A 72,089-nucleotide genomic window follows, 5' to 3' on the forward strand; every position below is an offset into this window, starting at 1 on the left:
GATGACAGTACTTTCCACATCGATGGCTTTGGAAACGTAGAACTTTTTCTCTTAGGCTTTTTTTCTCCTTTGCGTTTGGAACAGCACACGTAGAATACTGTTCTATGAAACTCATCACTGAGTCTTCTGCATCCGTTCCAAATTTAGGTGCATCCTTGATCCACAGCAACATATGTATATGAGGAGCACCTCTTGCTTGGTACTCCTTCCTCCAGAAGAAATCCAACACCTCTCCAAGAGGTGGATTCTTCTTATTCATGATGAAAGACATCATACCTTCAAATCTATGATTGAAGTACCTACATACATTGACTGGATCCAAAGAGCACAGTTCTCCGGGTGTCTTGAATTCGATGTTTTCTACGTTAGCATTTGCCTCTCGTAGAAATTCAAGTAAGTCTTCCCAGCCATACTCAGCACAGCTCAAAGTGAGGAACCATGTGGGAGTTCCTAAGTTCCTCAGCATACATTTTAAATCACCATGACGACGGTACCAGTACTCATTAGTACCACGCTGACACGCCATGAGATTAATCAGGTGAGAATCCAAAATACTGTCTTGGACATTGACTTTATCCATAAAGTCACTTGCCGAGATGTTTTGCATGTGTATACCACTTTTCAAGATGTGGTTCACTGCATATGACAGTCCAGACAGATCGCTTTCAAACAGGAGATGAAACAAATAAGGAATGCATTGTCGAAACCTAGGATCTCCTGCATACAATCGCAAAGTCCGGTATTCAGAAGCCGGAATTTGATGAGGTCGCTCATCATATCTTCCTCCCTGACCTGTTGGAAAAAGCTGTGGGAAACACCGAGCTTCAAAACTTTCCTCCCAAACACTAATGGGACTCCCTTTCGCTTGTTTCATTTGAAACAACTCAATAGCATTCCCCATGACTTCCTTGGAATGCAAAGGATGAACACTATAATGTTCATATATTTCTTCACTAGTACAGGGTTCTACTTTCTCAATTTGACCAGCACACAAATCGCTATCCTCTTCCTCACTTACTTCCTCTTCTGCAACATATACATTTTTATAGTATTTATTATATTTTTTCAAATACAATGTTGCCCTTTTGACTTTCCTAACATCTACTAAATCTTGCCATATTTTCTTATTCTTTGTCGGAACCCCATTAACTAAGATAACAAGAGGTTCCTCTTCCACTTTTTCTACTCCAATTGTGTTAATGTTTTTCTTCAAATCTAGAGGCAAATAAACAACTCTTCCCTTTAATCCTCTCTGTAAATCTGATGGAGGCAATTTCCCTGTCTTTGGCTCCATTCTTACAATAGCCTGAAAGGGATGGATACTTTGAATCAAAATAGATTCATAAGTATTTAAATCCTTCAATTCAGAAGGAATCTCAACCAATTCCAGATTATTATGAACTGCTCTAGCAGGCATCTGGTTTTGATTTAATTTGTTACAACAATAAGTACACACACGTTGATCCAATCCCAAATCAAAACAATTTTCTACCATCAAGTATGTTGTAAAATCCTTCCATTCACTATTATTTTCCCTTTCACTTTTTCCATATAAATCCACTAACTTAGTCTGATTCTTATAATAAGTGCGTCGACAACACACACAAGTGAAATTTGGCCTCTCACTTGATTTCACCTCAAACGTCGCAATTTCCCTCTGGAAATTATCTGTACTGGAAACCTGTACACTATCTTCCACATTACTCTCTTCTTCTTGGTCAATTTCAACATTCTCCTCTTTACTTCCAAAGTAACAAAACTCAATTTCTTCACATATATTCTTCACATCTATTTCAGAACCATGCAAAAGAGCAGCGCATAATTGTTTAAGCATAATTGCTGGACTCTTAGCATAATACAACATTATAACTAATTTCCTCACTTTATTATGATGCACTGCTAGCATCCTGAAATGATGAAAAGCACTCTGGCATACTCTCCTGGAAAGACAAGCCAGTGAATGACCATGCAAACCTATCACTTCTCTCACTCTGCAAGGATCTAATTCTTGCAACAACTTCATTTTCTGCTTCAAACTTTTCTTATTAAATGACCGTATAAAATCACAAAGCAAATTGATGGAATCCTGTTGTACACTGCAAATACTACTACACTTCCAGGTGTACACAGGACCCTTAGGACGTCTCCCTAAAACCTCATTACCTAACACCTCTTCTATCTCTGTTCTCACAACTTTTTCTTTTTCAACTGGACAACCATCTTTCACTTCATAAGCTCGACCACTGGTGTCAACTGCATGCACCAAATCATTATCCTGGAAATAACTCTCCTCATTAAAAAATGCCTCAGAGCTTGAACTATGCATCCATTCTCCAGAAAAAACTTCACAAAAATTACTACGATTAACTATTCTCTTCCATCTACTATTTCTTTTGAAATCATAAACTGCCTTGTTTAGCTTCCTAATTCTATTGATTGTCAAAATAAATAACTTACGTTTAATTTCAAATGCCTGATCAATAACTTTCTCAACTATTTTTTTTCTCTTATAAAAAACCACTTTCTGTTGACCTTTCTTAATATTTTTTAACAAATTCCCAATTATCCTGTGGCGGAACATTCGTTTACGAATGTCCCTAAACTGTTGTTTCCTTCTACTTTCATGCATAGAGTTATCTCTTACTCTAGCAGTAACATTTCTCATTGGCCTTTCCTTACCATTTGAATTGTTTCTCCTTTTCTGGACTGAAACATTTTCTGTAGTAATATTTTTTTTACTAGACATATTTCTTATGACTGTTTTTGGACTCTTACCCGGTGCTTTCTTGGTGACTTGACAAATCTTTTTGTTAGAGGACTGCTGCATTATTCCATGGTCCTGCTGTCTTTGACGTTTTGCAGCCTTTCTCACTCTTTCTTTGCTTGGCATCCTAAAATCTTGAAATAACCTGCAGTTGAATCTGTGGTAAAATATAATAAAAAATGTTATTAACCACTATTACCCAACAGTAAATTAATAACAGTCATCAAAAACTTAACACACTACTTAAGTATATAATATACTGAAGCCTATCTCCAATTTTTCACTGAACAGGACTCATCTCTTCTTAACCTTGGATAAACCTCACCTACTCTGTGTCCCCTGCACATAATTAAATGTAAAGGGGCAGATTTATATTAACTAGCACATCCCCAGGGATGCACCAGTTAACGTGCACCGCTGCTCTGCCACCCACGGTGTGCCGCATTTACAATCAGATAGGACAAAGCTACATCAAAACCCTGCGCCTGCTTGAAGCAGGCATAGATCTTGACGCAGGTAGGCTGAAAGCTAAAGCAACAACTAAGTGTCGTGTGCAGAAGTTACAAAAAAGGAAAAATGGCGTTTAAACCAGTAATGAGCCCATGCTAACTTAACACAAAGTAAAAATATCCAGGATCTACATCAGTTTGGGGTTCACGAACCTGGCAGGTACAAGGCACTGAGGCTTTCCACCGTGCATGTCTCATCCCAAATCATATGTTGTTTGTGAATGAAACAATTTCCCAGACCAAATGCTTTGGATTGGCTACTTCTAAAAAATTAAACACCCCTACTATCCCGGAGTTAGAGGAATATGATGGTTGGAGTAATTTTACTCGTTGTCCATTAAAGATTTACAGGCCCTACTCCGTAATTCTTCCTTTAACATTTCCAGTATAAATCCAAAAGGTTGACTGCTTTGGCAACGTGCCTTATCCACGGTTTAATAACGCTGCCTTTTGCTTTATATAAGTTTTCAAATTGTATGAAATATATACCAATAGGTCGTTATTAACCTTTAGGTAGTGGTTTTCTTCATGAGGTCTGGTCGCTTCCATACACATACAGATTTTCAAAGATGATCAAGAAGTTTATCTGAATGGAGAGGAATGCACTGAGACGCCAGATCATTCACTAATGTGTAGGCACATACAGTTACACGGTTCATGCAACAAACACCGACCAAATATGGCTTGCGTGTTGCAAGGCACACCAGTTCCTGCTATCATCCCCACGTTCAAGTTCTTGGAAAATGGTAGTTATTTGATGCTCAATAATGAAGATTGTTCTGGGTTAATTAAAAGTATTCATTTTATCGTAACAGTAAATGAACGGGTTATTTGCTGCAGAAATGTTCTATTTCCTCCCACACATGAACATAGGGAGTTTTCAATCTGGCCACAAATACCAACCTTGGGAGCACATTTCAACGGCATGACAAGAATAAGAGCTCTTTTGTCTCAGAGAGAGGTGGCCTTGACTTCGGCCCGTGAAACTTTCGTGCTTCACATAGCGAACACCCGTACAGAGGTGCAGACCCTTTTAAATACAGATTCGCCTTTCCATTTCAGCAAGATGGTTTGGACTATCTCTAACGCGTCCTCCACAAAGGGCCTGGCGCACTTTTTTAAAGTTGTTACCAGTGGTCTCGTGACTTCATTTGAGAAAATCTTTGGAGTCATCCCTGCTTTCTTTCATTCTATTTTTTCCACTCTGCTTCGTGGATTCCCATTTTTACTTGCATTACCAGCGGACGCTCTTGTGCTTTTTTACATTTTTAAATATGGATGTCCCTCCTGTGCAAGCTCCCGCCCTGCAGCTGCTGACACTGTTCCGCAATCGCAAGCTAGAATATTATGGCACAATGCCGTTGGCGATATTAAGCACGGCATATGGATTATCTTTTCGATTCTCCTACTTCACCTGTGTCCAGCCTGTATTTCACTGCCTGACCTGTGATTTCGATTGGGCCATTGATTTGTGTCTCTGCGGACCGGTTTCTCCTGACGTCGACTTTAATCAGCTGATGACTCCTATCATTACTCACGAGTTGGTTTGTCCTGGCGAAAGGATTATGTTTGTGGCATTGATGCATGGACTAATTGGTCCCTGGAATTTACTGGCGGCAACACAGTCTTTCTTGGAACAGAGCTTTCTTGAAAACCCACCGAGCTGTCCTCTGATGTTGATAGAGGATCCGGTGCTGGGAGAGCACGTATGTTCTTTTCCGCTTTTAAATTGGATGGCTGAACTCTTTTCGGATGAAGACGGTGACTTCCTATTGGAGGCTGTTGCAGCTTATTTTGCATACACAGTTATGTCATAGACCTTTTTCATGTTTGATATGCTGAGTACTAGCATTTCATTGACAATTCATTGACTTATTTGTTAAGTTTTTATTATTTAGCTTGCCTATTGGCTTAAGACTCGATAAAGTACTTGGCTGTTTTATTTTTCTTTAGCATTAAATTTTCCTAGTTTTTAATGTTTTACCTTGCGGACCGTCCACATATAAACTTGCAATCTGCTCTCATGAGATGGCACTTCTATTATCTTATTCAGTTCGTTTCCGGATCATGGGGAGGTGTCATCTAGGTCCTGGATATCTTTACACCGTGTTAAGTTAGCATGGACTCATTACCGGTTTAAACGCCATTTTTTCCTTTTTTGCAACTTCTGCACACGACACTTAGTTGTTGCTTTAGCTTTCAACCTAATAGTTCATCGTGATTTACATGACAATAATATGTTATTGCTCTACTATCTGCTTTACTTGTTAAACTATATCTGTACAGCGAGTGCTGAAGTTTCAAGAACAACACGATACAGAATTGTTATGAGGTCTGATCTCCACGACTTCATACTCATAACATAAGTGCAGCTTCTGCCAATTCTGGGCATGAGGCGGGTTTTATATTGCTTTGCCGAACACACATACACAACACTTGATGCGGTTCACATGAAGAGAGAGCTGGTGTATGCTGATGTGATTCCTTCAAATCTAAGACACTAAAGTATCGGCACGCCCTAAACCAACACAAAGAGACCTTCTTAGCAAATAATATATTATGTGTATTAGGGAGGGTGAGATATAAGCAGCCGCGGGCCGTGGAGGGAGTTACGGTGGGGCAGGGAGGCGGGGAGGGGGAGGGGCAGGGTGGAGCCCTCTCCACCCTGCCCCTCCCCCTCCCCGCCTCCCTGCCCCACCGTAACTCCCTCCACGGCCCGCGGCTGCTTATAAGTGTTGCTAACTCTTATTCATTTACAGCATGTTAACATACTGTCACCATTCGCTTTTTATGTACTACTAACTATGCTGGTAATTTTGCTACTGATAATATGTGTACTTGTATAATCTAAGATACTACGCCTGAGAAGACGGCATTAGTAAATAAACATTTCAAATACACATGTGTTCTTCTTAACTCCATGTTCTGGTTTCTAAGAAATATATAACGACTGACTGTTCATGAGTTCCACGTATCCTGAGGTACTATAAGTTCATATTCTGGATTGTCTAAACATTGAGAGTTTGTTATATCCAATGTGACACTGTACCTAGCTTGCTAAGGGGTTTTGATTACTAAGGTGAGTTTTGGGACACCCTAATTCGCCGAGGTTCCAATCCTCTGTCCACAGTTCTGTGTGAGAACAGAAACCCTGTGACAGGGGCACCCCTGAGCCTTGCTGGAGCTTCATCACACTTGCGATACAACTCCAGCAATGCGCCACCTTTACGGCACAGATACGTCACGCATCTGTGCTGTTTTTGCCCCATGATGCGCCGCATTGTAAATGCAGCACACCATAGGTGACGGAACAGCGGCACAGAATGACTAACACATCCCTGGTGATGCGCCAGTCATCATAAATCTATCCCTATGCTTCTTATCTTGTTAGAGATGAACCGCCATATGTATCATCAAAGTTTTTTGCATTTCCTAAATAGCGAACTTTAAGGAATAAATAGCGATTCTTTACCATTCCTAGTTTGCGATGACCTATTTGCTAATTACAAATTACCCATTCATTTCCATGCAGCAGGAGGCCCATAGGAATGAAGGTGCAAATTGCGATTAGCAATTACCTCATCGCAAATTACGAATTTTTCCGAGGGTGCAGGGGTGTCTCAAGAACACCCTGCTGCACCCCTGAAAAAGAAATTTGGGGGCATATGGCGCACATAAATTTTGAAAACATTCCTTTACCTCAAAAACGATTTTCAACTCATAATTTGAAAACACTGCACATGGGGAAATGACTTAAAATGTCCTTAAGACACATACAAGCGTTTTTTGATTGCCTTTGCAGCATGTTTCAGTCACCGTTAACATGCCTATGTAACGCAAACATTCAAAATCTAAATTTGCCATGCACAGGTGGGAGCATATTTACAAGCAATTTGCTCCACAGACAAACTTCTTACATTGAAATGGGAAAAATAACATCAGAGACTCTCAATTACCTTATAAAGAAGCAGACACCATTATGTCCTTCTCATCAATATTAAAACCATTGCTTTTTCTCAAAAACGATTTACAAGTCATAATTTGAAAACACTCCACAGCTCCTATGCACATAAAAGCCCTGTCAGTACTAATACTTCACATTTTCTCCAATTACAATTTCTCAAAGAAACAAAATCTATTTGTAAAACACTTGAGACAAAGCAACATTTGAAAAACACAACTTTCTTCATAATTTTCTCCTTAAAGCACACTATTTTCTATCTAAATTAAAGAAATCTTTTCTCACCTTAGCAAATACTTTGAGTTTCAAAACAGTCTCAGAAACACACCAATTTGTCTTCAGCAGAGCAAAAGGTATGCACTCCAGAGTCTGCAGCTATCAAAAGCACAGAAATGCTGTAATTCCTCACACATATCTCTCATGTCACCCAATCAAAACTCTTCCCTCACTTTTTTTCAAAGCAAAACCCTTCCCCCCTCTGCCCCCTCTCTGCTTTTTCTGCATAGCAACCACCTCTTGCAAGACCTCTGGTGTTTCCAAGTTCACACAACAATGTTGCAATTGAACTCTGAACTCTCAGTGCACCTGCATATCCAGAGCATTCTTTCATTTAATGATTTTTTCTTCGCCACTCAAAATACATCTTTCAACGAACTCATCCATGCACACTAACTTTCTGTTTTCAGCAATCAAAATCCACCAATCACTCTTACTGCTTCATTAACACAGAAACTCCTCAGTTTTTTTAATTTTACACTCTCATTTTTTCAACTGCCATTTCATTGCCACACTTCATCTGACTGCAGGAGAACCTTCTCTCGCCATGTTTTCTGTCTGGATTGTTGGACATAGTTATATCTATTGGGCTCAAAGGTACGCTGAAAACAGGAATTTACCTAACCTCAATTTACAAGATGTGGAAATTAAGTGGTTTGGCCACAGAGGATTAAAATGTCACCAATTGATACCATTGGTGAAAACCTTTATGCATTTGCCAAAACCTGACCTGTTAATTGTGCACTGTGGAGGTAATGATTTGGGCACTTTGACTGGGGTAGGTCTGGAAATGCTTTTAAAGGACACCTTTGAGCAATTGATGGCACTTTTTCCTCAGACTGCCTTGGTATATTCAAATATATGCCAAAGACAAAAATGGAGGTGGTCGAACCAATTTTGTCCACAAATTGAGAAATCGAGGAAGCATGTAAACAAATCTGTTTCAGCTTACATGAGAGACCATGGAATGGGCTCCCTGTACAACAATAACTTGCGTTACTACATGCAAGATATCTACAGAGGAGATGGAGTTCACTTCTCAGATGAGGGCAACAGAATTTTCACTCTGAATTTAAGACTGTGCATTGGTACCTACTTATAAGTACCTAAATGTACCATAAACCCAAAAGCTCTTCTCAGAGCTACCCTACATCTGATCACTCACAATTATTATTTTACTCTAACTTTTTTCACTAATTTTCAAGAAAGTACGCTCCCCAGAATGCTTCCCGGTTCGCGAACGGGGCGCACTCCACGCAAAAAAACTAAAAAAATTGTACATATTTTTTTTGCCCTGCGAGACCCTTTCAAAGCCTCCACATCAAACCTAGGGGGTCAGGGACGATCTACTATGCCCCCTTATGGTCATTTGCCCCTTCGCTTTGGCCTCCTCTTGTCTCTCGATCCTACCGAGAGACAAGATGGCGGCCGCTACGGACTGTTTGGAATGTTTACAGACGCCGAAGAACCAATCAGCTTCGCAAACCTCCGTAACGCGAAAAGTACGCGAAGCGGAGCGCTGTTACAGATATATATCTTTTTTTGAACGTTAATTTCTCAAAATCCACTGGAGCACATATATTGAGACCTAGCAAAGGCACATCGGGCTACCAGTCCCTACAATTTTGCCAAGTTTCGTGCAAATCCATTCAGCCGTTCGATTATTATTATTTTATTTTTTTTTGCCCCGCGGGGCCCTTTTAAAACCTCCACATCAAACCTAGGGGGTCAGCGACAATCTACTATGCCCCCTTATGGTCATTTGCCCCTTCGCTTTGGCCTCCTCTTGTCTCTCGATCCTACCGAGAGACAAGATGGCGGCCGCTACGGACTGTTTGGAATGTTTACAGACGCCGGAGAACCAATCAGCTTCGCTTCACAAAGCTCCGTTGCGCGAAAAGTACGCGAACTGGAGCGCTGCCCGGTCCGCTGTTACAGATATATATCTTTTTTTAAACGTTAATTTCTCAAAATCCACTGGAGCACATATATTGAGACCTACAAAAGGCACATCGGGCTACCAGTCCCTACAATTTTGCCAAGTTTCGTGCAAATCCATTCAGCCGTTCGGGCTAAAAGTGAGGCCAACCGCCCTATGGAAATTAACATGGGAAAAACGCGTTTTGGGACCCCCCTTTTTTCTCGGCCCCCCCTTGACGAACCCCCCCAAAATTTTCAGGGGCTGCTCAGAAACAAAATGTGCCATTTTCCTGAAAATTTCAGCCAATTCCGTCCACAAACGCCAAAGTTATTAGACATAGAATTTTCAAAAATCCCATAGAGAAAAAATCCTAACTATATATACCTACTGGCGACCGCCAGTAGGTAATATATATATATATATATATATATATATATATATATTTATTACCTACTGGCGGTCTCCAGTAGGTAGTTATAGTTAGGACCTAGCTGCCATAGGAAATCTGCTCATACTATTTCACTGTGTATACAGACAAAAAAAAGACCACATATATATAAGCAAGACATAACATTTCTTTTTCATTTCAAAGGCACACCCTGGATCTTGATTGCACAGCTTAGAGCCTATTTCTGAAGTAAGAGGCCTTACAGACATGCTACCTAAGATTCCCTACTAGTACATATGGTAAAGCCTAAATGACATTAAAAATACATGTATTTCCATATTTTAAAACACATCAACTAACCAAATTATTCACCCAGATCCATTTAAAATCAAGCTTGACTCACAGTGTGATCTTAGGCACATGAGACACATGTCATGACACACACACAAAGAGAGAAATGACACACATAAAAAGAGAGATTATGCACGTGCAAAGTGACATGAGACACAGACACAGAGTACCTTTTAAGCTAAGAGAGACAAACTGTTAGAAGGCACAGGTGACATTATTGAAAAATGTGAAAATGTGATTCCTTATTCCACACAGACACTGAGTGTGATCCTTGACAAAAATGTTAAAGCCAGACATTTTACCAGAAAACATTTTACATAGTAAATCGCTTTTGACACAAAGCACAGCACATGCAATGTAAATCAGGCTTATGTTGTAAACTAGTGTTTATATCGTTTACTTATTGTAATTGCTATGTAATATGTTTGTAGTGGTCTTTAATATGTTATTTTTTCTTTACCACAGATTATAATCATCTATAGAAAGATAAAAGAATATGACATCAAAGGAAAGACGTCAAAAAAAGTACAAAAAGGATTTAAGGTCCAAGAAAACAGAAAAACAAGACTCATCCAAAACAAAATGTTCAGTGAAAAAAAATATTGCTCCTGGTAAGCAAACTAAGAATTTTCTCAGGAAGTTATTGAAATGTAAAAAAAAAAAGATGTTGTTTCAAAGAAGAATAAGACACCTCTAATTAGAAAGAAGAAATTGTGCCCCTCAAAAAATGTTAGACCTGTAGAAGGAGATGATATTGTCTATAGCAATAGAAGGAGAAATCAATGTATTGAAATTCATAGACAAATGTTTTATAACAGAATAGTATCCAATTTATTAAAAAATGTAAAGAGGTATCAAAAAAGACCGCTTTTTACAAGAAAAAAAAGCATAGTTAAGATTGTGGATGAAGCATTTAAAGTGAAAAATATATTATATAGTTTAGTAATGAATAGAATTCGTACACTAGATAAGGTAATCAATGTGTTCAATTCAAAATGTAAGTGGAAAAGAGTAATTAATCGGACTAATTTTTGTGATGTTTTTTCTGGAGAATGGAAGCATAGTTCAAGTTGTGAGCCATTTTTTAATGAAGAAAGTTACTTTCAGGATAATGATTTGGTGCATGCAGTTGACACCAGTGGTCGAGCATATGAGGTGAAGGACGGTTGTCCGGTTGAAAAGGAAAAGATTGTGCCAAGAAAAACAGAAGATGTGTTAGCTGATGAAGTTTTAGGGAGATGTCCTAAGTCTTCAGTGTATACTTGGAATTGTAGTAGTATTTGTAGTGTGCAACAGGATTCAATTGATTTGTTTCGCAGTTTCTTACGGACATATACTAAGAAAAGTCTAAAACAAAAAATGAAAATTTTGCAAGAGTTAGATCCTTGTAGAGTGAGAGAAAAAACAGGTTTGCAAGGGCATTCACTGGCTTGTCTTTCAAGAAAAGTACGTCAGAGGGTTTTTCACCATTTTAGGATGTTAGCAGTGCATCATAATAAAGTGAGGAAATTAGTGAGAAGGTTGTTTTATGCAAAAAGTCCAGCACTTAAACTAAAATAGTTAAACAGTGGTCTTTTGCACGGAACTGAATTAGATGTGAAGAACATTTGTGAAGAAATTGAGTTTTGTTACTTTGGTGAAAAAGAGGACAGTGCAGAAATTGATACAGTAATAGAAGGTAATGTAGAAGAGAATGTAGACATTTCAAGTACAGAAAAATTTGAACATGAAATTACAAAGTTTAAGGTCAATTCAAGTGAAAGGCCTAATTTTACTTGTGTGTGTTGTCGAAGAACTTATTATAAGCATCAGACTAGGTTAGTTGATTTATATTTAAAAAGCGAAAAGGTAAATAATAATGAGTGGAAGGATTTTGCAACTTATTTGTTGGTAGAAAATTGTTTTGATTTGGGTTCTGATCAACGTATTTGTAAATATTGTTATAATAAATTAAATGAAAACATAATGCCTGCTCGAGCTATTCATAATAATCTGGAGTTGGTCGACATTCCTTCTGAATTGATGGATTTAAATACCTATGAGTCTATTCTGATTCAATGTGTGCATCCTTTTCAGGCTATTGTTCGCATGGAGCCTAAGACAGGGAAATTGCCTCCTTCAGATTTACAGAGAGGATTAAAAGGAAGAGTTGTTTATTTGCCTCTAGATTTGAAGAAAAATATTGATACAATTGGTGTAGAAAAAGTAGAGGAGGAACCTCTAGTTATTCTAGTTAATGGTGTTCCGACAAAGAGTAAGAAAATCTGGCAAGAATTAGTGGATGTTAGGAAAGTCAAAAAGGCAACATTGTATCTGGTAAAAAATAATCAGTACTACAAAAATGTGTATGTGGGAGAAGAGGAAACAACTGTAGAAGAAGAGAGGGATTTCTCAGCTGGGCAAATTGAAAAAGTTGATGTCTCTAGAAGTGAAGAAATTTATGAACATTATAGTGTTCATCCATTGCATTCCAAAGAAGTAATGGGGAATGCTATTGACTTGTTTTAAATGAAAGAAGCAAACGGAAGTCACATTAGTATATGGGAAGAAAGTTTGGAAGCTCGTTGTTTTCCACAGGTACTTCCAACAGGTGAAGGTGGACGATATGATGACCGACCGGTTCGAATTCCTGCACTGGAATACCGGACTTCAAGATTATATGCAGAAGATCCAAGGTTTCGTCAATGCATTCCATATTTGTTCCATCTACTGTTTGAGAGTGACTTGTCTGGACTTTCTTATGCAGTGAACCATATACTGAAAAGTGGAGCACATCTACAAAATGTTTCGGCAAGGCACTTTATGGATAAAGTGAAACTGCAAGACAGTGTTTTGGAATCTCAGCTAATTATTCTCATGGCAAGTCAGCGTGGTACTAACGAGTATTGGTACCGTCGTCATGGGGAATTGAAATGTATGTTAAGAAACTTAGGAACTCCTACATGGTTCCTCACTCTTAGCTGTGCTGAGTATGCTTGGGAAGACTTACCTGAATTTATACGAGAGGCAAATAAAAACATTGAAAATATTGAATACAAGACACCTGGAGAACTGTGCTCTTTGGATCCAGTTAATGTATGCACGTATTTCAATCATAGGTTTGAAGCTATGATGTCTTTTATTACAAACAAAAAAAATCCTCCGCTTGCAGAGGTGTTGTATTTCTTTTGGAGAAAGGAGTATCAAGCAAGAGGTGCTCCTCATATACATATGCTGCTATGGATTAAAGATGCACCAAAATTTGGAACAGATTCAGATGAGAAAGTGATGAGTTACATTGAGCAGTATTCTACATGTGCTGTTCCAAAAGTACAGAAGAAAACAATTTAAGACATCAAGTTTTACGCTTTCAAACCCATCGTTGTGGAAAATACTGTTGTCGAAAATACAAATCCAAGGACAAGTTCTACACGAAATGTCGTTTCGCATTTCCACGTCCAGTAACATCGAAAGGAAGAGTGAACAATTTTATGTCTTCTCTGCAACATACTGTGACAAGAAAATCACCTAAAAATACATACAACCTAAGAAGAAATGAGGAGTCCAAATACATAAATGACTACAACCCAGCCATTGTGTCCATGTGGAATGCTAACATGGATATTCAATATGTTGCTGACAACTCTATTGCTGTGGCTCAATATGTGACGTCTTACATCCCAAAATCAGAAAAGACGGAACTGAAGGAAATGTGGGAGGAAATTTCACATGAAAAGAGTCTAAGCAAGAAATTATACAGTTACAGTCTGAAGATGTTGTCGCATCGAGAAATTGGATCATATGAATGTTCTGATCGGTTATCATCAGCAAGTCTATATGCCAAATCTAGAACCATCATTTGGGTGAGTCTAGGTCTTGCTGCAACACGAAACCGTGTTTTGAAATCTGTACAAGAAATAGAGTATTTGGCGGAGAAAGAACCAGACAGTACAGATATTTTGAAGACAAACATGTTGGATACATACTATCCAAATAGAAGTAGTCATCTTGAAAACATTTGTCTCTATGAAGTTCTGCAAACCTATATTTTTAAGAGGAACAACACAGAAGACATCAATAAATGTGTATATGCTGTAATTGGATGTGAAGGCTGTCTGGTGAAACAAAGAAAAGACCATTTGATTAATCATCGAAAATTGAGTTGTGAATCTCTAGACAAAAGGGAATTTTATTACTTAGCTCTTTTGCAACTCTTTAAGCCTTGGCGCACAGAAGAGGAACTACTTGGAGATTTTCTTACTTATGAAGATTCGTTCACTGCAACCAAGGATACCATAGAATGTCCTGTGTTTTTCAAATTATCTGCAAATGTTGAACGAGGAAATACAGCAAGAAGCTACAATTGCAGCAGAGATTGCTAGAAACAGTTCTCAAGACAGTCAGAGTTCTGCTTCATTGAGTCAGGATCCGCTAGGAGGACCAATTATACAAAATGAAGCTGCCACTGCCATGGATGAAGTTGAGAGAGCCATGGAACAAGCTCAGGAGGATGAAGTTAGCTTAGAAGATTTTGAAAAAGAACTAACCGTTGAGCAGAGACAAATATATGACGAAGTCACAGAACAGATTGAGCATGATTTATCTCATGAGAAGAAGAGTGCTCATGTACATCATTTATGCCTGTCCGACTGTACGTGAGTGGAGAAGCAGGAACAGGAAAAAGTTTTCTGATTAAAGCAATTGCAACGTATCTGCAGAAAAGAACGGAGTCATCGCTGTCATGTGTTGTTACCGCTCCAACTGGGTTGGCAGCACACAACATTAAAGGGATTACTTTACATCGCTTATTGATGCTGCCAGTAGAGCATGATAATATATTACAATACCACAAGCTATCTGGAGAAGCTTGTTGTGAAGTTTCAAGAGTCCTAAAGAAAATAAAACTTCTTATCATTGATGAGGTAAGCATGGTATCAAATGTAATGCTTGCTTTTGTGCATTTATGAATGCAAGAAATTCTTAAAACAGACTACGATGTGTTATTTGGAGGCAAACACATCATTCTTTTTGGAGATCTACTGCAGCTAACTCCAGTGAAAGGACAACCAGTGTTTAAAATGCTTACGCATGAAGATCCCAGGAAGTGCTTAGGAAGCATTGGAAATGTTAACATATGGTTAAATTACAAATATGCAGAACTGCTTCAAAATATGCGACAGGCAAAGGATGAAGATTATAAAAATATTCTACAAGATGTAAGAATTGGAAAACTAACTGAGCATGGCAAAGAAGCTTTACATGGACGATTAATTTCAAATTTGTTTCCAAATGAAAATATTCTCCCAGAGAATATTTTTATGAAAATTCCTGAAAACAAATCTGTCATATGCTTGATGCCAACTCTGCAAGAATGTTCAATCTTCAACAACAAAATGTTAAAGTTGGAAAATCAAGAGATCGTGAAACTGGAAGCTATTGATAAAATAGAACATGAAGGAGCAACTAATATTTTGTCAGAAAAGTTGAAATCAAAATTGGATTGTTTAGAGAAGACAATATCTAAAACTGCTGGTTTGGAAAAGACTCTGTATGCATCTTTAAATTGTTGTATAATTTTACGACGTAATTTACATGTGGAAAGAGGTTTAGTAAATGGAGCAATGGGTCATGTTGTTGATTTTGTGAATTACTGAAATAGAGATGGAATTGAATTTATAAAAATTACATTTGATGGTATTGAAGAAGTACAACAAATCAGTCGTTGTTCTGCCCGATTTTTGCTTGTGAAAGATTTATATGTCCGCAGAAAACAGTTTCCTGTTTCTTTGGCATATGCAGTGACTATTCATAAATCTCAAGGTTTAAGAGTAGATAGTGCTTTGGTGAATATTGGAAGTTCTGTGTTCAAGGAGGGTATGGCATATGTTGCTTTATCTCGAGTCAGAACTTTATCTGGATTGTACTTGATTGATTTTGATGAGACAAAGATTAGTGCAGATCTATATTGTGTAAAAGAATATAATAGGTTAAAAAGAGAGTATGCTCCAAATTTACCTCAATATCCTCTATTTGAAAAGCATGTGGTAGGCCGAAAAAGAAGTAATGAGAAAAATTATAGTGAAGTTGTAGCAAAAAGAAAAAACGTAGATGAACCAGTAATTGTAAGCAGAAAGGAAAAGGATTCAGTTAAAGATGTTGTTGGATTTCAGTTTGAAAACAGTTCTGGTGTCAACTGCTATGCTAATGTAGTGGTTAATGTTTTTTTTTCTCCAAACTGTACAAGAACAGATTGCTGAAAATCGAGATCAAAGATTTTGTTGTTTGTTGAATTCTGTGTTTGAGAAATGTAGCAGTGATAGAACAAAAATACGAAGTGTTTCTGAAATTCGAAATGTTTTAGATATATGCTCTGGTCTAAATCAATTTTCACAGAATATTCAGCAAGATTGTCAGGAATTTCTAATGTATATGCTTGTTGTATTGCAAGATGAAGGTGTACATGTAGAAAACCTTTTTGGCCTTTCTTATAAATGGCAACATGACTGCGAAAATTGCTCCTTTTCAAGTAGTACTACAATAGACACTGAAAGATTTATATATTTGACTTTACCAGACTGCAAATCAGTGACTTTTAATAATCTAGTTAGAGAAGCAAATCAAAACATGGTCTGTACTCGATGTAAATCTGAAATGCTATCAACATTATTTATACAAAGATATGGACAGTATGTAATTTTAATGTTCCGACGATGTAGACCGAATGGAACTAAATTGACAACTTTAATTAAAAAATGTGTGGCTTCTCAATTATCAATTTCAGGAAGAACCTTTGCAACTGCAGCAATTATTTACCATGATGGTCCTTCAACAACATCAGGACATTACACAGCTTATTTAAAATGTAAAAAATGCTGGAGTAACTGTAATGATACTCAATTGACTTTCAAACAGCGTTTGACTTCTGACTTACAAAATTCTTACCTAGTGTTCTTACAACCAAAATTTTAGGGAAGGTAATTGGCCCATGAAGATTGGAGCAGTTAATAAAATTTTGTTTGTTGTTCAAAGTTACTTTCCGAGTGAGAGTGATGAAGATAATAAAAAACATGTAGTTGTCATAGAGGTAGTATAAGTGTATCACGTAGTGTGTGATGTGAGTATTGTAGGAAATATTAATGAAAAGTAAGCGAGGAGTTGGAAATAAAACTATTGTTTCATAATGTAAAAGATGTTGGAGCTTTTCTTTTAGAAACTCGGGTAAATGGGAGATTAAGAATACTCTTGAGTAATTTCCAAAGAAAAGGACTTTCCATATACTATTTGGCCTCGTGGAAAAGTACGTGGATCAAAAGTGACTTAAGATAGGTTTTTTCTAAATTTTACATTATTTATTGAAATGTTGTATGGTTTTTTTAAACACAATCATTTTGATTGTGGTTTTTTTTTGCCTGCTATCATATGATGAGTAGTATTGAAGTCACTGTTTAAGTGAAATTCAATATATTCTGAGAACAGCACAAATAAACCATATAACATGTTGTACAAATTATTTTGTATTTTGTATTATCAAATATATATTATTCTCCCCTTGTCTTATGCTCACTCACCTTTTTCACCCTCTATCACTCCTCTTAACTCACCCTCACTGGCCTTCTCTCACTCTCCCTCCCTTTCCTTATTCCACTTCCCTCACTTATCCTCATTCTCGATTTCTTCACTGCCCTTTCCCTGTCTCCCATCCACCACTTTCCAGCTCTCAGTCACTCTACTTCACTCCCCCTCCCCTTCTTTCCTGTCTTTGCTCCCTCAATAATTCCCGTTCTCTCACTAACCTTACTCCACTTCACTCACTCCTTCTTTCACTCCCTCTGTCCTCTCACATCCTCACTTCCCTTCCCTCACTCCCTCTCTCTTAGCCTCATTCTCTCGGTCCCCTCACTCTCTCACTCCTCTTCCATCACGCTCACTCCCTATAACTCACCCACACTCCCTCACTTACCTTTCTTTGCTCCCTTACTCAGTTCTTTTCTCTCACTCTTTCCTTCACTACCTCTATGTCCTCACTCCCTCAGTCCCCTTGTCTTACAATCACTCACCTTTATCCACCCTCTATCACTCCTCTTTCCTCAACCTCACCGCCCTTCTTTGTCTACTTCACCCCTGTTCCCTTACTCCACTTCCCTCAGTTATTTTCATTCCCCAAGTTTACTGCCCTTTCCCTAACTCCTCTTCCACACTCAACTTCTTTCAGTCTCCCTCCTTCACTTCCCTTCCCCTCTCTTTCTTTCCTTTTCTCCCTCACTCATTCTTCTTCCTTTACTCACCTTACTCAAATTCTCTCACTCCTTAAGTCACTCCCTCTTTCCTCTCACTTCCTCAGTCCCCTTCCCTCAGTCCCTCTCTTTTAGCCTTACTTTCTCCGTCCCTTCAGTCTCTCACTTCTCTTTTGTCTCGCTCACTCCCTATAACTCACCCACACTCTCTCACTTACCTTTCTTTGCTCTCTCACTCAGTCCCTTTCTGTCTCTCTTTCTTTCACTACCTCTATGTCCTCACTCCTTCACTCCCCTTGTCTCATGCTCACTTGCCTTTATCCTCCCTCTATCTTCCCTCTTTCCTCAACCTCACTGCTCTTCACTCACCCTCCCTCACCCTTGTTCCCTTACTCCGGTTCCCTCAGTTATCCTCATTAATCATCCTTAACTCCACTTCCTCTTTCTCTCCTCAAGCACTCATCTTTTCGCAGTCCCTTTGCTTCACTTCTCTTCCCCTTCTTTCCTTCCTTTGCTCCCTCAGTCATTCCCCTTCCCTCACTCACTTAACTCCCCTTTACTCACTCTTTTTCTCACTCCCTCTATTCTCTCATATTCTCACTTGTCTTCCCTCACTCTCTCTCTGTTACCCTCATTCCCATTGTCCCCTCACTGTCTTACGACCCTACATTCACCCTCACTCACCTTCCATCCCTCAATGTCATGAATCCACCATCTATCACTCCTGCTTCCCTGTCACTCACTCCCTTTTTTCTTTACTCCCCTTTCTTTCTTTAGTTTTCCTAATGCACATGCCCTTAGTATCTTACTCACTTTCACTTCATTTCTCTCTCCTTCTCTTGTTCTCTGTCACTGAATGTATCCATGACATCATCCTCTTAGTAATTTCCTCTCCCTCTATTTCTTTTTCACTCTCTCTGACCTTCACCATTCCTTTGTTTTCCTTTCTGAGTCCTTCACTCCTACTTTATCTCTTACTACCCTTTTATGACTTTTAATCTCCTACTTTCTCTCTTGTATTGTAAAATATATATTATAAATATTATAACTTACTTTTTTTTCTCTTCCACAGATATTAAATGTACTGAAAATATGTAATTGAGTTTACATTACTTATAAGGTAAGTTTGACATACAAAATTTAGTTTCTTAACACTCTTTTCCTTAACCTCACTACTCTTCTCTCAGTACCGCTATCCCCTCACTTTCTCACTCCCTTTGTCTTACCCTCACTCACTTTTATCCACCCTCTTTCATCAATCTTTACTCATACTCTCTGCCGTTCTTTCACTCCCATTCTCTTAGTCTGGTTCCCTCGCTACCCCTCATTCCCTATCTTTCTCTCCCTTTCCCATTACTTTTATCCCCCAATCACCTTCTCTCAGTACCTATGCTTCAGTCCTCTTCCCCTCTATTCCCTTCATTCGCTTACTCACTCATTCCCCTTACCTCACTCACCTTACTCCACTTCACTCACTCTTTCTCTCACTACCTCTGTCCTGTCACATCCTCATTCTCCTTCCCTCAGTCCCTCTCTCTTAGCTTCACTACCTCCATCCCCTCACTTTCTCACTCCTCTTCCATCATGCTTACTCCCTATAACTCACCCACACTCCCTCACTTACCTTTCTTTGTTCTCTCACTCAGTCCATTCCTGTCTCTCTTTCTTTCACTACCTCTATGTCCTTACTCCTTCACTCCCCTTGTCTCATGCTCACTTGCCTTTATCCTCCCTCTAACTTCCCTCTTTCCTCAACCTCACTGCTCTTCACTCACCCTCCCTCACCCTTGTTCCCTAACTCCGGTTCCCTCAGTTATCCTCATTCATCATCCTTAACTCCCCTTCCTCTTTCTCTCCCCAAGCACTCACCTTTTCCCAGTCCCTTTGCTTCACTTCTCTTCCCCTTCTTTCCTTCCTTTGCTCCCTCAGTCATTCCACTTCCCTCACTCACCTAACTCCCCTTTACTCACTCTTTTTCTCACTCCCTCCATTCTCTCATATTCTCACTTGTCTTCCCTCACTCCCTCTCTGTTACCCTCACTCCCGTTGTCCCCTCACTGTCTTACGACCCTAAATTCACCCTCACTCACCTTCCATCCCTCAATGGCATGAATCCACCATCACTCACTCCTGCTTCCCTGTCACTCACTCTCCTTTCTTTACTCCCCTTTCTTTCTTTAGTTTTCGTAATGCACATTCCTTTAGTATCTTACTCACTTTCACTTCATTTCTCTCTCCTTCTCTTGTTCTCTGTCACTGAATGTATCCATGTCATTACCCTCTTAGTAATTTGCTCTCCCTCTATTTCTTTTTCACTCTCTCTGACCTTCACCATTCCTTTGTTTTCCTTTCTCAGTCCTTCACTCCTACTTAATTTTTTACTACCCTTTTATGACTTTTAATCTCCTGCTTTCTCTCTTGTATTGTGAAATATATATTATAAATATTATAACTTACTTTTTTTCTCTTCTCAGATATTACATTTACTGAAAATATGTAATTAAGTTTACATTACTTATAAGGTAAGTTTGACGTACAAAATTTAGTTTCTCAACACTCTTTTCCTTAACCTCACTACTCTTCTGTCACGCTCACTCCCTATAACTCAGCTACACTCCCACACTCACTTTCTTTCAGCTCTCCTGTTTTACTTCCCTTCCTGTCTCTTCCCTTCCTTCGCTCCTTCCCTCTTTTCCCTTCTGTTACTCTCCTTACTCCACTTCAGTAACTCCTTCTCTCAACCCCTCTGTCCTCTTACTTACTCACTCCCCTTCCCTCACTCTCTCTCTGTTACCCCCATTCTCTCCGTCCTCTTAGTCTCTCACTCCTCTTCTGTTGTGCTCACTCCCTATAACTCAGCCACACTCCCTCACTTATCTTTCTTTGCTCCCTCACTCAGTCCTCTTCTCTAACTCTTTCCTTCACTTCCTCTGTCTCCGCACTCCCTCACTCCCCTTGTCTCACGCTCACTTGCCTTTATCCACTCTCTATCACCACTCTTTCCTCAACCTCACTGCTCTTCTGTTACCCTTCCTCACCCCCGTTCCCTTACTCCACTTTCCTCACTTATCCTCATTCCCCTTGTTCACTCCCCTTGCCCTCACTCACCTGCCACACTCACCTTCTTTCAATCCCCCTACTTCACTTCCCTTCCCCTCTCGTCCCTTTCTTTGCTTCCTCACTCATTTTCCTTTCCTCTCTCAGTGCACTCCACTTCACTCACTCCTTTTGAATTTGTAAAGAATACAGCTCTTTTTGGAGAATTGGAGGTAGTTCTAAAAAGAACTGTTTTTTTTCTTCCTTTTTAGGTTTTATTTATTTTTTTACTTTTTCCGAATGTTTTAAAAAAATGTGGGTATTTTTTTCTGAACAAAAACAAAAATAGGGAATGCCAAACTGCTCAACAGGAGCAAAAAAAAGGCGAAAAATCAGGGCTGAGGAGGGCAGCGATGTTCTTCCCTTTTATGTACAATTAGCAGAATACTCTGCTCTCCGTAACAAAGCAGTTCATCACACTGCTTACATCTAATGGTAATGTCGGTAAAAACAGGCTGAATGTTGGGTATCAGCTACTCTGCTCTTCCTCTCCCCGATGATGTTGCTCCTCCGGTGGAAGTTGAAGCGCCATCTCTCGGGATATTACGTGCCAGGTCCCTGACACTCTCCCGGGCATAGTTCTGTGGGTGCCTCCTTTGCACATGCCTGATCATCGTTGAGTTTCCAAAACTATATTTTCTTCTGGGGTCACCCCGTGAAAGAACAGTATTGCAAATTTTGCACTCCACCTTTGGAGCATTTTTCTTTTTCTCTCCTGGTGGAATGGTAAAAAATTTCCATATGAAGTGCTCCTTCACTTTTGGCTGAGGAGGGTCCTCTTGAAGAAGCTCATCAGAGTCCTCACTGCTGCTTGGTGGTCTTCTAAAGAATTTAAGAGAAACAGGGAACAGGTCTTGCTCTCTCCAAAGTGAAAGAGGTAGTGAAGGAAATGGGTGGGGTTTTCATTAGTTGTAAAAAAAACTGTAAACAACCAATGAAAAGTGTTATTTTAAGGTCACATGACTTGACGTGCTTACGCTGCGCGCACCGGAGCGCTACCGGGGGCGCTTTCGCGGCACAAACGTAGGCGCTTCCGGGGGCGCTTACGCAGCACGCCTGAAATGACGTTTTGCTAGCTTTTCGAAAATGCGTTCAAAGTTAAAATACGGGTATTTAAAATCAAAAATAATACTTTTATAAGTATGCCAGTGAATGTCTTGCATTATTTTTCACTTTAAATACATACTTTTTTTTTTCCGCACGCGGGAATAGCGCTCTCGCTGCGCTCCCGGGTGAGCTTACCAGTGCGCGCACCCTGAGCGCTCCGAGACAAAATGATAAAAAAAAACATAAAAATAAATAATAATTAATAGTTATAAAAAACAGCTGCTAAAAAAACGTAATAATTCACTTTAAAAATCGTAGGTTACAAACTCTATATAGCAAGGAATTTGCTTTTAAAAAACCTTTGAAATTCACTGAAAAAACCATAGGTTTCACAATCATTATAGTTAGGAATTAGCATTTAAAAAACCTTTGAAATTCACTAAAAAAAACATAGGTTTCACAATTGTTATATTAGGAATTAGCATTTAAAAAACCTTTGAAATTCACAGAAAAAAACATAGGTTTCACACCAGTTATAGTTAGCTGAACATTTTACTCATACAAAACCATTGAAATTCCCACGTTATAGTTTGTTGGACTCACTATAACTCGCGCGCCCGCAATCCACAGCTGATGATGTCACATATTACATCATTCATGACATGGTCAGTGACATCACTTATGACATCACTGACGACATCTCAAATGACATCACTGATGACATCACTGATGACATCTCAAATTACATCACTGATGACATCTTCCATGTGATAATACGATGCACCTCCTCACACTCTAATCTAACCTTTGATCCACCCAGTGTTAAATACAAACTACCATTGCTGAAACCATTGACACACCAATACCAGTAACTACATACGCACTCACTGATTCCTAGGTCTACACACACATTCACTCATTCACGCATACAATCCCTCATAGATACAAACTCTCATCAATACAACACTATCATATGCACTCATACACCTATACAGACACTCACACACTGCCACTCATCCATGGAGTTACTCACACACCTAGTCAAACATGCAAAGAATCAATCACACTCCCATTTCCTCATCTATACAGTTATACACACAGAACCTTACTTATTCAAACATAGACTAACACATACTTACTCTCTTTTACAATCACTGATACAAGGACACATAGATCCATGCAGTCACTTATGCAATCACAGGCACTCATGTATAGTCATTTATATATGCCAACCCTCATATGCACTGTATTTTACATATGTACTTACTTGGACATATAGCACTGAGATATCCATTCACTCACCAACACACCTATGCACACAGTCAACCGCCCATACAGTTGTTTTCACATGCACTCTTGAACTCATAGACCAAGTGAATCAACTGCTCACACATGTATGCACAGAGTCACACACCTCCTAGCCACACACACACACACACGCAGCCTCACATACAAATACTTGGGCAACCAATCAATAACTCATATAGCCACTTATATAGCTACTGATCAACACATGCAGCAGCTTACACAACAACAGACATAATGATGCACACATTCAGACAGTTTAGTCACTAAGCCATACATTCAGTAAGACACATTTAATCACTCACTCATACAGTCAGTCACGCACCTACTAAATACTTCATCCAGACACTTATACATCCACTCATTCTTCAATATGTAAAACATATTTAAACTTTACAAAAACACACAGACACTGGATAATGTCATCAGTGATGTCATCAGTGATGTCATTTGAGATGTCATCAGTGATGTCATCAGTGATGTCACTGACCATGTCATGAATGATGTAATATGTGACATCATCAGCAGTGGATTGCGGGCGCGCGAGTTACAGTGAGTCCAACTAACTATAATGTGGCAATTTCAATGGTTTTGTATGAGTAAAAGGTTCAGCTAACTATAACTGGTGTGAAACCTATGGTTTTTTCAGTGAATATAAATTTATATATATATATATATATATATATATATATATATATATATATATATATATATATATATATATATATATATATATATATATATATATCACGCTCCTCTGGGAATGTCCAACAATGAGCGGCACTCATGGGCGTGCGAGGTGAAAATTAATTACAGGCACCTGACTTTCACCACCGACGCATTTCGTATGATAACTTCCTCATGGGCTTAAGAAAGTCAGAGGGGTGCATTGTGGTGCTGGGAGTCCCTTCATGTTGCGATTATCGTTTTCCACAAATGGGCTGCATAATATTTCGCATGTATTTGGTGATCCAGTCCTTTTCCATCCAAAATAGATGCCCCCCCCGCTCCAGTGCTTCACAAAAGGCCCTAAATGAGCCCTTCTCATCGCTCACATCCTCAATCCTTACTTCGTCCCCACCATCTGAGCTCTTGTTCCAGCGGAGCTCGGTGTCCCCCACAGCAGGGGTGGTGCCAACTTAGCGGCAGGACGGCCGCTCTTAAATCACGCTCCTCGGGGAATGTCCAACAATGAGCGGCACTTTGAGACAAAGCAGCTTTTCTCCAACAGCCTTTTATTGGTATGGGCGTGCGGGGTGAAAATTAATTACAGGCACCTGACTTTCACCACAGACGTGTTTCGTATGATAACTTCCTCATGGGCTTAAGAAAGTCAGAGGGGTGCATTGTGGTCCTGGGAGTCACTTGATGTTGCGGTTATCATTTTCCACAAATGGGCTGCACATTATTTTGCACAAATTTGGTAATCCACAGTCCTTTTCCATCCAAAATGTATGCACCCCCGCTCCAGTGCTTCACAAAAGGCCCTGAATGAACCCTTCTCATCGCGCACATCCTCAATCCTTACTTCGTCCCCACCATCTGAGCTCTTGTTCCAGCGGAGCTCGGTGTCCCCCACAGCAGGGGTGGTGCCAGCTCAGCGGCAGGACGGCCGCTCTAAAATCACGCTCCTCGGGGAATGTCCAACAATGAGCGGCACTCTGAGACAAAGTAGCTTTTCCCCAACAGCCTTTTATTGGTGTGGGCGTGCACTGTGAAAATTAATTACAGGCACCTGACTTTCACCACCGACGCGTTTCGTATGATAACTTCCTCATGGGCTTAAGAAAGTCAAAGGGGTGCATTGTGGTGCTGGGAGTCCCTTCATGTTGCGATTATCCTTTTCCACAAATGAGCTGCATATTATTTTGCACGTATTTGGTAATCCATAGTCCTTTTCCATCCAAAATGGATGCACCCCCACTCCAGTGCTTCACAAAAGGCCCTAAATGAGCCCTTCTCATCGTGCACATCCTCAATCCTTACTCCGTCCCCACCATCTGAGCTCTTGTTGCAGCGGAGCTCGGTGTCCCCCACAGCAGGGGTGGTGCCAGCTCAGCTGCAGGACGGCCGCTCTTAAATCACGCTCCTCGGGGAATGTCCAACAATGAGCGGCACTCTGAGACAAAGCAGTTTTTCCCCAACAGCCTTTTATTGGTATGGGCGTGCGCGGTGAAAATTAATTACAGGCACCTGACTTTCACCACCGACGCGTTTCGTATGATAAGTTCCTCAAGGGCTTAAGAAAGTCAGAGGGGTGCATTGTGGTGCTGGGAGTCCGTTCATGTTGCGATTATCGTTTTCCACAAATGGGCTGCATATTATTTCGCACGTATTTGGTAATCCACAGTCCTTTTCCATCCAAAATGGATGCACCCCCGCTCCAGTGCTTCACAAAAGGCCCTGAATGAGCCCTTCTCATCGCGCACATCCTCAATCCTTACTTCGTCCCCACCATCTGAGCTCTTGTTCCAGCTGAGCTCGGTGTCCCCCACAGCAGGGGTGGTGCCAGCTCAGCTGCAGGACGGCCGCTCTTAAATCATGCTCCTTGGGGAATGTCCAACAATGAGCGTCACTCTGAGACAAAGCAGCTTTTCCCCAACATCCTTTTATTGGTATGGGCGTGCGCAGTGAAAATTAATTACAGGCACCTGACTTTCACCACCGATGCGTTTTGTATGATAACTTCCTCATGGGCTTAAGAAAGTCAGAGGGGTGCATTGTGGTGCTGGGAGTCCCTTCATGTTGCGATTATCGTTTTCCACAAATGGGCTGCATAATATTTCGCACGTATTTGGTAATCCACAGTCCTTTTCCATCCAAAATGGATGCACCCCGCTCCAGTGCTTCACAAAAGGCCCTGAATGAGCCCTTCTCATCGCGCACATCCTCAATCTTACTTCGTCCCCACCATCTGAGCTCTTGTTCCAGCAGAGCTCGGTGTCCCACACAGCAGGGGTGTTGCCAGCTCAGCAGCAGGATGGCCGCTCTTAAATCACGCTCCTCGGGGAATGTCCAACAATGAGCGTCACTATGAGACAAAGCAGCTTTTCCCCAACAGCCTTTTATTGGTATTGGCGTGCACGGTGAAAATTAATTACCGGCACCTGACTTTCACCACCTACGCGTTTCGTATGTTAACTTCCTCATATATAAATGTGTAAGTGTGAAGAGGCCACACATCTTTTTACACCACTCTGCAAAAGCACCTGTTGACGCACTGCAGGTGAGGCGATGATGACTAAAGTAGACTTATTTCCCCAAGCAGCAGTGCACCAGGAGGCTCGTTTGCAGTGTGTGGGGCTTACTGGAGGCAACAGGAGGGCTAGCTGGCCCCCAGAGACCCTCTAGAGGCAAGTTGACTACATCCCCCAACAAAGAGTGCACCAGGAGGCACGTTTGCAGAGTGGTGGACAAAGGGGACATGGCCTGTTTTCAGAACTCAGCAATCCTGCTGTGTGGGACTTACTGGAAGTAATAGGAGGGCTAGTTGGCCCCCAAGGATGTCCTTAGGGTCCAACTATCCCTCCTAATACCTCCACTAAGTTTCACACAGTGGGACTGCTAGGTTTTCAGAAGCCAGGAAACCCTCCTGGCACCTCCTGTAAGTCCTACTCAGCAGAATTCCTGAGCACCGATAGGAGGCCTAGCCCTCTTTCTCCACCACTCTGCAAATGCGACTGCTAGTTAAAAAAGCATAGACATTCACTGAAAACCCACAGGTTTAAAGGAAATTATTGTTAGAATTTAGCATTTAAAAACCCTTAGAAATTCATGGAAAAAAACAAAGGTTATAGGGACGTTATAGTTAGGCTGACATTCCACTCACACAAAACCTGAAATTCAGCAATAACCTTTGTTTTATTCAGTAAATTTTAAGTTTAAAAAAAAAGTAAATTAATTTATTTTGCGAGTGTATGTTTGGTAGAATGATTGTATAATATATCCTGTGTGCAGACATTATTTTGAAAAAGTTTTTTTTTATTATAACATCATCAGTTCCTGTAACTCTCACATTGAGACATGTTATGTTACCAGCAATCTATTTTTAAGGTGTAATTACTCTCACAAAAGCTCTGTGAGATGCTCACTGGATACTCTCAAGATTGTAGAGATATAAATGTAATTGTAATCTATTGTATACAGTTCTTTTATCATATTTTCAGTTAATATTTAATGCTAATGCATAATAGAATAGTCATTAAAATATGGTTGGATATATATATATTTTTAAAGTGATTTCTCTTGCAAAACACTCGTGGGAGCCGCCGAGCAATCCCCTGTGTGGAGTCCGAGGGGGCTGCACTTCATGTTCGGTTCTCATGAAGCACTCAGAAGAGTGTACATTTTGAATTACGTTAATAGCAGTGTTTTCCTGTAATTTTGAAGAAAAAAAGTTAGAGTAGTTGATTAAGTAAGAAAAATGTATTATGTATTATTCTATTTAAGATATAAAGCAAACATTCTATGACGGTCTCACAACATTACTGCAAGAAACTTAAAAGAATTCCAGGAGAGGAAACACACCCAAAGGAAGGATTCTGATTGGTTAACATGGATGGTTTATTTAGAAAAAGAAGATTCCCTCCTCTTTGCTTTCTTTCCTTATTGGAGTTTGATCAGAGTAGACATATCTGGCTTGCTCTCTTTTCCTGTTTGCCCTCCAGTACAACGTTGTCTTCATCAAATTCTGATAAGCAGCCAGGGGCAGTTGCACCAGTTCAGTCACCTTAGCCTGCCAAGGTATCCTGGTTGTGGCAGTTCTTTAATATGAGGCCAGGTGGCAAAAAGGTTTCTGCAAAGTATGTCATCTGTAATCTTTGCAAGAAGGAATTCAACTGTGGGAGAAGAAACAAACCGTATAGTATGAGTACCACAGGTATGTGGAGGTACCTTAGATCTGTGCATCCACAAAGGCCTGCTCAGGTAGCTAGCTCATGCTACGGTGCTAGCAACTCTTCAGGTGCTTCCACATTATTTGCACCTGGAGATACTGTGCCTGCACAGGTACTAAGTGCAGAAACAGACAATAACCCTACTTATCTGAATAAAGCACTATTTTGTAATATGCATCAGTTACATACATAAAAATACTAACAGTGTATATAGTGTAATAAAATGCAATCCTTCATGTAATTGTGGGGATAATGATTGAATTAGATTTATGAATAAAAACACGTTTATGTGCATGAGACCAGCATTGGTACATAGCACCCATTGATACTCAATTATTTGTTTTCAGTCAATTTCTTATTATTGGGGGATCTGACGAAACTAACTGCCACGTCCCATAGGACGATTATACACACCCTGCTGACCTTATAGATTTTGGAAATTTACAGGATATTATATATTCAAAACATTAAATTAAGATTTAACTTCGGTTATTGACCCACTTATTCCAGCTCCCCCACATTGCAATATTCCTTTTCGATGAACTCGCAAGATCAAGTGTGTAAATACGTTTCGCTGAGGAGACCAATTCTAATATCGTTGGGGATTGAGGGGAGATCCATTTTATACAGATCTCCCTTCTTGCAAGCAAAATTAATAAAAATAAAAAAAACTTGTAATTTAGAAAGATTATGACTATGAGTTTCCTCCGGAAAACCCTCAAAGATAACCAAGATCAGGCTTACCTTAATTTCTCTCCCAATCACTACTGTGAGAATCTTACCACAATTGGACCAGAAGCCCTGAATTTAATAACACTGCCAAAACATATGTATATCATCTGCATCATCAGAGGCGCACTTCGGGCATACCCTCTGCCGACTTCCTCCTAATTTCGAGAGTCTTTTCGGGGTCTAATACGCCCTATAATCTTCCCATGTGACGGTAGCAGTTAGTTTTGTCGGATCCCCTTTGATTTATCAACTCGGTGGCGTGACTCTATTCAGGGGGTCTGAGAATACACTTTTGGCTTGCCTATAAACTCTTACCTATTTATAAATGAGGACCAAAAAAAATTCTTATTATTGGAAAAAGTTTAATAATTACATAGTCATTATCCTTGGTAGTCCACATAACCAATACGAATATAAACTTTAATGTATTTTCTCTCCTTAAATCTATAAAGGTGTTTGCAAATGTGATTTTTGTAGAACTTTGGTTGTAGAAATATAAGATAGGATTTTTGAAGTTTCCAGGGTAAGCTATACTTTACTATAAGAAAAGCATAATCACATTCGGGTCAACTATATTAATTGTTAAGGTAGACTGTGTAATTACCAGAGTTGATCCAGTGTCCATGATGAAAAATAATAACCACAGCAGTGTATGTTTTCTTATGAATTGATATCTGACCAGTTTTAAAGTTGGTGATATAAGTATTGATTGTGCAACCATCAGCCCTGCATCTTTGCAGCATAAAAATTAGATATTTCGAACTGTGTCTTACAACCAATGTAGACAACAGTTCTGATGTGCAGTGCGGGCAAGAGTTGTTCTGGTCAGCTTTTACAAACAGTTTTTAAAAAGCTCGCACCTTTTGCTGTCAGTGCAGTTGTCAAAAACACATTCTTTGGCTATGCAAAATTATTTTAAAACACTGAAATTCTTGTGTTTAAGTTAAATAATGAATTTGGATCAATTCAATAATGTTCTTTTACTGTGAATACGAACGTACTAATAGTATAATTTAATGTTTTGTAGAGAACACGTCCTTTATCAATATGGCACTCATGAAACGGATCGAGTACGTCCTTTACTAAAATGGCATCTGTATTGTCCTGATATAAGCGCGACTTAAAAGTCAACCATGCTTAGCTTCCACCATTATTTTTTACTCTTGACATGAAGAATTATTTAAGTTAGTCTGAAAAATGCATACATATTAGGCAAATAAATATATAAAGCAACAAACTGTCGAGTCCCATTAGTAAACATATTGGCATCTAATTTTAAGATGGCGCTCGTGTTTTGGATAGTTTGCGTCCTCTATCAAGATGGCCATCACAGTTGTTAGACAAAGGCCGTCTTTTGTGTTAAATGACACAGGTGTTTCTTGTTATACTACCATAATATAAAAATGGGTAGTAACATGGCTCTTTGTTTCGACGCAGCCAAGCAGATGCGATGAGGACCGGTATCAGCTACCGTGCCACTTTATTGGTAGGTGAACTAATCCCTGTAGAAAAATAATGATGCTCGCTAAATCTCCATTGCAAATGTGGTAGTTTACAAACTTTTTTTTTTGGTCCTCATTCGCCTTTTAACCATCGTCGACAAACCGTCTGTTCATACCCCTACTCAACGATCTGATATAGCATAGGTTCTTTTATTAAATTCTCTTGATACCTTCAGCCTGTAGGGGTATATTTCCAGACCGACATGCTACTTTCCTTCAGAAAAAGAGGTTAGGTTTCACTCCCACTTGATCTGTACGAACAGATGGACTCTTTCAGTGTCCTGGGGGAAGGCCCAGCATAGTCCAAGGAGTATCCAATAGGCATAATCATTGGACCCGCCCTTCATTATTACATATTCAAGATGGAAATAACATGACACATATAAAGATTTTCTTAAACTATTTCCAGTGAAGCAGCAGGACCCAGTATGCAATCTTCAGTCGACTACCAGATCTAGCCAGGCCCATCTTAGATGTGTCATATAAAGAAATCAGCCAATCGAATGTTTAGGAGGATCAGGGTCTACCCACCATTTACAAATTTGTCTCCTTGCCAATAAAATTGCGTAAAATAAAAGAGATCTAGGGTTCTCCAAGGGGTGGGGGGAGGAGGGTTAGGGGATTTCGGGGGAGAGTCTGTGATTTGGGCAGGAGATTTTAATATCTTTCTGGACCCTAAACTAGATAAATCTTCAAACAGCAGGGCGACAGTTCCTTCAAGACGTCTCTTTTTTCAATAATGTCCGCATTGGGGCTCAGTAACATCTCGGGCCCCATTAGTGCCTGAATAAAACAGGCCCCCTTCCTATTCAGTCGCCAAAACGAAAGTCTTGTCCATCTCGAACCACCAATCAATTTTTTAAAAGTACAATGACCTACTCCAAGAGGCAAACTCTGCAACACAGCATAGGACTCACCTTAATTCTGCACTAATACATGTTTCTCTTTACTAAATTACGATATGCTAAGTTTAATCAGACCACGAATCAACATCCCTGTGCTATGACAGCCTAGTGGTATCAAGCCTTGATTCAATAAAATGTGCTGCTTACGATGTTTGTACATTTTATGTTTTTATCTTTCCAAACACCAGCTCACACACAGGAGCAAAGCCTTGTGCGTGGATCCAGCAGGCACTGTTGAAGCCTGGAGACAATAACCAGTGGGTGAGTCCTCCTTGAGAATGTTTCCTCTGCTAATCCTTTAAAATTCTTGTTCTTTCACAGGGGCAATAGTCATCATAGCTCATTGTGGACAATCACCACAGCGGTTTTTAATATGTGCCTGTCATGTAACTGTCCTTCATGCGCCTTAGGCGTTCACAGACGTTTTAGAATTAGTATGCTTTGGAGTCACCATGAGACATTGTTGATATATGTGATCAAGTACTACATCACATCTCCTTTAACTCTTTCTTTCTCCCCTAACAGGTAGATCCAGGCAGGTTAAAGGTAATTTTGGGTACAAGATGTTACCCGAGTGTGCAATACTTTATGCCTCTTACCACAAATTGTAGATAGCTTTTTTCTTAGATCCTGAAGAATCGCAGGGTTACTATACCATTAGCGAGAAACATGTTGACCCACGTATTTTAACAAGGACACCAACAGGTGAGGATACTCCTTCGGCGAGTGCCTTGTACACCTTTTTCATTAGGACAGGAGACCCCCAGAATAAAATGTATCCTTCTAGGTACTCCCAGTCCTAATTTACACCATACCCGCACTTCACCATACGGCAATTGGATAGAAGATCTCCGCCAAAGAGCCCCTTTTTAGGGAGCCCATTGGGTATTTCACCGCCGACCCAATGAGGAGCAGCCCAGATGATGAAGCATGACACCTGCAAGGGTGCGTGAGGGCATTATGATCCAACATATGGATCCCCCCATGCTCTTTTTAGAGTATAGTGGGTCCAAGTCAAGTGTGACTCCAACCAGCACCTTTGAGTGAGGAGCAGCATAAAACCCATTGTTGCAGAACATCTGGAGAGAGAGGACAGGACAACAATTGGGAGTATCCTATAGGAATTTTTAAAATAAACATAAGTCACAAATTGACCATATCCTGCTCAGTTATAGTCTTAGGGACAGAGTAAAGGATATAAAATATCTGCCATCACATCTGTCTGATCACTCTGGTATCTTGTTGACCTTAGATTGTATATAGGCACAACAGGCTAGAACATAGTCCTTTGATCGTACACTGTTACTCGAAGAGGAGGAAACAAGTCTTCTCTCTAGCGAAGCAAGTCTATTTTTAGAGACCAATATGGGTACAGCTGATATGAATATAGTGTGGGACACCCTTAAATATTTTTTGAGAGGTATTATAGCTAATAGGTAGAGCTACAGGAGTAAAAAATATAATGAAGAGATTTCAGCCCTGGAACAAGAAATGAGGAAAGTCGAGGCAAGAACGAATAATCAGGTGGGAATAGGCCAAAAGGAAGATCTTGACAAATGTAAAATTCTGAAGGAAAAATTGGAGGGTATTCTTCAGGGGAGGCTAATGCGTAGATGGGAGGCCAGCAAGATTGCCTACTTTGAATATGGGGAAGGAACGGGGAAGCTACTTGCCTGGAAAATTAAAGCAGACCAGCTGTGGAACCATGTAAAGGAAATCTCTGGGGGTAACGGGGCAGCCTCCATATCCTCGGATTAAGGTATTGGAGAGGCTTTCCTGGGATATTTTCAGGAGATATATATATATACACAGAGACCTCTATAAGAGATATTACTAGGGTAAGAACATGGTTGGAAAAATTACCTTAACATCTATCAGCGCCGAGCAACAGTTAGACCTAGAACAGAGAATAACGCAAGAGGAAGTAAGGAAGGCATTGGCAGGCGGTAAAAGGGGGAAAGCTACTGGTCCCGATGGACTGCGAGTTGAATTATATAGATCACTCGGGGAGAGTATAATCCCAATACTAACTCAACTATTTAATAGAATATTTTTGGAAAGGTCTAGCCCACCTGCATCATGAATGATGCTACAGTAGTCCTGATTTTAAAACCTGGTAAAAATCCCTCGAGCTGCCGATCATATCGCCCCATTTCGCTTTCAAATGCTGGCTATAACATTTTTACTTCCATTTTAGCTACTAGGTTGGGGGTGGTGGCGAAGGACATTCTTCATCCCGACCAAAAGGGGTTCTTGAACGGGAGACAATTTGCAGACCTTACCCGAGATCTGTTTGGTGCAATAGACATCGCTTCCACCTATTCACTTCCCCTGACAGCTTTAACGAAAGATGCCACTAAGGCTTTTGGCAGGGTAAATAGGAACTATCTGTCAGAAGTCATGGGAAAATTTAATTTGGGTGTCAAGTTTGCCGCACCATACAGTTGCTATACCAGGAGCCATTGGCCAAGCTTTTGGTTAATGGTAGTCTTACCAAGGCATTTAGTATCACCAGAAGGACTCGGCAGGGATGCCCTCTCTCCCCCCTGTTGGTTGATATGTATAACAAGACATTCGCACAGAGGCTTAGAGAAGATCGTCACATTGAGCTTTTTCGACACGGGGATTGGGAAAGGAAGGTGGCACTGTATGCGGACGACATACTGATATTATCAGATGATTCAGATACAACCTTCCTGGCAGTTATCAAATTGGCGGAGGAATTTGGGCAGGTCTCAAGATATGAGATAAACACCAGGAAAACAGAAATGATGACCTGGAACATTTCGGGTATGGTACATCACACAAGTCATAACATGCGATATCTTGGGGTTAGAGTTATTCAAGACATAGATAAATTAGCAGAAGTCAACCTAACACGAGTCCTACGAGATTGTCACAAACAGATGAAGACATGGGCCCATCTCCCTTTATCCGTCTTGGGGAGGGTGAATCTTGTTAACATGCCAATATTACTCAAGGCCACTTTTCTTTTTAATACAATCCATCTATACTTCGATAAACGTATTATAGAAAAAATTTCAACGAAAAATATATTATTTTATTTGGGCATATAGATCCAGCAGGATAGCCTGGAAAAAGCTATGGCGTAGGAGGGAGAAGGGATGTTTCGCGCTACCTCATCTTCAATACTACCCGTGGGCTTTTCAACTCACATATCTCGGATGTTATTAAAAATGCCTACTGACGCAGGGGGAGGAGACATGCTAATGGCTATGTTAAAAGGGGCGGGTCTATTGGAGGAGGGTTTTATGTTTAAATTTGGTGACCCAAATTTTTTAAGAAAGTCAAATTGAAGGTCCTACAGGGATTTTCCAGAAAATGGGCAAGATTAAAAAATCTGACAGGTCTCAACTACTTTTCTAATTTAGCGCCACTCTGGGACTCTCCGGGCTCGCCAGAATGCCTTCGGGGCAAGCTGGCGATGCCACTTAAAGATGCTGGACTAGAAGTATGGAGAGATCTGGTTAGCAATAAAACTTTCATCTCATGGGAAGATCTAAAGATGAGCGTGGGCAGCGGTCTCTCAAGATTCAAGTATATTCAGCTACATAGATGGGTACAGTCCCAGATCAGACAGAAAAAATCTATTGGTGAGGGAAATAGTCTAGAGCAGCAGTTAGTGGAATGGTCAGTAGGGAAGAAGGATGTTTCATACTGGTATTGGGCCAAAGAAGAGGTGGTGGATGGGGAGTTAAAGCTGGCTAACAAGCTCTGGATTGAACAGATGCCAAGTGTAGAGTGTGACCTATTATGGCAGGATTATTTTAAAATTCTCTTCAGCTTAGTTAAACCTGCATGGTTGAAGAGGAATCACATTTTCACGGTCCATCGAGCATACTTATGCCCCCATAGGCTATCAAAAATCCTTAAAGGCTCCCAAGTCAACTGTAAACAATATGGCTTTGTAGACGTTTCGGACTCACACATGTTCAAAGATTGTCCCTCAATCGGCGTATTTTGGGATGAGGTACAGATAACAATGGAGAATATTCTGAGAGTACCGATCCTAATGGACCTGACTGATAATTTTTGGTCTCAACAATCATATTGTAGGACCAGCTAGATCTCTTTTAGTTTACAACCCTCTTGTAAGCTTTTTAAATTTGTTTAGTCTCTCCCCTGTTAATGAATTGAGATTTGAAACGAAGAATATGTGTTGGGGAATAGTCCTTCAGCCCTCTCTCCTACAAACACTCTCCTTTTCTAAGATGGTGTCTTCTGTATGCGGATGAAGCCGCTTGTAGTCTGTTTCTTTGGGACCAAAGCATTTGGTAGCAAGACATGTTAGTGTCTATGTTGAATCCTGAATCACACTCTGTTATTTAGCAATGATATATATCGAATTGACAATGTCGATATCTATCTTTTCGGGTCATTGATACTAATCGGATAGCTTTTATTGACTGTGGTTATGCGCTGGTTTAAAAGGATGAATGTTTATTTACTCTCATTTCACAAGTGCCTTTAAACCTATGATCCCAATAAAACTGTGGGTCGATTGCGTTACAATTTGAGATACATTGTGCATTATTTTTTGGAATGGTGCCCAAACAATTTTTAAAAATATGTCAAGACTTATTAGGTCCGAATCATAGGCACAGGAAGAAATCTAATAACCGGGTAATACTGATGGATTCTCGGTCTCATTTATAAAATTGCGCATAGCTGTATGAGTTCCCAAATATAAAAACAGGGCTCTTTTGGCTCTAATGTTTATGAAGAGTGGATGAATAGACATACTAGTGATCTGACAATATTGTAAGGGAATTATGTGCTGATACTGAACCATTGGGCTTTGTTATGTAAATAAAAACAGTGTTCTCTTAGTAACATAATGTAATTGGTCAGAGAAGAATATAACCTGCAAGCACAGTGGTCTTAGCAATTTGTTATCATTTTCTGTTTATTCATCTTGTCGCGAGAGTTATGGTCACTATGCACTGATTTGTAAATAGAATGTAGAACTTAAAAACTGTAAATATTGTATATATACATAATAAACTAAATTATTATTGTTTTAGGTTACTGTACAGATTTGTAACCCTTTTGTCACATGAACTAATTGTGGACATACTTACTTTGAATGTGAATGTACACCTTGAACTGATATTAGAGGTATGTTGCAATGTACAGCTGACATTAAATTAATAAATGAATAAGGTTTAAGCCCCTCTCTCTGTAAACTTTTGGAAGTATAGCTTGGGATGCTTTGATAATTGATTGTACTTTTCTCCCAAATGGGCGAATATTGACTCCCCTCTTATGTATAGCTAGCTCTTGGATAAGTTGAATAATTTTGTAAAAATTGTGATGATTTATGCACATGCGTCTGCTCAGATATATGTATGTATATATTTTTTAAATGTTTTTGTATATGTGTTTTTCTATAGCCTTGAAGAAGTCCCTGTGGGGACGAAATACGTAGGCTAATTGGATTGTGAATATTTGATTTTATCTGCTTGATTTACTCATCACTTTCAATAAAGAATTAATTTTTCAAAAGAAAACAAGCATTCATGGCATTTTCTTCAGATTACGATTGGTTTAATTGCTATTGGTTTGCACTAATATTTCTTTGTGTGTGGAAATACTATTTCTCATGTAGTTTTTAAAAAGCCTCTGCATTGCAATCTGGTACTGTAAGGTACACAAATCGTTCTGATTGAATATCTGTTCTGCCTGAATAGCGACAATGGACAAACATTCATGGTTTTATGAAGTTTGTTGTACCAAAACCATTAATTGCAATACCCTCATTTTGTAACACATTTATCACTACGTTAAAAACTCTTATGCATCTTGTTGCATGTTCAAAGTGAACTGTGTACCACCATTACAGTGGTCAACCATATCATGTATAAATGCAATATAATTACATGTGTGCTTTTCAGTGTGTACTAAACTGAAGAGAGTTGTCAAAACTTGACATAAGGGTTTCTCTTTGTTTAGTACAATGTTTTCAACTACTGGCTGTAGGTGGAATAGAACATTAAGTACTTCATTATATTAACATGAAATTCCAGAAGTGCTAGAAAATAAAAAACCTACTACTTTACTAACTTCATTAGTTTTTAGCATTTTCAAAGTCGTAGTAGATTCGTCACTTTGTTTTGAATCTTTTTAAATATCTACAATCTTGGAACTTTTTCACTTTCTATAACTTGAATGCTAGTCAACAATGGGATATAAGCTGAGATGAGGAGCATAGATTTCTTACAAATGATTGCACTCTATCACACATGATGGTACAATCCTGACAATGTCCGCACCTGTGATAAAGCAATATAAAACATTCCTTCTTTAAAGACTGTGTGTCTATATTTATAATTGCTGCATCCAAACTTGGTGACAACATAGACCAAACACAAAGGAAACTGTTTTCTTTTCACATGCAGATCTTTCACCAGGAGAAACCTGGCAGTGCACCTTCTAATTTCTTTTTTTTCCTCAGTGTGATCAAATGTAATATGAATATATCCTGTTCTTTTGGGATGTGTAAGGAAGTCTATGACATTCCCCATTGCACCTTTCACTTATCCCTTCTCGAAGTTTAGATATCTTTGCAAAATTATCCTGCAATTTAAGGTTTAGAGTCTTGTCTAACCCAGCAGTTTGTGAAACTGTTTTCTCTAGTGATTCCAGTTTCTTTACCACTGATTGACATAGTGATAGGTTTAAACTTGATGTTTCATTTTGTCTTTACTGATAAGAGTAACTACATCCGGTTTTCCAAATGAAGCATTTCAAAGTTAAATTGTGCATACTAATTCAATATTGGCATTAGACACACAATCTGTTTCTGAGTTTTCATAATGTGCTGCATTACAGAAGCTGGTGACTTCTTATGTGGGAATAGAGACCTAAGCATGCAAGAAGTAACAGTTTTCTTAGTTGTTTGCTAATTATTCCTTTTCTGAAGTATTTTATTATATTGGCATACTCCAACTCTGCTGCCTGTTTCAGATTTTCTGCAGACTCAGCTTATTGGACATTTAATTATATGTTCAGTTCCAATACTCCTTAATGATTTTTAGTTTCTTCATGAACAACTTTTTAAAAAACTGGTTGAACTTTGACTGGCGTCAACTATAGAAGGTCACCAAAAACTTTGACGTGTTTACCACCCAACAAAACATCATAATCAGTTCTGAGGTAATCTTGCATCCACAGATGAATGAAAGCTAGCATAAGGTTTGATACGATTCTCATCAATAATTAGAACTTTTAATTTGTTGAGACCTCTGGACCCTTTATGACAAGCATCACCAGATAACTTTAGATTATCTAGGTAGTTGCCACAGGCAACACAAGTAGTCTGTGCAATGTGATTCTGTAAATGTTGTGAGCAGCGAGACCAATAAGAGCAATCACAACACATGATAGGTCACAGCTCATTTTTCTTTAAACAAATGGAGTAATCACTTTAACCAGAAAAACGTTTCCTGCACTTGCCTGGCCACTAACAGAAAAGTGTTGACTTGAATGTTTTACTAGTACATTCAGACTTCTCATGTAGCAGTCCATGCGCTACAGATTTAATTTCTAAAATAACATTAGTCATACTTCATTAAGTTGTGAGATAACATTTTCTAAATCAATGCTCTCACTCCTCACTTGACCTATAGCATTTGTTAATTCATTCATAGCTAGGGATGCCTCAGTTTCAATGATAGGCTGGCCAAGGGGATCTTGACTATTAGGCCCTCAGCCCTGGCAATCTTGTAAACTTTCGATTGTTTCCACCTGTTGAAATTAACCATTTAACATTTTCTGATATGTGGGAAACACTTCACATTGAATGCTATCTTTAACTGCTGTAGTCTCTTCCCAAACATCCTTAATTTCTGTCTTTTCTGACTATGTGATATATAAAGTGAGATATCTAGGTATAGCCGGGGGCGCAAGAGGGCGCACTGCGGAATGGCTGGCTCCTGAGGCAGCTCCGCCGGACGGGTGTCTTTAGCCACCGATACCGCGATGTAATCATGGCCGAAATACTTTGATCTTTGCCACACGGGCGTCGGAGCACTAGCGGAGCAACTGGCGGCGGTCGGCAGACTAAATACACGTCAACTCCCGAAGTTACGGACCTTAAGAGATGCGACCGGGACCGAGTTCCAAGATAGCGGCGCCTGTGGGGCAACTCTGACTCTGTGTGCGGCGCCGTGGGGTGACTGGCATGGCGTGCACCGGCATCGGGATGTCCCCAGAACTCTGAGCGGCGAATTGGCAGGGTGCCGCTCCCACGAACGATAACACGCACCGCCGGGTGAGTTTGAAACACTGTGCGTTCCACGGGGCACAAGATGGCAGCTGCGCTGAAACGCATCCACACTGAAGGCGCGAACTGTCTGCGACGAGCTTCTGCCGCCCCCTGATTGCCGATGTTGGTTTCCAGGATTTGGACGGCAGACCCGCATCACGCTCCGGACTCCCTCAGGTACTAACAGAAAAAAACGAAAACAAAAAAAAACGGCACTTTGAAGAAATATTCAGCAGAGGATAATATAGTGCTGGGGGTAATGGGACTAGGATGCAGATCGGCGTGACACATGTGAGAGAGTGACTTGGCATCTTGGTATTGCTCTATTGCATTATTGGAAACCGCACTTCTGTCGGCACATGTGGGGGAAAGAACTAGGGACCGACTGCCGAGCTTCACCACTGCGCACCTTGATAGGTGTAACTATCTTCCGCCCTGACACGTGCAAAGAGGGAGTCTGCCCTCATTCCAGAACGACGACAACACACAGCCCCTGTGCATTTGATAATTTGTCGAGCAATATAGCGACTGTGGCGGCCATGGGCAGACAGCGAAACGCTGCTTGAGACGTGTTTGATGCAAACGCATATCACCGCGACTGACCTCCCGCCTTTTTGAGCTACCCCCACATCTCTCCTACCGCCGGATGAGCGCAGTGACCCGACGGGGACATGCTCTCCACGCCACCCCGCGCCTTACTAGTGGCACGTCGAACTCGCCAAACAAGATGGGTAAACCCGAAAAGCAACAAACAAAACTGCAGTTTGAAGCGAGGAAACAGCAGAAGGAGGCCACCACCGTGTCTGAAACGGCTGGGGACAACGACACAGAGGAGGGCGCCGGTATGGAGGGTGTGCTCCGAGCCATACAACGCAGTCTGCAAGAAATGAACGGCAAACTTGATACCCTGGCCCTGCGAGTAGATCATATGGCTGCGAAAATGGACAAACACGGTGAACGGATCGTTGAGGCGGAGAAGAGGATATCGACAGTGGAAGACACTTCCAACACCACTGCCAAGAAATGTGACAACATGGAGAAAACTCTGGAAGCGCTACACAGCAAGGCGGAAGACTTAGAAGCAAGGTCCAGGCGCAATAACATCCGCATAGCGGGCCTGCCGGAATCGACCAACACAGAAAGAATGGAGCAATATGTGGAAACACTCCTTAAGGATCTATTCGGAGCGGAGGAATTCTCTGCGGTGTTCCTGGTGGAGCGAGCTCACAGATCTCTAGCGCCGCAGCCGAAACCTGGTGCCCCTCCGCGTATCATCATAGCCCGTCTACTGAACTACAGAGACAGAGATACAGTCTTACGGCGTGCTCGAGAAAAAGCAGATATCACACACCAAGGAAATAAGCTCGCATTCTACCCGGATCACACCATGGCTGTCCAACTGGCCCGCAAAGAATATCAAACGGCGAAGAAAAAACTGCGGGATCTGTGTATAGAATACTCCATGCTGTATCCGGCGAAACTGAAGGTACTGCACGCCGGACATTCAAGGGTGCTCCCCACACCGCAGGCGGCACATGAATTCATCAAAACGCTGGGAAAACGGAGACTTGCGTCGGATCAAGACGAACAGAATGGCGATGAGGACTAAACGTCTTACTGCAGGTACTGTTGTCATATTGCTCACTGGGAAGGGGTGTAGGTTCACACACGCCCTCTTGTCCTCGAAACTCAGAACTACGATTGAGCTTCCTTACTAACTATTTGGGTTATATTTGGAGGGGAGGTGGCCTGACCTCAAACATTATCACTTCCTGGCACTGTCTGCACTGGGAATAGTTGGTACTCCCGGTTGGCTGGATAACACTTACCTCACTGACTTCTGCACCTAATATTGAGGTCCTGCAGGAGTGTAACGGGTCAGGTGTCTGTTCTACTTTAAGCAGAATGCATAGAGATTGCGGAGGACACCCTGAACTATAACTGCTCTATTAGATATGGTGTGGACTGTGGCAGCTCCCTGAAGGATATACTGTCTGGGATCGCAGTGTGAACATTTGCGGGATGCTGCAGTCGGTGGGTCATCGTGGTGACACTGTGAATTCATGATTATAGAACTCTGTGATACAGAAAATGACCAGTTGTGGCACGACACCCGTCCACATCCACTATGTGGATGGAGATGTGGGCAGCTAGTTGACCCCCTAAAAGGGTGCTTCCCATCATACTGTTGTTTCGAATGTTGTTGTATGCAGGGATATGGCTTTGGCAGGGTTGGGTTGCTGAAGTGGGAGGGGGGAGGGAGAGGGGGTTGGGGAATGTTGTTTTTAGATCGCTGCACCTGAGAGGCACTGCAAACTCTAACTCACATAGCACCAGCACACTGGTCGATCTCCTTATACTGGTCACTTTGGCGCTTCACAGTTTAATTAGGGCACATCACGTGGTAATGGATAGGACATATACAGATCAATGTCAGATAACGTGAGGGCGGGACTATTGAACATTATCACCTGGAACGTTAGAGGTCTGAACAACCCCAAAAAAATCAGCCAGATATTCACATACTTTACTAGACTCCAGGTAGACATTGCCTTTCTACAAGAGACGCATATTGCTCCCACAGCACCTACTACATTAGGCAAACGATGGGCTGAGGCAGTATACACCTCCAATTACTCTTCCTATGCTAGGGGAGTTGGTATATTAATACGCAAAGGGGTTAATTTTCAGGTCTCCAGGGTATTGAAAGACGCGGAAGGCAGGTATATCGTAGTGATTGGCCAACTTCGAAATCAAAAGATAGCGCTTATAAACACATATGGCCCCAACGTAGATGATACGGGTTTCTTTACTAAACTTTGGCAAGTTATCACTGATGTCCAAGTGGGAAACCTTCTATGGGGGGGTGATTTCAACATAGCATTACAAGATGGACTAGACCGCTCCCCAAACACGATGGAGCCCCACAGAAAAGCACTGGCGGAATTGCAGGATATCATTACGGATTTACGGCTTACTGATATTTGGAGGGCGAGATCCCGGGCCAACTAGAACCCACACACATCACCACAGCGCACAATAGCTGGTCGAGGATAGACTACTGGTTGGGAACTAGTGAGATCTCGCTGTGGACCTCCTCTATCAAACACCTACCGCGCACATTGTCTGACCATTGTCCGGTGCTTCTGTCCCTAGCACTGCCGCACTATAGCCCTCCCCGTTCGCCTGGAGATTCAATGCCACTGCACTTCTTGACTCTGTGTTCACTGACACTATTCACAAAGCGATTGTGGAATATTTTGAGATTAATGCGCCGACTACAGAAGATAAGGGGTTACTGTGGGAGGCTTTTAAGGCAACGATACGGGGTAGGTGCATCAACACCAATGCTGGTATCCTCAAAGACATCAGACGGCAGTTGCACGTCAGGGAAAACAAACTGAGTGATCTGGAGAAACGCTATGCACACACGAGAGACACTACACTATTGGCGGAAATCAAATTGACCTTGTCGGAACATCAGGGTTATGCCACTGACGAATTGAAATATGTTTCCAAAAGGGGAGTGGCAAGGGCCTATGGGGAGGGTGGTAGACCTGGAAGGGCACTAGCTCAGAAGATATGCACTGGTCACGCCCCGCAACACATAAATGTTATACAAGACTCTGCAGGTGTGGCACAATATGGTATAGAGAACATACTGAATGAATTTCGGTGGACATATGGCCGACTGTACACCTCCCACCTGAGCGTATCATCCACCGACATTCTAGGCTACATGGAGGATGTGGAGTTGGCGTGGCTATCGAATGCTCATAGAGCGTACTTGGCCCGTCCCATAACTGTTGAAGAAATCACTGACATGATTAAAGCCCTCCCTAATGGGAAAGCACCAGGCCCGGATGGCTTTACGGCCGAATTTTATAAGGCATTTGCTGATTTACTGGCACCGCACTTGCTCAGAATGTATGGTGAGGCACATGAAAGGCAGTCACTCCCAGAATCATTACGGGAAGCTATGTTAATTACATTATTGAAACCTGGGAAAGATCATGAACGCTGTGATTCCTACAGACCGTTATCCCTCATAAACGTCGACACTAAAATAATAGCAAGTGTCCTAGCGGCACGGCTCAAACCCCTGATGCCATTACTAATTAGACCAGATCAATCGGGATTTATAACAGACAGGTCCACGACACATAACACTCGTACATTATTCGCACTCTCACATTATTTAACACCTGAAACCAAAGCAGCGGCAGTCTTACTGGACGCCGCTAAAGCATTTGACACGATAGAATGGACATACTTACATACAGTACTTCAGCGCATGGGCTTCCAACCCATATTTACGCAATGGATCAGAATGCTTTATACAAACCTTACGGCCCGCATAAAAGTGAACGGATATGTATCAGAACCGATCACAATTAACAGAGGTACTAGGCAGGGATGCCCCTTGTCACCAATGTTATTCGCACTGGTGCTGGAGCCACTTGCGTGCAAAATTAGACAACATCACCATTATTCTGCTATCCAACTTCCTACACGGCCATTACACATCTCCTTATATGCTGATGATATGGTGCTATATGTCAAAAACCCAGCTGTGAACCTTAATCCCCTACTTCGGGAATATATTAAATTCGGACAGCACTCGGGCTTGCAGATCAACTGGTCAAAATCGGAAATATTGGCACTGACAGACAGCACTACACAATTCCAGTTAGATTACCCATTGGAATGGCGAGACGACCCCACCCGCTATTTGGGCATATGGTATCACAGAGATCCGGAAATAGTGATACGTACCAATTATGGAAGGGTTATGCTAGACCTGGAGGAGAAAATAGCCCGATGGAATAAGTTGCCACTCTCACTAGCAGATAGAGCTGCCATACTAAAGATGGTGCTGCTACCTAAATTTCTGTATCTTTTTAACAATATTCCTATTAGGCCTCCGATGGCGGTATTTCGCAATATAACTAAGCTGGTGCTCAGTCTTCTCTGGGCAGGTAAACAAGCAAGACTGGAGTTACAGACACTCACACTGCCCTATTCGAAAGGCGGGTTCAAGGTACCGGACTTATATCTTTATTATTTAAGTGCACAAGCGCAATTTGCGCATTACTGGTATCATGAGGTCCCCTTTATGTCGCATGTGGCGGTAGAGACAGGAGATGCTCAGCCCATTCCCCTGACAGCCATCCTCCCACACAAAAGACCGCCATTGCACTCCCGAGATATAAACACAATTGACGCGACTAACATGGCATGGTATTTGATGGGCAAGAAGGCAGGAAAGCTACCACTGTATGCACCGGCTCTGCTGCTGACACATCACCCAGGGCTTTCGGTCACACAGGAGGACGTGGGCATGAATCTGCTGAGACAAGCTGGCATAGATAAGATGGGGGACCTGTACGACGAAGGCACATTTAAGTCATTGGGTGAGCTGACCTATATAAGCAACCCTACACTGTTATTTAGTTTCACTTACTACAGACTACAACGGGCAATTAAAAAATTGTACAAGACATACCCGATTGAACCCCCGCAAATGACCTCACTCCAGTATGTCATTACGGCGCCTACGGCAGCACACATGGTCTCTAGATTATATACCAGGCTGCAGGAGGATATAGCGGGAAACACTGAGAAAATGAGACAAAAGTGGAATGACACAACTTCTGCACAGATCACCATAGAGGAATTGACGGGAACATGTATGTTGACTGACATGCTGACCCCAAACGGGAATTTACGAATAATTCATTATAAGTACTTACATCAAATGTATTACACGCCGCATAGGCTATACAAATATGGTCTGATCCCTGACTCTAGATGTAAACGGTGCGAAGCGGAAGGGGCAGATTTCATACACCTTGCATGGCACTGCCCGAAAATAGCAGACTACTGGGTTCAGGTAACGGGGGCAATAGGCGTTATGTTAGCCACACCCGTTGATTGTACGATACGAACATGCTTACTGGGTTTGGTCCCACAACTCAGGGCCTAGAAAAGGAAATTTTGTGTGATCGCACTATTAATAGCGAAGAGGAGGATATCTATTAACTGGAATAGCTCGAGATGGCCAACGTTGAGACATTGGTTGGAAGACCTGACTTATTGCAGAGACACGTTGGCAACCTATGAAGAGGAATTGCCGGCTAGATCTAGGCCCAAAGACTATTGGTCCTATCTAGTTGCTTACCTGCAAGAGACACAGCTGTCAGGTCCCGAGTAAAGTGATACGCATCTGAAACACGAACTAAATAATCGAGACACGGTGGTGTATTTTCAATTCTCTTTCCTTTTTATTGCTTATTAGCTATGTGGGGGGGAGGGAGAGTGCTGTGGAGCAGTGATCAATGTTATGGTATAGGTTGTTTTTTGTAACAGTTTACGAGTTTCCTACTAATGAAAATTAGTTCTACCAATGGATAGACATGTTTATTTGCTCCACAAGTGTGTTATATCTGCTACTGATGTTTTCAAACTGCCGCCGGACCCCCGGGTTGCCGGTATGAAGGCTGTGTTAATGTCTAACGATCAATATATACACGAGTGAATGGAGGTGATGCTGCCGGCCCCAGGGTTGTAGGCGTGAAGCTGTGGCACTTGTATACGATTGAATAAAGATGGTTGAACTAAAAAAAAAAAAAAAAGATATCTAGGTATAGCCATAGAATTATCTGCTACAAACTGAATATCCATGTTGGCATTCCACATGAACAAGATTACTGGATTGTAATCATTGATAAGTTTTGAAGTCTCACTTCTTTTCAGGTTATGTGTATGTGTATTTTTGTAGGTGATTTCCTAGTAATAGTATGTTTAACTCCAGACATAAAACTGTTCACTCTTCCTTTGGAGATTACATGCCATGGGAATCCAAACCAAGACCCAGTGTAGTATTTCCATTTCGCTCTGTATCTCCGTCAACAATATTTCCCACATTTATGGGACTAGAATTGATTTACTTCTTGCCTAAGAGTTCTGTTCTGAGACTCTTCTGGAATGTCACAAGTTATATATTGCTCATTGAATGAACAACACTGAGTCATCTATGTCTTGACCCCACTTTGGTGCATCTTTCACCCACAATAGCATACATATATATACGGTATTCCTCTAATTTGGTATCCTTTTCTCCAGAAGTCCGCAGCCTCACCTAGTGGTGTATTCTTTGTGTTGTATCTGCAAACATTTGCAAACATTTGCAGAGTCAATGGAACACAATTCACCTGCAGACTTAGAATCAATGCCTGGAATGTTCGCATTAGCATGTCTGAGAATCATGAAGATGAAAAATGTATTGTAAATTTTTTTGTACTTGTATAGCGCACAGCTACCCGCAGTGGGTTTCCCGGCGCTTGTACGAATACCGCAAGGGAACCCTTCCTGGCTTTCCCTGTGAAGTTTCCACTCCTGGGCACCCCCATGGTGCAGACCAGGCATCCCTCGCGTTGTGGGGGCCGTTGTGGAGACTAAGCAAGCTATTGCCCAGAGTTGCAGCATGGGACCCATGATCAGAATAGGCACTGAGGCGAGAATATCCGGTCAGGGGAATTAATGAGCCCGAGACCCGCCTAGGCGGGAATCGAACCCTGGTCCCTGGCCAGAGCCCTCCATCGAGGTCTGCCTGCTCTAACCATTGAGCCACACTTCTCACAGAACATCACAAGCATACTCTTCACAGCTCAAAGTAACAAACCAGGTAGGTACACCTAGATTGCATAACATTTACTTTAGCTCACCATGGCGATGAAACAAATGTTTATTGGTACCACGTTGACAAGCCATACTATTCATTGGGCTACTTTCAGGTAATTCATCTTTACCATGTACTTTTTCCACAAAATCTCCTGCAGTGATGTCAAGTTGGGGTGTGCGGAACTCATGGAGTTTTATTCCGTGGAATTCAGAAGAGTTAAATAAAAACTCCATGCAATTCTCCGGCGTTCTGCCCACCCGCCATCTACAAAGCACATTGGATCCTAGGGCATATTTCTGAATAAACTACCACAAGCGTCTAAAAAAGTGGCTAAGGACTCACCTTGGGTGCTGCTGAGTGGCTCCAGTGCTGCCCAGACACTGGATGCTGGGGCCCAGCCGGCATGCTGACATTCATAATACCACTCAGGTGGGGGCAGGCAGGCTCTGATTAGTTCTTCTTGGTGCTGAGTGAGGCATAAGGGGGAGCTGAAGCTCAGGCCAATGGATGCTTCAGCTCAACGACCACTGCAAGTGGTTCCCACTCCTTTTCCATGGGGTGACTGGAAGTTTCTCACTTCTTTTATGACCCGTGACTTCACTTTACCCCCGGGTGGGTCCAGGCAGCCACAGTTATGCTAGCAGCTCCAGACCACAAGGGAGTTGCATCCGAATGGAGCTGGGCCCTAAGCAATCGAACAACAGGCCTAGCAAAACATTGCTTGGGGTACTCTATTTGTCAGTCATGATGCAAATGATCTTCCTTGCCCACCTGCCTGCGCTGATATTGATCCACTGTGGCTCACGTGGAGTATGGGTTCCGCAGTAAACGTACCTGCTAGGTAGGTAACATTCAATATCTGAGTATACACCCATCAGACCTGATGGTTTGTTTGAGAGGCCTACCTCTCAAACAAACAAAGAACAAAATCAGCACCTTAGAAAAGAATCGCCCCTATTCCCGAACCATGAGAACTCTCAAACAGATCATACAATGGCAATGAGGGTAGCGCCACCTAACAACCAGGAGTGGGATGAGACTGAGGATGGAGAGACAGTGAGGGTAGCGCCACTCAACAACCAGGAATTGGTTACGACAGAAGACATCAGCCTTCCTACATCCCGAACCCTCGTCAGAACCATACCACCCTCGTACACACCCACATTAACTAACGAACCCACAACAACACAGGACCTATCTAACTCCAGCAACCTCCCCACACCTCACGCTAATACAACACCAGCGGCGCACAGATCCTCAACCTCTAACACGATCCTACCAACTCAGAACATATCCAACATCAACGAAGCACCGAATGGAGACGGAATAGACAATCAAAAAGAGAAGATAAAGAAAATGGCAGGGCAACGAAGATTCGTGCCAAAAAGAAGAAGAGCTGAGCGGATGTACAGATCGGCCGCCCCAAAGAAACCCCACCAGAACAAGAAGGACTTTATTAAGCTTCAGAAACTTGTGAGCAAGCTAACACAAGCCACTATGAATACCGTACAAGCGATAGGAAAAATCGAAGAGAGGATGGAGAACATTGACGCCAAAGTCACGGATATCCAAAATCTCGTACAGTCCTCACACAGAAGGAACATCGAGGCGAACATGCGTTTAATACAGAGAGACAACCGACCAGACAGGGCGAAGTCACTATCTAAAGAGGAAACGTTGGCCTTAATCCGAACATATGACCTATCGGACCACAAGGAGGAAGAGAGAATCCAAACAGTCCCGCTAGACGCTAACAGAACAGCGAGGAAAAACGAGAGAACTTCCAACCCCCACAATCTACAGCACATACAGCTAACACCAAAGGAAGCGGAAAATGTGATCGCCAGTAACAAAGAAAAACACCTATCCTGTCTATTACTCAACTGCCGGTCAGCTACCAAACATGCATCGGACATAGCGGACCTCATCCTCAACAAGGACATCGACCTGGCAATCCTTACAGAAACTTGGCTTACGGAATCCTCATCCCCAACCATGGATCTATTGATACCACCGCAATTCAACGTTCTCAGACTGGATAGACACGGAAAGATAGGGGGAGGGATAGCATGCATTCATCGATCTGACATAGAGGTTAAACAAATTCAGGCCGACCCGCTGGAATCATGTGAGTATCTTGGTCTTAACATAAGATCATCCAACACTCAATGGTGCAACCTGCATACTTTCTACCACCCACCAGGAGATAACACAAAGTTTATAGCAGAGCTAATGGAGATCATAACAGCCAACTCGAATGACGCTGCCAATAACATATTCCTAGGCGACTTCAACCTGCATTGGGAGAACTGCAATGACAAACTGGTCAACATGCTTAAAGGTTTCCTCACTGAACTAAACCTCACTCAAGCGTGCACACTGCCCACACATTCGAAAGGAGGGACGTTAGACTGGCTAATCTCAAGAAACAAAGCTGCTACAATCCAATCCATAACTCCATGTGACTGGTCGGATCATCACGCCATAACTTTCATGATACCGGTAACGAGAAAAGGTAGAACCAGGCAACCTGTCAGGACCAAAAAATGGACTCGAGACACAAAAGAAACAAATATGGAACTACTGGTCAAAAGCTGTGAAAGAGACTTAAAGCCACCCAACGATATGGAAACAGTTAACGAACTGACGGAACACTACATAACAACTGTCGAAAATATCGTTAATACCACCATGCCACTAAAATTAAAACGAATCTCAGAAAAGACAAAAAACCCGTGGTTTACCGAAGGACTAAATGAAGATAGACGCAAATTGAGAATGGCCGAAAGAAAATGGAGGCAACACCCATCGACACCGGAATTGGAAGCCCTTAGAAAAACAAGGAAACAATATAATAAAAAAATCATCAACTCAAAAAAGGAATTTATAAGAGAAGAACTGGATAATGCCAAAAACAGGCCACGAAAACTATTTGAAATCCTAAAGGAGCAATCAAACAAACTAGCCAAAACAGTGCAAGAACATTCAAAAACATCTCTAAGCTGCGATGATTTCTCCACATTTTTCATGGAAAAGGCCACAGCACTCGAAATAGAGCTTAAAAATTCGGCATTAAATCTTCCCAACGAACCTTGGGCTACTAACGATGCCAACTCTACAACAGTTTGCACTAAGGCTAAAAACAAGGCGAGCTGGGAAACATTCGAACTGTACGACCAACACACGATTGCCAAGACGCTCTCAGGAATCAAACCTAACAACCACCACCAAGACCCTCTACCTGCAAAATGCGTAAAAGAAATCAATCACATCTTGATTCCAATATGGACCGAAATATTAAATGCGTCACTGTCACAAGGGATCCTTCCAGACTGCCTAAAAACAGGTCAAGTCGTTCCCATATTCAAAAAACCCACAGCAGATACATCAGACCCAAATAACTTTCGCCCAGTGACCAACATCCCTTTACTGGCCAAGCTGACTGAGAAATGTGTGCAGAACCAACTGTGCCAACACATCAACAAATTCTCCTTGTTAGATGAATGCCAATCAGGATTCCGAGCAGGGCACAGCACTGAAACAGCGATTCTCCACATCACTGATGACGCATTACAGGCCCTTGACCAAAATCAAGCATGCTTACTGATTCTCCTGGACTTGTCATCGGCATTTGATACGGTAAATCATGAAGCATTACTGGCCAGGCTGCGGGAGAGGATGGGAATATCAGGAACAGTACTGAAATGGTTCGAGTCCTTTTTACAGAACAGAACACAGCGCTTCCTAGTTAACCAATCAATCTCCCCTCCGTGCCCTACCACAATTGGAGTCCCTCAAGGATCGACACTATCCCCAGATCTGTTTAACCTATACGTCGAGCCACTCACAGAAATTCTACAAAAATCTCAAATATCCTATCACATGTATGCAGACGACACGCAAATATACGTAAAGATTGGATCCATAAAAGAATTGAAATTAATGAATGAGACACTAAAAATGACACTTCAATGGTTAATGGCAAACCACCTGAAGCTGAATGCACATAAAACAGAGTTCCTATTAATCTCTCCACCAAAGAAGAATATAGAAATAACGGAATGGATGAAAGTCGTGACTGCGCTAAACTGTACCCCTACCCTTGTCAACTCAGCCAAATCACTAGGAATCATCTTAGATGAGAATCTAGACATGAAAGCCCACATTAACTCAATGGCGAAAAGTGCCCGATTTCACTTGAACTACCTAAGAAAACTGAAACCTTTCATCACAGAGTCAGACCTTAAATTGGCAATCCAATCCTTAGTTATCTCGAGGATTGAATATGGGTGCACCACCTTGGCTGGATTACCAAAAATGTCCACAGGACCATTGAAAGCCTGCCTTAACGCTGCAGCAAGACTCATCACCGGAACTAGAAAATATGACCATATATCCCCACACCTGAAAGCATTAAACTGGCTACCATATGAAGCAAGAATCCAAATGAAGTTAGCATGCATCACACATAAAGCATTACACGACAACACCCCAAGATATCTTACAAAGAAAATTCAGTTGTCCGGTAGCAACCGAACAACTAGGAGTGCTGGGGAGCTGCTACTACGACCAGCATTCTTCCGAAAGAAAAAAACTTATGACAGAGCGTTCTCAGGAGCGGCCCCCAGAATATGGAACTCACTCCCTCCAAACATCAGGAAGATCCAGAATCTGGTAACATTCAAACGGGAAGTGAAGAGCCTGCTGATGAACAGATACATTACTTAATGAAGATCACTGATCCTGGATCTGCTATAATATTGCCTTAGTACAGATCATGTACGCTATCAAAATAGGAGGCTCAGACAATACTATAATGGAATATGTATCCTAGGATATGGGAATAACCCAAAGTCAACAGGAATGGAGATTGGATTGAACAGAAGAACAATTATTTTTCATGACCTATACAGTACTACCTCATACATGAACCTATACCATGCTACCTCATATTTGTTATATATACATGTCTTGTATTTTATTTAATCATAGCTCACTGACTTTTGCTAACGTCACATGTATTACGAATTTATATGTCATCTACCTCATATATATACATGCCTAGTATTTTATTTAATCATAGCTCACTTACTTTTGCTAACGTCACATGTGTTACGAAGTTATATGTCATCTACCTCACTGCGATTGCTTGCTAACGACGTATACATATGTAACCGTGTTTCCTTTTACTACCTCATGTAAAGCGCTCTGATACCTACGGGTCTTGTTCGCGCTATACAAAACTTTATAATAAATAAATAAATAAATAAATAAATCAGACATACAGGTGTCTCCCTCACCCCAGTCCTACCAGTTACATCACTGGTAGGAAATTAAAGGCATCAGAGCACATGTGCTCTTCTCCCTAATTAGACAACAATGGAACAGACATATTGCCGTCGCTGTCCTCGAGCACTGATTGAGTGGTAAAGTCCGCCACGCAGCATGGGTTGAGTTTTGTGCTGAACTCCATGCTCCAAACAGAGCATGGAGTGGTAAAACTATGTGAAATGCCAGGCAGAGCAGAGTTTACAGCCTGCCCTTACTCATAACATGTCCCACAGCAGAAGATAGCACTGACAGATCACTTTGAAACACAAGGTGGAAAATGTATGGTATGTTTTGCCTAAAGAGGGGATATTCAGAATGCAATCCACTGGATCTATATTCTGATTCAGTAATCTATAGTGGACAGTCATCATAATGACCACCTTCTAATATAGAAAGCAACATTGGAAAACACTGTGCGTCTAAGCTCTTTTCCCACATACGTATTGGTTCTCCTTTTATGTGCTTCATTTGGTACAATCCTAAAGCATCTCCCATCATATCTCTGGAATGTAGACAGTGAATTCTGTAATGTTCATATATTTCTTCTGCTTCTACTAAGTCAACTTTTTTTAACTGAGCAGATGATGTGGAGCTTTGTGTTCAAAGCCTGGCAACATATTCCTCTACATCAATATCTTTGTAAAACACACTTTCTAATTTAATATATTGCTACGCTCTTTAATCCCAATCAATGCTCACAAGTTCCTAACATTTTATTTCTCTTTAGTAGTTACTCCATTTACTAGAACCATTAGTAATTCTTCTTCTTCTCGCTCTACCCTTATAGTTTTTCTTTCATATTCAAAGGCAAATACACAGCTGTACCCTGCAGACCTTTGAGAAGTTCAGAAGGAGGGAATTTCTTATTTTTAGACTTCATTTTAACAATGACTTGGAAGGGATGTAAAACAGTACCTTCCTTCCATTTGAATGTGTATGAGAATTGTCTCATATACATTCAAATGTTTAAGCTCAGCAGGAATTGGAAAAACTTCCAATTTGTTATAAATACCTCTAGCAGGCCTCTAGCAGGCATGGTATCATCATCCAGTTTGTCAATACAATATAGAGACAATCTGGATTGTGCACACTTCAAACCTATCTTTAATGATCAAAGAATGAGCAAGTTGAAACCACTGTACTAGATCACTCTGTTCTGTTTTTTCACAAATATCAAGTTTTTGACTTGTGATTTGTAGTGAGTTTGCATGCAACAAACCCACACCTTATCTGGAATTTCTTCAGTTGCTCTTGAAAATGCATTAATTTTCTTTTTACAATTTTCTAATACTCTATTATTAGAATTGTCAGTGTTGGTCTCCACAACCATCTCACTCTTTTCACTTGGTCTTTTACGCCCAAAGTATTGTATCTGAATTTCATCTAACACAGAACTGACTTTAGAATGAATGCTTCTTAATGTATATCATTTCGTTTTTAAAGCTGAAGAGCTGGACCTTTTACAAAATACAATCTTCTTATAAAATGACACATTTTATTGTGGTGCAAAGGCAGCATTCCATCTGCTGTGATAAGCAAGCCACTGAATGTCCTTGAAGGTTTGTCAGTCTCCTAACTCAACAAGGATCAGGGCTTTGGAGTAGTTATCTTGTTTCACAGTTCGTTTGCTGTATTTGTCTAAGAAGAGTATAAGTTTGTCAAAAGGCTGTTGTCTTATGTTGCACAGGTTTCTCCCTTTCCACTCAAAAACTGGATTTTGAGGACGTTAACCTAATACTTCATTAGTAACTTCTTCTATATTTCTAGGCACTAATCTTTCTTTTTCAATTGGTGTACCTTCATTCTCATTGAAAAATAGCTTAGTACTCGAAGTGTTTTTCCACTCTCCTTAAAAAATTCAGTAAACGTTTGCTATATTCACTTTCATCTTTTGGCTACATTGTTTCTTCAGCGAATTAATCAGTTTATCTAAACATCTCATTCTCTTCAAAATGAATATAAATAGCATTATTCTTTAATAAAAAGTGTTGTCAACTAGACACTCAGTAAAATCTTTCTGGTTTGGTAAAACTCTTTTGCTTTTTCATAGTTCTCATAATATTAAACACTACTCTTCTACAAAAGAACTTCTGACGAAGTTCTTTAAATTTCATTTTCCCAAATCTGCCTGGTTGGGATAATTTTTTGTGGCATTATCTTTTTTAAAGAATAATACTATTTTTCTGCTCGATGTTAAGACATGTTCAATTCTGCTTAAACACTGGTTAAAGAAAGTTTACCTGATGTTATGTTTTTTCCAAAAATAGTGGGTGCACTTACTTCATTTGCATTTTTTTACCACCATTCTCTTTCTTTGGATGTGTTTCATGTTTTGAGACTTGTAGTACTGTTGATTTGTTTTTTTTTCTTTTATTTGCTGTCTCGTTGGCATCTTCAATAGTCTGGAAGCCATACAGAGTAAATAAAACACACCAATGTTTCATTTCTGCTTCCTATAGACTTATACTCCTATTATTGTGTGTTGAAGGATTAATAGAAAAGCTACTACTACATTTCAACACACTATACATTTTGCATGCTACAGTTTCATCAAACACTGATTCTATCTCATAGTAGGCTGCAACAGCAGTCACTCTTAGTGGTAGTTCAACAGAGACAAACTGCTTTGTATACAGGAACCAGGAAGGTAGTGCCTGCTGTGTACCATACATGGTAATATGAACAGAAAGGTGTCTACTAATATGTTTGGGCAAACTAAATGCCTCAGATAAACACTAGCTCCTGTGCTACTACAGTTGAACAGAGCAAATGTGCGGGATAGTAAGGTTTCATGTAAAATGAGAGTTCTGTCACAGACTTGCATGCAGAGTGAATAGCTAATTTCTATCACAACATTTCTTCTTTGGATTTAGGTTGACTGTACAAGGGCTTAGTAACTAATTCACCCCTGCACAAAGTTGTTTCCTCTATTAAAATGGTGTATGAATGACTTTACAGACTGCATGTTCTCTACTGATACCTGTCAATAGAAAAAAAAGTCAGTGTAGAACATTTTAGATAAACTCCAGACCCTCTCCCACCAGATTTAAACAGGGAATAGTTTGATTGTGGTACAGTTTCATGAAATAGTAACTTCTTTTTTGCACCAGCAAATACAGAGTAAATGGTTTACATTTTTAACACTGCACCCATCATCTCTCCTGACAGTCCTGTATAGGTTAAACAGTTGGTGTGAAGGGCTTTAGTAATAGAGGCATGTGTCCTAACAGATGTTTTCTCATAGTGAAGAGAATGTTGATTCAGTTAACAAACTGCTGTCTACTGACACCACTAAAGAGGATAAAGATGCATGTAGAAGGATTTATCCAAACACTAGGGGGCATATTATCAAGGGGCTTTATCTCCGCTTTTTTGGCTTTAAAAGCCAAGAAAGCGGAGATAAAATGATCTCCCTATTACCAAGCTGTCGCTAACACCAGTTAGCAACAGCTAATAGGAGATAGTGACCATCTTGGGCCCCGCTTTGCATGTCAGTGATATTTATCACTAATGACATGCAAAGTGGGCGTGCCAAGATGTTAGCGACTGAAAACAGTCGCTAACATCGCTATCTCCTATTACCAACTTTTGGAGATATTCGCGCTAAGCGCGAATATCTCCAAAAGCTAACACCTGCCCTGAGCAGTTCTTAGCCATGTTATCCAATGGGAGGTGGATAACATGGCTAAGAGCATTTGCTCGATAATGCATGAATATCGCTGACTTTTCAGCGATATTCATGCATTGCGGCCGTTTTTTATCGCATTTGCAATAAACCTTGCAAATAGCAAGGTTTATCTGCAATAAAAATCGCCGATTTGCGGCGATAATTTTTGTCTCTAAACAAGTTAGAGACAAAAATTATCTCTATTGGTTGGTAATATGCCCCTAGGTCTTCTATTATCACACCCATACAAACCACAACCTCTGTATGATTCAGTTACAGGAGAGGGAGGCTCATTTTCTTTTACAAACTTAGGGGCATATTACCAACCAATAGAGATAATTTTTGTCTCTAACTTGTTTAGAGACAAAAATTATCGCCGCAAATCGGCGATTTTTATCGCAGATAAACCTTGCTATTAGCAAGGTTTATCGCAAATGCGATAAAAAACGGCCGCAATGCATGAATATCGCTGGAAAGTCAGCGATATTCATGCATTATCGAGCAAATGCTCTTAGCCATGTTATCCACCTCCCATTGGATAACATGGCTAAGAACTGCTCAGGGCAGGTGTTAGCTTTTGGAGATATTCGCGCTTAGCGCGAATATCTCCAAAAGTTGGTAATAGGAGATAGCGATGTTAGCGACTGTTTCCAGTCGCTAACATCTTGGCACGCCCACTTTGCATGTCATTAGTGATAAATATCACTGACATGCAAAGCAGGGCCCAAGATGGTCGCTATCTCCTATTAGCTGTCGCTAACTGGCGTTAGCGACAGCTTGGTAATAGGGAGATAATTTTATCTCCGCTTTCTTGGCTTTTAAAGCCAAAAAAGCGGAGATAAACCCCCTTGATAATATGTCCCTTAATCCTCCTTTTTTCTATGACAAGGTAGGGGACAGGTGAGAGACCTCTTCACATTGAGGGCTGGGTGTGGTAGGCTTTACTGAGAAAGACATCCCTCTCTAAAGATGTTTGTGTGAGTGAATAGGTTGTTTAGTTCAGTAAAGTAATACCACCCTTTCTAATGATTTCTCCTCATAGAATAGACAATTTCTGTGAAAGCACTGACAGAGCAAGAAGACCCTGTGCAACCTCGCCTTCAGGAAGAAGCTGAAGACCTGGCTGTTCGAGCAGTAGCGGCACCCCCCCCCCCCCAGCGCCTTGAGACCCTACGGGTAGGTAGCGCGCTATATAAGTGTCACTGATTGATTGATTGATTGCAACAATATTTCAGCATGCTGTACATACTGCACAGCACAGTTTTGTCGAACAGTGACCTTATCCCATAGTATCCTGTAACAGCAGCCTTTCTGAATGACAGCTCAACAGAGAGCTAATATTTTGTGTAGAAGACCTTTGTGAGCTAGTACCTTCTTTATTACATGCCTTATAAAGAGCACGCTGTCTACTGATATCTGTGACCAGAGTAAAGGCTGCGTGTAATAGGCCTCAAACAAACACTAGCCCCTGTGCTATTATGGTTTATCATAGGGGAGATGAGGGATAGTAAACTTTGATTTAAAAATGAAATGTTTGTAATAGAGTTACATACAGAGAGATATGCTCACTTGTACGAGATTGTTCCCTCTCTGCGAATAGGTCTGTCAGAGGTTATTAGTTGGGTGTTAAAAGTTTTAGTGAGTAGTTTACGCCTGCACAAAGGTGTGTCACCAGACAGAATATAAGTCAAATGACCTCTGCTAAGCAGAAATCAAAGAGGATACACTTGCTACACCTCCAAACTACCAAGGGCAATTTCATGTCAAAATGACAAAAATCCATTAAGTAGAACCTGAGGTATGAATTGTTCAAGAATAAATATAAAAGTAGTGCGTAGATGTCAATAGCGCTAAGGGGTTACTTTTGATCGTGCTGGGCCGCGGCAAATCCACATTTCAGGCTGACCACGATGGAGCGCAGGCCGATTATAAGACTCACGCGTGTCTTGTTGAGAAAGTACTTTGTATGGAGCACACGTCGACATTGAAGACTTGATGCAAGGAGTAGAGGAGGTACAACATCATCATCAATCCTGTGGATAGAGGTGGAGCCTCACCAGTGATCTACACAGTCTATGAAGGTTTCGGTGTTGAACCCCTGTATGATGCAGGTGCTGCATCGTCTTTGAGCGGCAATGTCCTTTGTCGTGGAGCCACAGAGTCTGTCGAGGTGATGTCATTGATTGGCTCCTGCATCTGCATCGAAGGACAATGCGTCAGTGTTGGTTTTGGACAGCAGAAATCCCCTTTCAAGAGCCAAGGACTGGGATGGCACCACATGGCAGAGCAGGACTCACAGATTGCAGAGTTGCAGGAAGTCTTTAATGTCCCTGAGACTTTAGAACCTGGGGCAAGACAGCAAGCCCTGGGAGTCACTCTGAGTTCAAGTGAGATCAGTCTAGTCCTTGTCCTCAGCAGGGGAGAGATCAGTATGGCAGCTCAGCAAAGCAGAAAGAAGTTCCTTCAGAGAAGCAGTCAGGCAATGTGGTGATCCTGGTAGCACAACATTCAATACTTCTGGCACAGTTCTTCACAGGTCCAGTAGTATACTGTCAAAGCAGTACCTTGAAGTGCACAGGTCCCTTTAGTCTGAACCCTGTCTGCCCTGTCTGCCAGGCTATCTGTAGGGGGTAATCAGCCCATTTTATGGGACACATGACACTTCGTATTCAGGACTGTCAGCTCCCCATCCCCTCTTTCTGCCCAGGAAGAGCTTTCAGAATGTTGATGAATGTGTTTGTCTAAAGGGAATACACAAAGTGTAGCTGTCACCCACCCAAGACGTGTGTTGGAGACAGTCTACAAGGCACACAGAACAGTAAGAGTAGAAAAATGTCTGCTTTCTATAAGTGACATTTCTAAACAGTAATGTTAAATCCAATTTTACCAGTAAAGAGGATTTATCATTACCATTCCAAAGATATGAAACACGATGTAGCTACTCCTTTCTAATCAGCAATTACAGCTTTAAAGTGTTTTTAGGAAATCCCAATGACAACTTATCAGAGGAGCAGGCCTCCTAGTAGTGAAAAATTAATTTAGCTGTTTGTCACTACCAGGACATGTAAACCTTACCTGTACATGTCCTGGCTTTTACTCGCACAGCACCCTTCCCCTAGGGCTACCTAGGGTCCCCTTTATGGGTAGCATGTGTGTGCTAAAAAGAAGTTTAAGGCCTGGCAAGTAGTTTTAAATGCCAAGTCAAAGTGGCAGTAAACTGCACACATGAACCTTTCAATGGCAGGACTGAGGCAGGTTTGAGTGGGTGATTCAACCAGTGCTGCAGGTCAACTAGTAGCATTTAGATTACAGGCCCTGGATGTATGGTATACCACTTTACAAGGGACTTATAAGTAAACTAAATAGGCCAATAATGTGTACGCAAATTTCAAAATGTTTAGGGGGGGAGCTCAGGTACTTTAGTTCTGGTGAGCAGTGGTAAAGTCCTAGAGCGAACAAAAAGATACAGCAAAAAGTTGAGGTAAGAATAGAAAATGTTTGGGGGAAGACCAGCCTAAGGAAGTCAGGTCTAACCACCTATAAGTATTTAAACCCTCAAGCATTCAAGCCAATCATGATGTTGCTGTTTTAAAAAATTGTAGACAGAAAGTCAACTATTGGTTGAGACCAATATAATCTCAGTCTTGCATGTTACACAACAGTATCTGTTTCACAATACATTTACCTGATCCCCTTTATTTTAGCTTAATAATTAACATCCACTATCTATGCCTTACTTGTATTACTTTATGGTTGTTTTAACCAGTTAATGTCACTTGTACTGTGGTAATAGATGCTCTTTTCTCTCCCTGTACAATCTGACTTGCAAGACTCTGAAACATCGAAAGAAAGACCTTGTGCCAGAGTCACTCAGTCAAGTTCTATGTGATTCTTTGAGAGTCTCGCGGGATCGTACGGGGACCTCTCATCAAGGTTTACCTCTAGAAGCTTTTCAATGACTCTCGAATGACTGCAACAGATTTGTAGGAAAATAGTTGAATAAGGAAGGGACTAGCCTCTCTACTGAGAACCCTTTCTTAGATATTGGGTGACCACACTAGGGTGTGAGAAGGACTCTCTCTCATTTCAAAACTCTCTCTCAGATGACAGATATGCATTGTAGGGTATGTGGAAGGACTGGCCTTTCCACTGAGACCCTTCTCTTGGATCACAGGTGCATATATTAGGGTGTGGGGAAGGACTGGCCTCTCTGCTCAGTTCTCTCAACCAGAGGACGCATCTGTGTAATAGTGAGTAGGGAGGGACATCTTTCTCCTTTGAGACCTCTATCTCACATGAGAGGTGTGTATAGTAGGGTGTGCAAATGGGTTGTCCACTTCCTTAAGACCTCTCTCTCAGATGACAGCTGTGGCTAATAGGGTGTGAGGAAGAACTGGCCTCACCTTTCAGATCTCTCTTCCAAACAGCATGTTTGTGTAGTAGGGTGTGCAGATGGACTGGTCTCTCCTTCATGATCTCTCTCTCAGATGATGGGTGTGCATAGTAGGGTCTGGATTGGGAGAGGCCTCTCCTTTCAGACCTCTCTTCTGATGACAAGTGTACATAGCAGTGAGTGGGGATGGACTGGCCTCTTCTTTCATACCTTTCTCTCACATGCCGGGTGTGCAATGTTTGTTGTGGATGGACTGCCCCCTCCTGTCAGACCTCTCTCTCAGATGGCAGGTGTGCATAGTAGGGTGAGTGGTTAGACTGGCTTCACCTGTCAAATGTCTATCTCTCAGATGACTGGTATGCATAGTAGAATATGTGGATGGACTGGCCTGTACTTTCAGATCTCTCTCTCAAATGACATGTGTGTGTGAACTAGTGTGTGGCGAGGGACTGACCACTCCTGTCAGACCTCTCTCTCAGATGATGGGTCTGTGTAGTACAATGTAATGATGGGCTAACTCTACTTTCAGACCTCTCTCAGATGACAGGTGTGTGTAGTAGTGTGTGGGAAGGGACTACGTTTTCCTGTCAGACCTTTCTCTCAAATGACAGGTATGCATAGTAAAGTGTGTTGATGGACTGGCCTCTCCTTTAATACCTCTCTCTCAGACGACAGGTACAAAAAGTATTGTGTTCAGATGGACAGCGCTCTATTTTCAGACCTCTTCCTCACATGATGGTTGTGTGAGCTTTTTTATTGAGTGATTTTCAATTTTTGGTACGGACTCGCAAGAGGATCACAAGAGTAAAGCTGCAGCACTGCCCCCTCTGACTGCATACAGAGGATTGTCCACCTGGCTCTCACTAGAGTTTTTAATAGGCGAAAAATGGGAAACATACCACAAACAACATAGACAGTGAAGCTGTAGGGTAGCTCTGAAAAGACCCTTTTTTAACATGCAGTAACAACTTTAATTTTTTGTGTTCTCTAACTTTTTTACTTTTTTTATCTTTTTAAATGTTATAATAGAGTAGAATTAAAACATGCAATTTGGGGAGGGGGTAACAACAACATCTCCTGTAAAACGTATTTCCTAAGGGGACATGTGTGATCTTGGGCAAGCTTGTCCTGTGCAGACCTGTTTGCCTCCGATGAAAAAATGAACTGCCTAGAGAAGCAGCAAAAAATTGTGTTATTAACCCCTTTGGTGCTACATAAAGAGCATCTTTACAAGTATGTCAAAGAAATATATCTGAGGCATTAGAAGTATCTTGATACATCTAAATACATATAACTTGATAAACTATTGTAAAAGAAATTGAATAGAAATATAAGTTAGTATTTGATTTGCAAAATTCTAGAAACATAACAGTACATATTGCTCATGATGTAGCAGTATATCACAATATAGTAAAACATGTAATTTTCCCTTTTTACAATTCTTAGCTTTCATACGTTTACACAATAAACAATGTACTATATGAAGTTTCATCCTTGAACAGTGGGAAAAAAACAATTGCATGAGTTTTAGAAGAAAAAACAGAACGACACAGTACATCACGGTAAATAAGGCACACTATGCATTACACTCACTACAAATTTTTAAACAGTTGTTTTGACTATGCTTACTACTCTAATGTCAACAAACCTACCTTAAAATGTTTACCTTTATTATTATACCTGGTACTCTACTACTAATAAATGTAATCCCCACTTGAATTTTGGAGATCCTATTGAAAACATCACCCCTACAAGGTCGAATTATGTCTAAAATGCAAATGATCCACATAGACAAAGTCCAATTCATTACTTTTCCCCCAGAAATAGTACATAGAAGTTTGGTTAAAAAAAAAAGCTGACAATTTTGTATATTCAAAAGTAGTTTTGGTTCCAATTGAAGTTTGCTGAATTCCATTGTGTCCATCCGGTTTTAGTCTTTAATTAGAGCGTGTAGTATCCATATGCTATATTAAGTAATTTGTGGAAGACAAAAGAATTGTTGAATTTTGAAAAACCTTTGCAAGCTATCACCCCTGATAGGCCGAATGATGTCTAAAACATTGACAACCCAAGTACAAGAAACACCGCAAATTACTTTTTCCAAAAAATACTTCTTAGAAGAGCTTTGGTTGAAGAAACAAGAAGTAAGAATTTTGAAGTTTGAAATGCACTTTTTGTTTAAATTTAAGGTTTGTTTCATTCCACTATAGTGCAGTGTAGTGTCCCGGTGTTACATTAACTCCTTCATGAAAAATAATAGCCATAATACTATAAGCTCTTCTAGAAATTGATTTCTGTCCAGCTTTGAAGTTTGCAATTTTAGTTTGCAGTTTATATCCCTCTGCTCTACATCGTTGTTACATTAATGTAAGGTACTTCCCAATTCTTTGTAGATGCAAAGTAGACATAACATCTGATCTACAATTTGGGCAGGGCAGATTCTGGTTTGCATTTTAATCAATCTGTTCAATAGGCACAGTTTAGCAATCTGGTAGTGTTCATTTCAGAAATCCTTCAGACTTTATTTGAGTGGTAAATGTAACCAAACAATCCTCAGTCATGGTTCTATTTGGAAGTCAGTCCATATAATTAATCAATATCTACTGCTTCTTCTTCCAAAACTCCAAGCATGACCATTATACATTATGGTGCATCTTATTAAATGTTGAGAGTAAATATTAATGATCGGCTACATATATGTAAATGGCTTGAATGCCTGAAGCAGAATATATTACAGATCTGTCACTAAGTAAATGTTGGAGCAAATGATAGGGTGCTGAAGAAAATCTCTTATCTGGTTTTTGTTCAATTTGATTTACAAGATGTGGTAAATGAAACATTGAGAACAACGGAAAAAGACTTTCTCTAGGTCGTGAGTTAGCTTTGGTTATAGCCTGATGCAACATTGCATCAGAGTATCCCGTGCCTTTAGCCTTGTCTTCATCTCTTGCAGACATGTCTCAAAATCACTAGTGGAACTACATATCCTTTTAAGTTTTAAAATCTCGCCATGGGGCATACTACTGATGGTATGCTTAGGGTGTAAACTAGTGGCGTGCAAATGTCGTGTTTCCAGCAGTAGGTTTTCTGAAAAGTGTTGTTTCTAATCTGGCATTTTTGATGTACACTTTCACATCTAAAAATTATATTTCACATTTGCTAATGTGAGACGTGAAGTTAAGGTTGAGGGAGTTATCATTTATCTCTTTCAAGAATGTTAACTCTTCTTCCTCATCCCCTTGCCATAAAAAAAACGTCATCGATCAACGTCAACGCAAATATTTCACAATCTTTTCATTAACCCGTACACGATGTTTGATGTTTAGGACCTGTTCCTTCCACCTGCCAACGTGTAAACATGCATAGCTAGGGGAGAAACAGGATCCCATCGCCACACCCCTTAATTGTTTCCACAAATCTTTACCAAAGAGGAAAAAATTATTGTAGGGACACCATTCAATGAGACTGATAATGACTTTGTTGTGTTCATGATATTCGTAAGCTCTTCTACTCAAAAAATGTTCAACCGCTTTCAAACCACTGGTATATCCTATACTTGTATATAGGGACTCTACATCCAAAGTTATTAACAACATATCGTCACTCCATTCTAGGTCCCCAATTTTCTGCAGGAAATCACTAGTATCTTTAACAAAACTTGGCAAGCTCTTTACCATGTCCTGCAGAAAAAAGTCAATATACTGCCCAACCTGTTCACCTGCACTTTTAATTGCCTAGATAATCGGTCTTCCCGGCGTTGGAATAATGCACTTATGAACTTTGGGGATTAAGTAAAACACAGGAAGGACAGGGAATTCATTGTTCATAAACTTGAATTCTTCCATAGAGATCAAACCTTCTCTGCGCCATTTGGATATCAACTTTAGTAGAGTCTCTTTAGCCTTTGTATATTCTTTGTGTGTGGTTTTTTCATAACAGTTGCCTTCTTGTAATTGTCTATACGCTTCCCTGGTATAATCCTTTTTAGGCCAGATGACAACATTTCCACCTTTATCTGAGTTTTTTATCACAATTTCTGTGTTGCTACTCAATTTTTTCATAAGGGTGGTATTTTCTAATTGTTTATGATGACATATCCTCTTTTTATTGCCTCTGGTCGTTCTGTAGAGTTGCTTCATATCATTAGTCACACAGTCATGGAATGTGTCTACAGCATCCTTGGTCATTAAAGGAACAAAACTGGATTTGCTTTTGAAGGGGGTAATCCCAGCTCCTTTTTGTAGCATGATTATTTTGCTTAATCTGGTTTGCGTACTTAAATTAGCATCCGGGCCAGATGCCTGGGAATCTGTCGCATCTTTGAGGTCATGTAAATTGAGGAGAATAGAGACATCTGATGACAAAAGTCCCGCTCCGTTCATATGTATTGCTGAGGAAGGGCGAGCTTCTACTTTAATGGAATTTTTTAAATTTTGAAGTGCAAAGAATTTTTTTTATTTAAGTTTTCTAATAAAACAGAAGACCTCTATGCATGTTGCTGCATAGTTGAAGGATTGTTTGGGGCAAAAATTGAGAACAAGAGATAATAGTTGTTCCTCTGCTTTAGATAGCGTGATGTCAGACAAATTAATGATGGATTTCTTAACTATTGCCGTTTCCTCTGCCACGTTGATTTCGGCTTCTTTTTTTGTTGTTTTTTGTTTGTGCTTTCTTCTTCTTTCTCATCTTCTTTTGTTCCTACGTTTTTTGTTACATTCTTTAGTCTCGGTCTCAGTGTTTGTAGTCTTTCTTCGACTAAAACATCTAATTCTTCCTCCAAATTCAATTTAGTCGCTGTCTGTGGAATAGAATCTGAGTCCCGACTGGACTCGCTGGTGGGAGATACCGTATCAATGCTGGACAATTCTTCATTGGCATTGCCCATTCCCGTTGTTACTATTTGAGGAATTACTTTCTTATTGCCTTTATCGCTATACTGTTGTCTTTTGATAGCATTATATTTACGCGTGAAAGTGAAGATCTGACCGTTGTCATAGTCTGCCTGATCACGTGCAAACTTCTGGACTTTTCTAATTTTTATTTTGTTGTCATGTTTCTTCAATCTTTCGCCCATGGTATCTTTCAGTCTTTTAATTAAATCAGTTTCCTCAAAATTCTCAATTTCAGTATTTAGTCTCTCTATTTCTTTCAAGATTTCCACACGATCAATCAAAGCATATTTATTTAACATGTGGACTAAATTCATAGATGCTGCCAGGTTGCTGTGCCCCCATTCTTTCCACATTAGGGGGTTCGGTTTGTTGAAGCTGGGTGCGAGTAAAATCCGTAAACCTCTAGGGACTTGCTCCGCTTCTGCATACTTGGTCAATGAGTAATGTTCCCACCACTTAGTGATTTCAAGTCTCTTGTTTTTTTCTAGATCATTAAGAAGTGTTTTTAATTTTTTTTCTTCTTCGCTTGCGTCAACATTGTTTGGAACTTTATTGAAACCTGCCCCAGAGGCCGGTTTGTTCCCGAATAACTCCTCCGCCACCGCCTCTCATGCGTGGACAGCTTCCGCAGAGATGCTGTTTAAACCTATTAATTTTCTTGTAAATCCCTCTGCTTAATTACAGGCAGCTCCAATCTTGAGTGCGCCGATCTCTTTACCTCCCCACCTATGCTCTGCCAATGACTCACCGCGTAGCGAATAGTCCAGCCTCCGACCCAGTCGCCGCTTGTTTTCTTCGCTTCTCGCTTGTTACAGTCTTCCGGCCGCAGTAGGGGGTGTTCACCAAGGTTCCGACAAGGATTCTGCAAAATGGTGGTTTGAAGGTGAAAGCCACCTTCAAATTTATATATACTAAAAAAATATAGGTTTCAGGGACGTTCTAGTTAGTTGAACATTTGACTCATATAAAACCAGAGAAATTCGCCTGTTATAGTTAGTTGAGATAACCATAACTCGCGCCCTTGCAATGCACTGCTGATGGTGTCAAATATTACATCACTCATGACATGGTCAGTGACATCACTGATGACATCTCAAGTGACATTACTCATGACATCATCCAGTGAATGTGTGTTTCTGTAAAGTTTTAATATGTTTTAGATATATATGCTAAGGCTTATTGAAGAATGAATACATTTACAAGTGCCTAAAGGAATTATTTTGTAGGTGCGTGACTGACTGTTTAAGTGAGTCATTGAACATGTCTTACTGAATGCATGGGTTAGTGACTAAACCATGTGAAAGTCTGTATTGGTCTCTCCATTGGTGTGTAAACAACTGCATGGGTTGCTGAATAGCTACATGAGTGTGTATATCGGGTATTGATTTCTTGTCTGAGTATCTGTATGTGTCCCTGAGTGTCTGTGTGGGTGGGTGGGTGTATTACTCTGTCCATATATGTCTGACTGGGTGATTCAGAGGTTGTATGGATTAAAAAGTTAATCTGGGAAGGGCTGTATGGGTGAGTTAGTGTGTCTATGGGTGTGTTGGTGAGTGAATAAATGTCTCAGTGGTATATCTGAGACTAACTACATATGTTTTAAGCCACTATTTGTGAGTGTTGGAGTATATAAATGAGTATACATGAGACTAAGTTATTTGAAGAGTGGGTGTATAAATAAGTGTCTGCTTCGATCAGTGACTGTATAAGACAGTAAATATGTGTTAGTATCTGTGTAAATAATAGGCATGGGCGGAAAATCCGTTCCGCTCGCGGATTTTGCGGATTTTCGGCAAATTCGCGGTCCGCGAGATTTGCAAATTTCCCGCAAAATCCGCGAGCGGAACTGATTGGGTCAAAAGTTGAAGCTGACTTTTGTAACTATTTTAGAATGGCGCCGGCAAGCTGCCAACAAGCTGCCAGAGCCATTCTAAAATAGTTACAAAAGTCAGCTTCAACAGGAAGCACTAATAGATAAAGTAAAGCAGGTGCTCTAGTTGAAGCTCAAAATCAGTTACACAATCATTAATCACCCCAAACTTGGAGTGATTAATGATTGTGTAACTTAATTTTACCTTCAACTCGAGCAGCTGCTTTACTTTATCTATTAGTGCTTCCTGTTGAAGCTGACTTTGTAGCTATTTTAGAATGGCGCTGGCAGCTTGCCGGCACCATTCTAAGTGGGGCTGAGGGCAGAAGGGCACAAAGTGGGACAGAGGGCAGAAGGGGACAAAAAACGAGTTAGGCAGAGGGCAGAAGGGCACAGAAACGAGTGGGGCAAAGGGCAGAAGGGGACAAAAACGAGTGGGGCAGAGGGCAGAAGAGCACAAAAACAAGTGGGACAGAGAGCAGAAACGAGTGGGGCAGAGGGCAGAAGAGCACAAAAACGAGTGGGGCAGAGGGCAAAAGGGCACAAACACGAGTGGGGCAGAGGGCAGAAAGGCACAAAAACGTGTGGTACAGAGGGCAGAAGGGCATAAAAAACGAGAGGGTGGTAGTGATGAACCAGAGGGCGCATCGCGGTCTCGCACAAAAAAAAAACGCGAACACGCAAAGCGCCCCGTGAACATGCCAAAACGCCCCGCGAACACGCAAAAATAAAAAAATCCGCAAATTCGCACAAATTTGCGAATTTTGTGGATCGCGAATTCGCAAATCCGCAAATTCTCAGATCACGAATTCGCAACATTTGCCCATACTTAGTAAATAAGTGATGTGGTATGTCTGTAAATAACGGAGTTGGTGTTTATAACTGCATACTTGATTAAATGGGTATATGATTGATTCTTTGCATTATTGGCTAGGTAAGTGAGTAACTGTGGATGACTGGCAGATTGCGCCTGCATGTATAGATGTATGAGTGCATACTATAGTCCTGTATTGATTAGTAACTACATGTATAAGTGACTGGATGTATGTGCAGACTTAGGAAATAGTGAGTGCTATGTAGTATATAGCATTCTTCTGTGAATGGTTTCAAAAATAGTAGTCAGCATGTTAGAATGGGTGTATCAAAGTTTAAATTACAGCATCAGTGTGTGCATCAGATTGTCACGTGGATGATGTAATGAGTGATATCATTTGAGATGTCATCTGTGATGTCATCAGTGATGTCACTGGCCATGTCATGAGTGATGTAATATGTGACATCATCAGCAGTGCATTGCGGGCGCGCGAGTTATAGTTGGCTCAACTAACTATAAAAGGCGAATTTCTCTGGTTTTATATTAGTCAAATGTTCAACTAACTATAACGTCCCTGAAACCAATTTTTTTAGTGAATTTCTAAGGTTTTTTAAATGCTAATTTCTAACTATAACGTACATGAAATCTATGGTTTTTTCAGTTAATTTCCAAGGTTTTTTTAAATGTTAATTTCATATTTTATTGTTTCTAAAACCTGTATTTTTTCAAATATTTGTTTTATATTTTGAAACTCCATTATAATTCTTCTTTTTTTTAACTTTACAAATTATGTAAAGTTTTATATCTTCCCCAAAAAATATGTATATATTTTTTTGAGGGGGGAAAAAACTGGTCTCCCATACCGGTAGCGTACCAAGCTCCATCACCACACAAATCCTATCCGCCATATCGCTAAACTCGTAAATGATGCACATTTCGTATCCGACGACTTCGTGTCACCGCGTCCCACATAACATCATATACACATGAAGTCACCCCAGGTGCTACTTTGGTATCCGACGGGTACGCAGTACCAAGCCACGCATTACGTCATGTACGTATGGGGTCGCGCCCTCTGCGCTTTGCGTATGCGACGAGTACACGCTGCCAGGCCCTGTGTCACGTCACAGACGTATAGTATCACGCCGAGTTCCCATTCCATTTTTTTTGTCTCAAAAGTATATCTAAATATTTTAAACAGTATATGAGAGCAAGCAATTATTTAAAATATTTTAAACATTTATATATTTCTAACTGTAATAAACTTATATAATGATAAATATATTTTGTCAAAATCGTGACGGATGTGGCCTCCTTGCCACTCGGTGCGGGATTGCCATGTGAACTTAAAAAAAAGCATTAGATTGGTTCATAACATTTCCCATTGTAACAGTTGGATGACCCCACCCATTTTACTCATTCTCTCTACAGCATTTGATGAGAGACACCTCTTCTCCTTAGAAAGCTTTTTTGAAAAGTGTTTTCCTGTATACACATGGCTTATATAACACACAACATGCAACGATCATGCTCTGTACATTAGCCATCCACTTGTGATTGCCATGCATCTCAAAGGTTCCATTAAAAAACAAACATGTATTACACGATGCCCCTGGTGTCTGTGTGTGCACATTCTTGTGCTCCCTTTTGGCCTCGGTATTCGTGGCTCTAAGAAGTATCAGGAGTCACGGGCAGAGTGGGTTTAGATCAAATGTGACAAACAGTAAACAGCAATGTGTAGATTTCTTTTGCTGTACGCTTTGTTGTCAGGCTTTACCAATATAGTAGTGTGTTATATGTGAGACTTTCAGATTCACATTTCACATGCATTGCTTGACTGTAATGAGTGTTATCACTGTGTATGACATAGCCTCACTGCTGATCCTCCCTCCATCCGAGTACGTTCACATGTCTACGCTACACAATAGCAACACTTTCAATAATACCGCACACCATTAACATGCGTGTCTGTGCATATCCACAACCTTGACAATGACATGTAATGTTTACCATTCAATCTTTTTAAACGCCATCTCATTAACTATAGTTTCTGCCCTCCCGACACATGCTACACTAATCTAAATTGCACACTCTGCGAGGTCAAAACTACAAAAGAAACACACATAAGCACACTTCCTGGCCAGACAGGAATGGAACATTGCCCAGGTCCCCGGAATAATTATTCACACCCCTACGCTGGCTTGGAGTACGCAAGCCCAGTCCACTTTGCGTATTTATAAATAGGATAACCACGATGCCACACGTCCCTCTTCTTCCAGACTGCCTCAGGTGATATGCCGCATCCACCTCGCATATCACAATGCACAATAAAAAAAAGAAATGGATCCATGAGGTGTACACCATCCTGGCAATCAACACGGGCTCTAAATTGTGAGCCCTACTGCCCGTCGTCTACTAAAGGGATCCATGAGGTGTACACTATCCTGCAATCAACACTCATCCGAATTTTGAGCAATGCTGCCCGTTGTGGTCGCTCACACAACAATGACAGCAGGTAAGCAGGACCTCCAATTGAGTGCGGTGCGGCGGAGACGGGTGGGGTGCATCACCCTGGCTGCGCAGGTGCGAACAAATATTGTTGTAGTGCGTAATGATGTGATCTCTGACCTCATTCAGTCTCATCTCTGTCTTATTTTAAAGACCTGCTAGAGCGGACTGTAAGTCTGAGCCAGTGGGCAGTGCTGCCCTACCGGCACCTCTTGTGCGCGGTGCTGCAGGAGGGGTGGGATGCATCAGCCAGAGTATGCACGTGCGAATAAGCAATATTTCCGTGTGTAATGATGTGATGTCTGACCTCATTCAGCCACATCTCTGTTTCATTTTAAAGACCTGCTGTACCATACTGTAGGCCCGAGCCTAGGGGCAGCGTGCTCTACAAACACCTGTTGCGTGCGATGCTGCGGGAGGGGTGAGGTGCATCACCCTAAGTGCGCATGTGCGAAAAAGCAATGTTGCTGTGCGTAAAGATGTGATCTCTGACCTCATTCAGTCACATCTGTCTCATTTTAAGGAACTGCTGGAACATGCTGGCGTTGGCTTTTAGGACACTGTAGTGAGCTTGTAACTAAGTGTACATGCACACAGCCTTCCACCACTGCATTACACAAGCACATTATGCTTCTAGCATGCGCTCTGTTCCTTTCTATATAAACCTTTGTATGACGTATAATTATTTAACCTTGTGAATTCTCGAGCACTCCATCTTCTCCTTGAACCATGATTACCACTAACAGTTGGTAGATCTTACTTCAAAAACAAAGGATGC

This window comes from Lissotriton helveticus, chromosome 1_1 (assembly GCF_964261635.1).
Source record: "Lissotriton helveticus chromosome 1_1, aLisHel1.1, whole genome shotgun sequence".
NCBI lineage: Eukaryota > Metazoa > Chordata > Amphibia > Caudata > Salamandridae > Lissotriton > Lissotriton helveticus.